This window comes from Triturus cristatus, chromosome 12 (assembly GCF_964204655.1).
Source record: "Triturus cristatus chromosome 12, aTriCri1.1, whole genome shotgun sequence".
NCBI classification, from domain to species: Eukaryota; Metazoa; Chordata; class Amphibia; order Caudata; family Salamandridae; genus Triturus; species Triturus cristatus.
The window spans coordinates 728,524,952-728,585,899 of NC_140595.1; the positions used below are offsets into that span (position 1 = coordinate 728,524,952).

The 60,948-nt window shown below is 44.6% G+C and overlaps 5 non-coding genes across 5 annotated transcripts; 3 read left to right on the forward strand and 2 right to left on the reverse strand.

Moving 5' to 3' along the window:
* Positions 1–14,239: 14,239 nt before the first annotated feature.
* On the forward strand, positions 14,240–14,321 carry TRNAS-AGA (transfer RNA serine (anticodon AGA)). The gene has a single exon. It is a non-coding gene; the product is annotated as a tRNA-Ser (tRNA).
* An 11,609-nt stretch (positions 14,322–25,930) lies between these two features.
* On the forward strand, positions 25,931–26,012 carry TRNAS-UGA (transfer RNA serine (anticodon UGA)). Its single transcript has one exon. It is a non-coding gene; the product is annotated as a tRNA-Ser (tRNA).
* Positions 26,013–26,314: 302 nt separating this feature from the next.
* Positions 26,315–26,396, reverse strand: TRNAL-AAG (transfer RNA leucine (anticodon AAG)). Its single transcript has one exon. It is a non-coding gene; the product is annotated as a tRNA-Leu (tRNA).
* Positions 26,397–26,825: 429 nt separating this feature from the next.
* Positions 26,826–26,907, reverse strand: TRNAS-GCU (transfer RNA serine (anticodon GCU)). Its single transcript has one exon. It is a non-coding gene; the product is annotated as a tRNA-Ser (tRNA).
* Positions 26,908–37,192: 10,285 nt separating this feature from the next.
* Positions 37,193–37,265, forward strand: TRNAV-AAC (transfer RNA valine (anticodon AAC)). The gene has a single exon. It is a non-coding gene; the product is annotated as a tRNA-Val (tRNA).
* The last annotated feature ends 23,683 nt before the right edge of the window (positions 37,266–60,948 follow it).

Below are 60,948 nucleotides of genomic sequence, written 5' to 3' on the forward strand. Positions count from 1 at the left end.
TATTCGTCCGGTCTTGACCAGAAAATTGTTCCTTCAGTGGAGACACAGCTCACTCCCACTTAGATCATACACAAAGCAGTGGTCCAATCCCCCCTCATCAGAGCAATGCTCTCTATGCACCCAATCCCGGGAGGATGACCTACATATGATCTTTTTCTGTAAAGCATACCATAGACCCAGAAATTACTGGCTTGTTCCCCTTCTTAAGAACCTGGGTCTTAGGCATTATCTACATGCATACAGAGTGTTAAAAACAGATCTCTCGCCCCCGGTTGTGTTTGCGGTAGCTAAATTTTTAAGTGCAATGTGGCACATTCGAGCAAGTTATATAAAGCAGACTGAGGCTGGGGATAATAGAACTATTGAATGAATTGTATTTTGTAACTCGTTGTTATTTATACTTCTGCTCAAAATGTTATGTGTTATTTTTTATCTGAATGTTAATTCTTTTTTAAATGTTTTTATTGTTGTATATCTTTTATGATCTAAATGGTCGAAATAAAGATTATAAAAGTAAAGCATATGGCCATGTCTGAACTGGGGTGGTGGAGTGAGCTAAAGAATGATGATGGATTAAACCCAGATCAGTTTACTGGGGGTGAGTGTCTGATTTGCTCAAGCGCTCCGTCCATCATCCCCTTTGGTATCGCCACTGTTAACAGCGCATAATAAGTTTAATTTCAAAATGGCCATGGCGGCGTTGTGCATTTTCCAATGTTGTTTATGTTTTGAAGGTGGCCCACATCTCTCTTAGGGTGACCAACCGTCCGTAAATTTCACGGACTGTCCGTAAATTAGGGCTTATGTCCATTGTCCGTGATGAATATCTTTACGGACGGCATTTATCCATAATTTTAGCTTCGCAGATAAATAACAAAAGTTAATTTTCACAATTTAGATTCCCCAGCTGATGTGCAAGGAAGTCTCCTGTGCTGCACTCTGGAGTGAGGGGCAGACGGCTAAAAGAAATTAGCCCAGGGTGTCTGCTTCCCCAAAGAAATGCAAATGTGTGTAAATGGTTACTGGCAAATGTAAAGGCGGCTTGGGAGGCGTTATTTGCTGGAATCCTTGGAGCTTCCTGATGACAGGATATTTACAGAGTTCATGAACTAGAAGAACTATTGAAAGATCAAGAAATTAGGGCAAAGCAAGCCGCGGAAGGGGATTTCAAGACACACAGTGAAGCATACTGCAAACTTGAGAAAGAAAAGGGCACCAAGATCGAACACCTCAATACTAGGTGATGTTTAATTTATTTTCAACAGCTGTATGGCAAGCATTGGATAGCCACTTAGAAGTTTGGCAAAGAGCATATAGTCCTCTAGTGTATATTTTCTACTTTATGGTACAGTATTCAGACGTGTGCAATAGTACCGAAATGTTTGAGTGAGCACAGTTTTGTGTCACTTCAGTGTACGTTATTTCTCGGATATTCTGATGATTTCCTTTGTTTGATTTGGAACTTAAACAATTTGTTTAGAAACGTAAACTTTTTTTTCTGCAGTTTTTTTTACCAGCTTTTTTGTATCTCCTCTGATTCCTACATTTGGCATTGCCAACCTTCGCAGTATACTCCCAGGCAAAGACCGGGCCAAAAGTGGGCCTGTTTGCGCCCAGAAGAGGCTGGGCTGGGCCATCGCCCTTGGTTTTGCGGTTAGGGGAATTGTAATTTCGGACTACAAGCCTGTAATGAGCGTGACCTGCGACTTTAATCAGAGGTAATTGTCTATTGAAAGCACCCTAGTTTATCTTGTTTTTAGCCCGCTAGCATTGTTGGATGGCTAAGCGAAAGCTAGGTCCTAACATGGAGGGAGCCACTGCCCCAAAAAAAGATCGGTACCACTAGATTGGTATATTAAAAAGGATTGAAGATTCCCAGACTAAAATGTATCAAGCTGTAACTGACGAACCTGGGAAGGCCGGCCCTCTTCTCTAATCCAACCGCCATGACTAAATCAGATATAGTCTGGGCTAAAACATTTTTTTTAAGCATTGTGGCACTGCCAAAGGGTGGAACCCGAAATCTCAAAAACTACTATTAGGGAGTATGTTATGTTACAAACCTCACCAGCCTTCGAACCGCATCTTGGGTGGGTGGATAAACTGATGCAGATTGCTCTTAATTTGGTTTAGATTAGGCTTTGTGAGATGGCATCTCGGTTTCCACCGTGGGCAGTTTGATCCATCTAGAGTTTTAATATGTCCATCAGATGTAATCTCCCCTCAGAGTCTGCTTTTTGGGGCTCAATTGTACTCTGTTTTACTAAAATAAAATGTAATTCCATTTATAAGGGATTGGGGAATTAAGAGATGTGGAGCATCCCAGGTCTATTTGCAACATTTAAACTCCTCTTCCATCTTTGTTAATTTTTGTTCTGTTTTTTGGAAAGTGCAGTTAATAAAGGACAACTTATGTTATTCTGATTATTAGCAATTGTGGGACCTGTTGAGGATGCTCTTTTCTTTCTGAAATGCTTATATGTGGGCATCATTAATTTTTATGCTCCTGCACTGTTTATTTATCATCTTTTTATGTGGCTTGGTTAGCTATCCCTTTTCTACATAGGTATATTTTATCTGCCCTTATTCTGTCTGGCAGTAAACAGAAAGAGGGCCCTGACTAGGCTTCGTTTGGTCTTACTCATGCAGCTGGATTTTGAGGTATTTTACAATTTACTCTCCATCGAGCTTGTTTTGTCTGGCCTGACTGTTTTTATATGCTGTATTTTGCTCAAATAAACAAAATGTATATATCATTGATGTGATTTTCGACACAATTTTATGGTTACTTTTGTAGCCGAAATAACGTTTTTTGACTGACTAACTGGCTACACATGTGACTATTTGTTAGCGTTAACAAAATATGTTTGTTTTTGAGAAGGAGTGTAGTGGCTGAATGGTGTGTAGCCGGTCGGTGTGGAGTCTGAGGTGCTGTTTGAGGTGTTAAGGGTTAGAAACTCAGACACTATACAACAGAAAATTAAGCACACTAAAAAATAGAACCTTTATTGGGAGACAGGTGAACAAACATATTGTAGAAGCAAACATGAACATCCTAGCCTTTTCTGATGCAAAATAAGATCCCAAAAGTTTTTATAACTCTTTAGCACTTGGTGCAATTCTTTTCTATGAGTTTGGCCAGGCCATTGTTAGTAGAGTTGACTTCTTTTGGGTGCACTTTAGGTTCTCTACACTAATCAGGCCGTACCTACTGCAAGAGTTTTTCGTTGCAGTTGATACAATTTTCTAGTATGTGTGCAGGAAGCACTGCAAATAACCAGGTCCTTGAATTGATCCTTCTCATGTTCTTCTAACCCATGTAGGCAAATCTGTGCTTAACATACTGTCGAAACAAGCAGGCCTAAAGCAAGTGACTAGTTCCAAAATTACACACCAAGCAAAACTGGAACAGAATTCTACTCTATATTATTTTATTGTTTGGTACCACAGGATACATTTCGTTTTTAGTTTAGTTAACCGGTCACTGATATTTAATTAACCACTGTCTGAGTCCACCTGGGCTGCCAAACTGGGCCCTCCAATGTCTTTGAGTTTCTTTTTTTTGCAAAGGTATTTTATTTATTTTAATCAACGATATGATCAAGGAAAGACCACAAAACAATAGAATCAAATGTAAATATAATTTTTGGACACGGACAGAAGCGTTAATATGTATGTAAAATATACGGATAAAGATTGAAAAGGGGATCCGGTTCAGGTTTGTGAAACAAAAGAGGTCTGTGACCCAACTAATATCGCCTTTATTTTCGAGTGGTTATCAGACATCTCGCACTACTCTTATAAGTCATCGTGTACTTTTATCATCTGTCCGCACCATTCTCACCGGGATCTCCTCAGCTAGTAGTCACTCAGACGTCCTGGTACCACGACCGCAAGGAGGGGCTCTGTGGTCATCCAGTGGATTATTATAATCCTGCAATTGACTAGTAATAATAACAATAAGAGCATGTAGAAAATATTCCCTTTCTTAAACTTTGGATGTGATCCTAATATGCAATAGTGTATGTATTTATCCACTGCTCTACCGGTACTGAGGTCAGTGCCTCCACCACCCCTCACCAGTGTTCGCTGACCACCAGGCAAGCCCAAATCTAATGGAGATGGTCGCCCCATTCTGTCAACAATGGGGACATTCATCCATCCATGTTGAATATATTTTGCTGAGTGTTTGTTGTGTAATGTAGGGCCAATGTGGTATCTTAAATTGGACTAGACTGAAGTGGGCGTCACTGGATACTGTTTTATGATACGTGAATACTTTGGCCCGGGGAACAACCTTTACAACGCAACTTTTACAACGCACTACCTTTACAACGCATTTTTTACAAAGCATAATCCATTACAACGCATGACATTACAACGCATGACACTACAACGCATTTTTAAAAATTACCTTTACAACGCATTCCATTACAACGCATACTACCATTACAACGCATACCATTACAACGCATAATATTACACTACACTATCCAACACTTACCCTACTGTTGCACCCCCTGGAGTTAGAATAGTAATTTTTACCCCTATACTATCCAACACTTACCCTACTGATGCACCCCCTGGAGTTAGAATAGTAATTTTTACCCCTATACTATCCAACACTTACCCTACTGATGCACCCCCTGGAGTTAGAATAGTAATTTTTACCCCTATACTATCCAACACTTACCCTACTGATGCACCCCCTGGAGTTAGAATAGTAATTTTTACCCCTATACTATCCAACACTTACCCTACTGATGCACCCCCTGGAGTTAGAATAGTAATTTTTACCCCTATACTATCCAACACTTACCCTACTGTTGCACCCCCTGGAGTTAGAATAGTAATTTTTACCCCTATACTATCCAACACTTACCCTACTGATGCACCCCCTGGAGTTAGAATAGTAATTTTTACCCCTATACTATCCAACACTTACCCTACTGATGCACCCCCTGGAGTTAGAATAGTAATTTTTACCCCTATACTATCCAACACTTACCCTACTGATGCACCCCCTGGAGTTAGAATAGTAATTTTTACCCCTATACTATCCAACACTTACCCTACTGATGCACCCCCTGGAGTTAGAATAGTAATTTTTACCCCTATACTATCCAACACTTACCCTACTGTTGCACCCCCTGGAGTTAGAATAGTAATTTTTACCCCTATACTATCTAATACTTACCTTAAATGTAATTTAATATAATGCGTTGTAATGGTATGCGTTGTAAAGGTAGTATGCGTTGTAATGGCAATGCGTTGTAAAGGTATTTTTTAAAAATGCGTTGTAGTGTCATGCGTTGTAATGTCATGCGTTGTAATTGATTATGCGTTGTAAAAAATGCGTTGTAAGTGCATGCGTTGTAAAAGTGTGCGTTGTAACGTCATACATCCCTTTGGCCCAGTCTGAATCCGTTTAGTGGGGTAGCCAGGTCACATTCCCACCTGCCTTGGATGGCTAATGGTCCCGTCACTCTAATTTTTAACAGAGCCCTATTATAATACACGCCTGCCTACCACCCCCTAAGTTTGGTGTTTGTTTAAAGTGCAGCAGATTCCAGGGGTCGTCCCAGGAAACTCACCCAACATAGCTCAAACATGGTTGGCCGAAAACCATTTGAAACTAAACCCCCTCAAAAGAGAATTCCTCTTAACCTCACCCCAACAAAGCGTCCAGCATCCTGGACTGGATGAAGCACCGAACAGCACTCAAAGGGCAACCTCTCATTGTCGAATCAGCGAAATCGCTGGGTGTGACACTGGACAGAAATCTAAAGATGCAGAAAGATATCAGCACCTCCACAAAAGGAGCAGATTTCCACATGAACACCCTGAGAAGACTGAAACCCTTACTGTCGGCAAATGACTTCAAACAAGCAGTTTGAGCCCTAGTAATCACAAGAGTGAAATATGGGAATGTAGCCCCATGCGGCCTCCCCAGATCGACGACAGCCCCGCTAAGAGCCTCTATCAACTCAGCTGCGAGACTCATCACAGGTTTAAAAAGAAACTCTCATATCTCTCCAGACCGTAAAGCCCTCAACTGGCTACCGTTCGAGGCTAGAATTCATCTGAAAATCGCATGTATGACGCACAAGGCCTTACATCACAACACTCTGAGCTATCTAGCTCAGAAACTGGTGCTCTCTTCTGGTAATAGAGCCTCCAGGAGCTCCAGGAATCTTCTACTGAAACCACAACGATTTGCCAAGAAGAAAACTTACAACCGGACCTTCTCTGGAATGGCTGCCAGGATCTGGAATGCTTTGCCCACAGAAACAAGAATGAACCCTTCTATTGCCTCCTTCAAAAAAGAAGTGAAAGCGATTCTCTTGGCTAAATTCACTTGAATGACTTACTTATTACTGTAATATAATGACTAGTCTGTATTAGTGAATACCTTGTATCGGAATCAACTATATATTTATTTTTCTATGCTTGTACCTGTTTCCAATATCGTCCATGTAAAGCGCTCTGATACCCGCAAGGGTCTTGTTCGCGCAATATAAAACCTTCAAATAAATAAGATGACTCAGTGAGTCAAATCCCCGTTGCTGACTTCCATATATCCTACAGCACACAGGTCTGAATACTGTCAAGGCTTGTTCAGCTATTCATCCTTTCAAGTCCGATAAACTGATTACAACTCAGTTGGGCTAAAATAAACCATGTAAATAGGAAGTTATTCTTGTTATATGTTCTCCTGTCTTTATCCACACCGTTGATAGAGAAACACTTGGTTTGATGCTAATGCCTCTTTCCGCCCATGAAAAGAAGACCATACCAACTTCATGGCATTTGCATATATTGGGACATAAGGTGCTTGGTTTCAAAAAGATTATTCTATCTGCATCTTGCCTTGCCTCCTGTAATAAGATTCCAGTACTTAAAACGTAGACCAATGGGTCTTTCTTGAAGTAGTTGCAAAAATGCTTAGAATGTAAGTCACCGAAAACCGGAATAAGTGGGCATGATGATCGAATCCAGCAAAGAATCCCTAACCCATTTTGCCTTTTGTGTCCATTTAATATTTGTTTTGTGTCGGATCTTACGCCATGTATCAGAGGTATGTGCTAATGTCATGTCGAGGCACTTCTGACCTGAAGGTAGTATGTGCTGCCAGATTTATATGGAACTCCTGGCCCAGAAGGGGATCCCAATTAAATAACTTTGGATTATCGTATACAAAATGCTCAATGAAGATATTGTGGGGGATGATGAAAATTCAACAGCGAGATTGTTGCCCGATAGCATTTATTGCTGAATGCATGTTGATATAATTTGAAAATGGCTGGTTGCCACATTGTGTGGGTAATGAAATTTGGTTAATGTGGGTCTGCTGGCGGCAGAATTATCACAGCGTCAACACTCCACCCCCACAGGTTTCAGTCTCTCATGTTATATAATCATTGACAACCTGACGTACTTTAAAGAGAGTTCATGTATATTCCATACAATGAAATGCAATCTCATATATAATGCATATGCCCTCTGTGGTGAGGTGCGATATGTCCTTTTTGTTGAATGGTCATAAGAGGCGCACAAATCCTAGCCCCTTGCAGTGCATTGCCGCTGACTTAGGGTGGCACTCATCCTGAAAGGCTGCTATGGTCTCGCAGCACTCTCTGGCCATTTCCTCTTAAGTCCTCTTTTGTATCCCTCCCCTGGCATAGTCAGTGCTCGTCCAGACAGAAGTTCACACTAGTTCACACAGCTTTTCTCTCCCTCAGTTGGAATTCATGGACTGATAATGCCATTCTGGAGTTCATCCTCATCTGAATTATTTACTATTGCGCAACCTCCTCTGATGTGTCTGTAAAACTTACTTTTTGTCCCAAATTTTTTGTCCTGAATTTTGACCTTCTGTCCTGAATTTTGACCCTTTGTCCTGAATTTTTACACTCACTGTGCTGAATTTGCACCCATGCCAGTTGGTCACCCTAATCTCTCTACTATCAGAAGACCTTGTAAGGGGTACGATGGGTGGCAGGCGAGAGATTCAGTGTCGCCGAAGCAGCTGACATGTTCAGTGTTCCCGTTCAGAGGATCGGTCCGCTGAAGCAGTGTCTCGTGCCTTCCGGAAGCAGGCATCTCACACACTTTCATACTCCAGTTGAAGCCTGCTCCTAGGACAGCCACTTTAATTGCTACATGCCTCGGTTTGCACTAAAATAAAATATTAGAATATTTGCATAGTGTATCAGTAGGGATTTTTTTTTAAATCTTGTTTTCCACCAGAAAATGTAAATATTTTTGCATATTTTATACAGCAAGCAAATTGGTTTGCGTAGTTTTTGGTAGACGTGCTACTTTTTGTTTCGGTCTTTGCAATATTGTTTATTCAGGTACACATTTAATGTAATGTTGCCTATGTTCGCCTGCCCAGTGCTTAATGTAAGCCAGTGGTTTCCGATGCTGAGCACCGGCACTTAATCATCAACACTGGCGCTTTTCATGGGCCCAGTTAAGGACACATTCATTTATGATAGGCTCAGGCAGATTAATTTGCACCTCTACCTGGAAGACGTATAAGTCAACTTACTCCCTCAAAAGCATTGACGTCATTGCACGCTGTAAATTAAACTTTGTATATCACATAACCCTCTGTTGTCTGATTTGAGACTGTATCATATTCAACACACAGTACCAAAAACATGCCCATCACTTTGCTGTCAATCATAACCTCACTTCTTGGTACTGGGGTCAGGTGTTATGTAGCTAGCGCTGGTCTGTCTCATACTAGCCCCACACTTTCTGATTCCAGGCACACTGCCCTTTTCCTGCAAAAATGTTCTAAAAGGAAAAATACAATAACACGCAGAACGTTTTTCCCTGCTGGAACCTGACACCTGTCGACTTAGCTGAACACTATGAGAGGCCTTCTCCTTTCAGCCTACTGCTTTTCACAGTGTGGCTTGTACCAGGTCTCCCATACACGGGCGTTGTACCTGTATTTATCCGCGCCTCACAGTTAATCTTTAACAGACTCCGAATTACCTAACACATATTAGAACATTGGAATGTTGGCAGCTCCATTGAAAACAATGGAGTGCTCCGGGCTTATAATGGCTGGTATAAGCCCGGAGCTCCAACATTCCAATGTGTCTTTATTCACAGCTCTGGCTGTGAACAAAGACTTCAGGGAGCCGGAGGGGATTTGAATCCCCTCACGCTCCCTGAAGGCTTTGTTTTGTTAGAACATTCTACCCTCTAGTGGCAGAATGTTCTAATAGCCTTATAGCCCTTCGTAGCAGGGCTATACCGGCTTTTAAAGTCCCTCTGCTTTGTTAAAGTCCCTCGCCTTCGGCTCGGGCCTTTAACGCTGCAGCGGGCCTTTAACAGCCGGTATAGCCCGCTACGGCGGGCTATAAGGCCATATTAGAACATTGGAATGTTGGGAGCTCCATTGAAAACAATGGAGTGCTCCGGGCTTATAATGGGTGGTATAAGCCCGGAGCACCAACATTCCAAAGTGTCTTTGTTCACAGCTCTGGCTGTGAACAAAGACTTCAGGGAGCCGGAGGGGATTTGAATCCCCTCGCGTTCCCTGAAGGCTTTGTTTTGTTAGAACATTCTGCCCTCTAGTGGCAGAATGTTCTAATAGCCTTATAGCCCTTCGTAGCAGGGCTATACCGGCTTTTAAAGTCCCGCTGCTTTGTTAAAGTCCCTCGCCGTCGGCTCGGGCCTTTAACGCTGCAGCGGGCCTTTAACAGCCGATATAGCCCGCTACGGCGGGCTATAAGGCTATAAGCATGCCAGACTCCAGACAACGCTAGCCTCCACCGGCGCTAATAAACAGCCCAACATTTAGCGGGATATACAAGGGCACTCTCTCGTAAAACACAGCTGCAAACATAACAATTGCCTTCAAATCAAAAGGCTACTGTGCTGTGAAGTGGTTAGAAAACCGTTGGGAGGCGCTACTTAGACCAATCTATTCGGAGGAAAAGTCAACGCTGTACATATAACAATATACATACATAATATTTTATGTTGAGATGGTCATTTAAGCAGACTTTAGGTATCACTGAAACCAAAATGACACTAAATATACTAAATATTCTGTGTAATAATGAAGACATTCCTATTTAAGTTTACAAAACAGTATTGCCATTGAGTAGAATATATTTATGCGATACCATCTCTTAGCAGTTTAGGTGGTTGTGAGAAGTTGGCCTGGTATATGCTGTCCACTAGTTATAGTGGGCACTTGCACCAGTCCAAACGACCCTTATTGATGATTAGGTTAAAGACAACCTTTATTGGAAGCTATCCTAGTGGTAGCTATGGAGAGCAGCCTTCAGGCTAAGTCTCGAAGGAATGTAAAGCAGCTTGGTTTACCAGATTATAACCTCCTGAATTACCAAATGAAAGTAGAACTACACAAAATATATGTATTTATTACTAAACAATCTCTACTAACCTCTTTATGAGATTAGAGAACCAGGTACACAATATTAAAGCACTAGAACGACAGTAAATAGCGCAATGCACAGTGGGCTCCAGGGGGAGACCAAACCATATACTAAAAAAGTGGTATAACAACCACGACTTGACTAGACACAGTGCCTATAGCATGTAGAATCGCTTAGACCCCAAGGAACCACCCAAGGTAGTGACACAGGGTACTCACGGAGGATGCGTGTAGTTCGAGAACACAGGCGCCAGCCCTGTAAATCCTATGGAAAAGTCGCGGTTGGAATTTTAAAGATTAAGGACAGTTAGGAGAGGACTTCAAGCAAACCCTTTGAAACATAGAAGGTTTTAAGGCTAGAACCCTTGAGAGTACCAAGGTACCCGAGTTACCTATCCCAGGACAGCCGGGTGCATAGGGTTCAAGTGGTGTCGGAAATGCTCATTGATTTCAATGGCATGTTGCGAAGAAGTGCTGCTGCCGGGAAGATGAGAAGTGTCCAGTGTGATCCAAGCCTGGATCGGGGCTGAGAAGAACCTGAAAGCAGAGGGGACAGAGTCTGGGTCACTTCACAGTGACCAGGGGCACGATAGACGAATGCCCACCAATGTCGGGTGTTTCATGTGAGATGAGGTGAGATGAGGTGAAGCTTGATCGACGGCGACCAAAGTCCGCAGGCGAGCTGTCCCACGAAGGATGTCGAGTGCTGGGGGGTCAGTGTCCGGATTGGAGGCCAACAAGCCCAAGCAATGGAGAGTCAGTGAAAGTCTGGAGCAACCAGGAAAGCCCACTGAAAGTTAAAGTTGCCTTCACAGGGACCCACAGGTCGACGGACCGGGGATCGCGAAGGGACCTCGAGAGGAATCACAAAATACCAGCCCACGGAACACTCGTGGAGTGTAGGCCGGTAATCTTCGGTGGAAACACTGCTCGGGGACAGGATACAAGTAGCCCAAAGCACATCCTCGGGGATCGCCAAAAAGCATATGCTGCTGCAAATGTGCACGGTGTCCAAGGGTACGGGTTGCACGGTCCCCACAAGGGCTGTGGGTCTCAGGTTTGCTGAGAGCACTAGTTGACCTCGGGGAAGCTTGGGAACCCACCTCCTATGTTGCAAAATCTTCAGAGTCCTACAGGAGCTGCGTAGATGCAAACCGGTCAGATGCGTTTAAGGTGCCTGCCTTACAGGAGAGTAACTCCTTTACTCCAAGGGAGATTCTTCAGTCATCCAGCGTAGTGTAGATAGTCGAAGTACTTGGTTTCTGTAGCAGAGTTTCGTCCAGGTAAATCCAAAGTCCTGATCCAGGGGTTCCTACTTTATTCCCAAGGAAGGGGTGGGACAAACTGTGGGGACCCACCTATGGGAGGGTTGGGACAGAGAGGTGGCTACACCCATGTCCTTTGTCCAGTTTTGCGCCAGAGCAGGGGCTGATAGCCCCTGCAACCGGTTTGAGCTGGACTATGCACAGGTACACCAAATGTGCTCCCAGTGCAGACATCAAAGCACTCTCAGAGTGCACCCACCCAGCCCCAATACACTAACGCCTGTCTGGGAGGTGGTCACCCCTCCCTGTGGCAGGAAACCTATTTTCCAGCCTTCCCCTGGTGGAGTTTCATCCAGCAGCAGGAGGGCAGACTCGTGTCTGTGGCTGGCAGCATCCATTTTGTGATGCCAATGTCTGTGAAGTTGTACCAGGTGTATGGGTGCTGTCATATTTCTCCCTCTAGTAGGGTGGAATCATACCTCCCACACCAGTTACTGGTGTGAAGGTATAATTCCAAGGTGTTTGACACCAAACATGACATGTTTCCATGCAGCCGTTTTAAAGTTAGCATTTACAGCGAGGTTATAATGCACTTAAGTATATTTAGTTGGCTGCATCACAAACAACCCCGGAATATAGGTTCCGAAAGCTGCAGATGGGCTCTGCTCATGCATGGGCACCCTCTCACATAAAACCCAGCACCCTGCCTTCAGGATTGATAATGCCGGCCATAGGGGTGACTGATAGGTGTATATGTGCAGTGATAAGGATAGATATAGTGAACCTATATCTCAGTAAGGGTTGCATGCACCACCTTACACAGGCTGCTGTAGCAGACCTGTTGTGTCATTTTGAATGGCCTCTCAGGGGTGGCATAATACATGCTGCAGCCCCTGAGAGGCCTCTGGGGTACCTATGCCCTGGGTACATAATATACCATATACTAGGGACTGATAAGGGTACCCCAAAATCCAATCTGGAGTGTACCTAAAGTACATGAACAACCAATTTCGGGAGAAAGCAGATAGACTGGGGTCCTGATTAGCAGGATCTCAGTCAAACTAAGTCGAAAACCAGCAAAACACCAGGCAAAAAGTGGGGGTAACCATGCAGTCAGCTTCCACCTTCCTGCAGTGGTAACACAGCTTAGTGGTTAATGCACATGCTGCAGACATCTATGGAGCCTCCCAAGGGTGTATGAAAGCTAGCCGTGTGAAAAACTGCCTTTCATCCTTACAAGTCAGTAGGTAGTTTTAAAGTCTGGTAATGGTAACGTTTGTTATTTATAGTGTTGTTATTGCATAGGACTGTCAATAAGTGCTTGGAAAAGGCTACCTTTTTATTTCGAATACGCACCAACAGAATATGTTGTACTATGAAGGGGCAACCACTTATCGCAATCCACCGTAACAAGTTCAAAATAAAAACAATATTCCTGTAGTCATCAGGATCGAAGGCATGAGATAGGCAGGTTTGGTCAAAGAATGCAGGATTGATCCAACATCGTACGGGCCAATGGTAAGCTGGAATTATAATAGCACAGCAGGTTGAGCACACACGGCAGTTGGTCACAGCAGACTCGGAATTCCATCATTCCAAATAGAAAAAGAAATCTGAGAACAATGTGGCTAGGTATCAGAAACACGTAATGTATAGTCAGAGAGAGGTGATTGTGTTTGTTTTGTGTGCTTTGTAAAGGCCTGCTATTATAGTCTCATACCAGTGTGAACCAGGTGTGCGTCTCAGTCGCAATAGCCATGGAAATCCAGCTTATCTGTTCTTAGCTGATCACGCACCTACCTTTGCCGAAGATGCTTTAATCCACTGGGAAATTTTAGCCTACAGTCTGATTTTGATACAGGACAGTGTTTGCAGTACAAGTTCTTTGGTAATGCAAGTATGACGGTACGTGGCAGTGCCATTGTGGTAAAAATCCGCAATGGGATTTCTCTAAACGTATTCACAGACAATGACAATGTTTTACCAGAAAGTCTTGGAACTTCTAAATATGATCATAATTCAGCTAGTTGTAAGCGGTGCACGTCTCAGACCTCAACAAGCATTTGCAATGCAATAGGTCTCGCATTTGTGAGAGTTTGAGCTATTGGCATTGTAAATGACAAAGCCTTTTATTTATGTGTTTTGAAAACCTGCCAGTGGTACGTAAACACCCACAACACCCACTTTGTACTTAATAATTGTTGCTTAGGAGAAGCAAGGGTGGCAGTAACTGTGCCTCTTTTACTACCAGCCTTGCTTCTCATAAGCAAGGACTAGAAATACAAAGTGAGTATTTACGCAAAGCTTGCAAGTTTTCAAAACACATAAATAAAACGCATTGTCATTTACAATAACTCAAAATCTCGCAAATGCGAGACCTATTTCAGTGGAAATGCAGACCTGTTGCAGTGCAGTTAGCAACATTAACTTCCTCTGTGTCCACACCAGAGTCCCCACCCCTCCCTTTGCTGTGACGTCTTCAAACTGAGCAGCCACTAAGGCAGGAGAGCAGCAACATTATAGTTCCGTGTGAATGTCACGTCATCAAGTAGTCGTGGCCGAGTGGTTAAGGCGATGGACTAGAAATCCATTGGGGTCTCCCCGCGCAGGTTCGAATCCTGCCGACTACGGACAATTTTATTCTTGCCTTAAAATACATTTTGGATGTTAGCTTTCTAGATCGACATTTTTTACAGACCTACACGAAAGAGACGGTTTTATGTGGAGAATTCCGAGAACGCGTGTCTACAATTAAGTGCAGCCTGTATGTTGTTTCACTCCGTTAGGTGCAGACCCCTAATTTACCAGATTTGGGATGCTCAGTCACGTCACAGGTTCCCCCTTGGACAGAGAGCATGGAAGCTCAGCACCTGCTGAAGCCCTGATGCGAGCGGGTGAGTCCCGGGGCCCGAGTGACGTAAGAACGTTCGGGATAAGGGAAAGCTCAGGGGAGTGGAGTGAGTCTCGGCGAGGGAGCGGGGTGTGAAGAAGAACCACCGAGCACGGACGCAAAATATGCACTCGAAGTCGGGGTGAAGTCGTGGGAACCGTGCTGAAGGACCCTGTCCCGGTTAACAAGGACAGTCAATGTATGTCAGTCAGTCTAGTAGTACATTTCCTCGTTTTGTACAAACTCTGGTCCCAAAGAAGATCATAAAACGGGGGGAAATTGTTGCTGCCATCTTTCTTAGTCAGTTTTACGGTGTTTAGGGGCTCAAAGCCATGCAGCAGAGATCCGTGGGCATTCAGCAGAGGCGGGCAAGCCAGCAAAATGTCAGGGGTTTCCCTATCAGCATTAGTAGACACTATTAAACAAACACAAGGCAATCTTACAAAACAAACCAAGGGGTGTTTACAAAACAAACCAGCAGGGGGTTGGTAGCCCAACCCGGACTCCAAGATGGTAAACAAATAGATGTTGAGCACATAATGTAATAATGTTGGCGTTTAAGTTAAATGTTGCGTTGTCTCTAAAACCAAGCGGCATTTTGTGCAACGTTTACACGAGTTACACTGAGAACGGTTTCCTGAAATCCGTAAATAAATAGTTTGTCACATAAGAAACAGGTCAGAACTAGATTGATCAAAAGTGACTTTTCAATCATTAATGAAGAAATAGTATCACAAAATGTGCTGCATTGCGCTGCATGGTTTGCCTTTGTTGGGGCATAATAAAATCGGCTCCGCATAATTTGGTCCTCTCGTGCCGCACAATTCCAACTGCACTGTTTATGATTTGTTGTCGACCGTGGAACCCTCCTCCCTTATTGATAGTGTTTCAGCAGGGCTACGCTCCTGTCCCCTGATTCAGTGACATGCAGGGGTAGCAGGTGACATGATGACCATTGAAGACTTCTTGGGTTGACCCCTTAGCTCACCCTTGACATTTATCAGCCCCCTTATTAGCTGCACAGGGGAAGGGCAAATTATGTAAAAGACAGAAAGTCCACAAGTCTGTCACAGACGTATTTACTTTCTGTTCCTGCGCCGGCCTTTGTGACCACCCCCTTCATGGGACCCCTAGTTGATATTCATGGTCATCTGCGTTTTGTCACCTACTAGGAACTCTGCTGCTGTCTCACCCCATGCAATTATCTAGGTGGTCCATACTTGAATGAGTGAATGAATGGATGAGGAGATTTATACAGCGCGTGGCTACTCCAAGAAGTGTCCCCATGCTTATGGGAAGATCCCCAAGTTACACGCCCCCCCCCCCCCCATCCTGAAAAAAACAGGTCCTACTGAACTGCAGAGAAAAGCCATGTTTCAAGTTTTCTGCGGAATACAGTCTCAAACTTACCTTGTGATGTAGTGGTCAGGGCGATGTAGCGGATGTGATATTTTTGTTGCATGCAATATAGAGATGGTGTACCCCCTTAAAACTCAAAGAAGCAGAGGTGGTGGTACAACAAGGGCTACCAAGAGAATCCAGTTTATAAGCCAAGGGCAGCTCAGGATGGTACAAAGGCCACAACGGCACATGCTGCTTGCCACTGTTCACTGCATGCAGGGCCTTGACCACAGCTGGATGCAAGGGCCACCTGGCTGCATCACTTATTAGCCAAAGGCAGCTCAGGATGGTACAAAGGCCACAACGGCACATGCTGCTTGCCACTGTTCACTGCCTGCAGGGCCTTGACCACAGCTGGATGCAAGGGCCACCTGGCTGCATCACTTATAAGCCAAAGGCAGCTCAGGATGGTACAAAGGCCACAACGGCACATGCTGCTTGCCACTGTTCACTGCATGCAGGGCCTTGACCACAGCTGGATGCAAGGGCCACCTGGCTGCATCACTTATTAGCCAAAGGCAGCTCAGGATGGTACAAAGGCCACAACGGCACATGCTGCTTGCCACTGTTCACTGCCTGCAGGGCCTTGACCACAGCTGGATGCAAGGGCCACCTGGCTGCATCACTTATTAGCCAAAGGCAGCTCAGGATGGTACAAAGGCCACAACGGCACATGCTGCTTGCCACTGTTCACTGCATGCAGGGCCTTGACCACAGCTGGATGCAAGGGCCACCTGGCTGCATCACTTATAAGCCAAAGGCAGCTCAGGATGGTACAAAGGCCACAACAGCACATGCTGCTTGCCACTGTTCACTGCCTGCAGGGCCTTGACCACAGCTGGATGCAAGGGCCACCTGGCTGCATCACTTATAAGCCAAAGGCAGCTCAGGATGGTACAAAGGCCACAACGGCACATGCTGCTTGCCACTGTTCACTGCCTGCAGGGCCTTGACCACAGCTGGATGCAAGGGCCACCTGGCTGCATCACTTATAAGCCAAAGGCAGCTCAGGATGGTACAAAGGCCACAACGGCACATGCTGCTGGCCACTGTTCACTGCCTGCAGGGCCTTGACCACAGCTGGATGCAAGGGCCACCTGGCTGCATCACTTATAAGCCAAAGGCAGCTCAGGATGGTACAAAGGCCACAACGGCACATGCTGCTTGCCACTGTTCACTGCCTGCAGGGCCTTGACCACAGCTGGATGCAAGGGCCACCTGGCTGCATCACTTATAAGCCAAAGGCAGCTCAGGATGGTACAAAGGCCACAACAGCACATGCTGCTTGCCACTTTTCACTGCCTGCAGGGCCTTGACCACAGCTGGATGCAAGGGCCACCTGGCTGCATCACTTATAAGCCAAATGCAGCTCAGGATGGTACAAAGGCCACAACAGCACATGCTGCTTGCCACTGTTCACTGCCTGCAGGGCCTTGACCACAGCTGGATGCAAGGGCCACCTGGCTGCATCACTTATAAGCCAAAGGCAGCTCAGGATGGTACAAAGGCCACAACGGCACATGCTGCTTGCCACTGTTCACTGCCTGCAGGGCCTTGACCACAGCTGGATGCAAGGGCCACCTGGCTGCATCACTTATAAGCCAAGGGCAGCTCAGGATGGTACAAAGGCCACAACGGCACATGCTGCTTGCCACTGTTCACTGCATGCAGGGCCTTGACCACAGCTGGATGCAAGGGCCACCTGGCTGCATCACTTATAAGCCAAAGGCAGCTCAGGATGGTACAAAGGCCACAACGGCACATGCTGCTTGCCACTGTTCACTGCCTGCAGGGCCTTGACCACAGCTGGATGCAAGGGCCACCTGGCTGCATCACTTATAAGCCAAAGGCAGCTCAGGATGGTACAAAGGCCACAACAGCACATGCTGCTTGCATTTGACAAAGGGATGGTGCACTCAAGGAAAAAGTCTTTTCAAATATCCCAAAGATTGTTTCTTTATTCTTATTCAAAATCCAAGGACAGTCAAGCTCAGCCAACGCGTTTCGTTCTTATAGAACTTCGTCAGGGCTGTAAATCAATACAAATAAAGACATACATGTATACAAAAACACTTCTTATACCACATAAAACACAACAACCTACATTGCCAACAGTACATATATATCATGACAGTACCATATATTACATACAAATGATTAAAATAATAGCACAACACCGAACACCAACAAAATAAGTCTCACAAATAAATACATTATATACAATTTGTACTAAAAAGGGGGGGGGGGACATATTAGACATATGTACGTTCAGGACAAAGGTAAAATTATCACACAAAAAAAACAACATACATATCCTACCTCAACATGCATGTTATTCAATGTTCTAAAAGACGAAAAATACCATTTGAAGTGTATATAAATGAAAGCCTAAACTATAAGTGAGTTTATAGATATACAATAGGGAGATGTAGGGGTCCGTATGCCTAAAAGGTACCGGTGGTTTGTATGACCAATACCCTATTCAATGAGAGAGCTATTATAATATTTACATAAATTCTTACCATGGATACTTTAAGAAACGGACTTCACGAAACTCAAAGGGATCGACTTCCAATAGATATAAAATTTCATGTAAAAAATAGGAGTATGACCTAATGAAAATAAATTTAAGGAAACAGTTATTACAGCCCCTTACGGGCATGGAAGACCTAGATCAAATGGGAATATTTACATTACAACGCTTTCCAGTTGAAAATGAAAGCTATCTTACCTTTCCAAGTCGCTGAAAGGTATACGTATGGGTACGATCGTGTGTAAGTCACCAGGTAATATAAATGACAGTCAGATTCTTATTCAATCACTACGTGTCAAAGGCATTGTTCTGTCAACATTGTTGTTGTATATTTATGCCCAATGTGTGGGCTGTTTACTTCTAAAGGAAAACAACACGAGAATAGAGAATTACACGAAAGCCCATCTATGATTTCATGTTGAATCACAGGTCCCATTCCGAAACCCATCTCCTAGTGTTAACTAAGAATAAAAGAAAGAAGCGACGGCCTATATCTCCCATTCTAACTTATGTATATAGATTTAGTAACATGTGTATCCTACAGCTATTGTGCACCATAACAAAACGACGACATCCGAAATCAAGGACATGATTTACAATGATAGTGGACAGGAAATTGTAAGCCACAAGTCTCTATAGTTATTCTAAATATTTGCGTGCTCCCTATGTGATTATACTTGCGGTATGCAAGTAGTATCATAAACCCCGCCATCAAACTAAACACACACAAAACCAACAAAGTATTCCCAGAATTCGTAAGGTAGCGATTCCTGAATACCCCACAGTATTTGTATTATCGGTATTATATCCGCGCAAAGTCCACACAATTTCCGCCATAAAAAGGAAACACACACGTAATCAAGGTAATGACCTCATGCATAGTAAGGTAGCAATGTGTGATTGCCTGGAAACGTTTTAACTCGCAATGTTATATTAATGCAAAGCCCGCTGAAACATAGTCACCAACGGCACCTTGAGCAAGAAACCAAAATACTTCAAACATATCCGACTACTTCACTACTCCTAATCCAATGCAAACATGCTGCTTGCCACTGTTCACTGCCTGCAGGGCCTTGACCACAGCTGGATGCAAGGGCCACCTGGCTGCATCACTTATAAGCCAAAGGCAGCTCAGGATGGTACAAAGGCCACAACGGCACATGCTGCTTGCCACTGTTCACTGCCTGCAGGGCCATGACCACAGCTGGATGCAAGGGCCACCTGGCTGCATCACTTATAAGCCAAAGGCAGCTCAGGATGGTACAAAGGCCACAACGGCACATGCTGCTTGCCACTGTTCACTGCCTGCAGGGCCTTGACCACAGCTGGATGCAAGGGCCACCTGGCTGCATCACTTATAAGCCAAGGGCAGCTCAGGATGGTACAAAGGCCACAACGGCACATGCTGCTTGCCACTGTTCACTGCATGCAGGGCCTTGACCACAGCTGGATGCAAGGGCCACCTGGCTGCATCACTTATAAGCCAAAGGCAGCTCAGGATGGTACAAAGGCCACAACGGCACATGCTGCTTGCCACTGTTCACTGCATGCAGGGCCTTGACCACAGCTGGATGCAAGGGCCACCTGGCTGCATCACTTATAAGCCAAAGGCAGCTCAGGATGGTACAAAGGCCACAACAGCACATGCTGCTTGCCACTGTTCACTGCCTGCAGGGCCTTGACCACAGCTGGATGCAAGGGCCACCTGGCTGCATCACTTATAAGCCAAAGGCAGCTCAGGATGGTACAAAGGCCACAACGGCACATGCTGCTTGCCACTGTTCACTGCATGCAGGGCCTTGACCACAGCTGGATGCAAGGGCCACCTGGCTGCATCACTTATAAGCCAAAGGCAGCTCAGGATGGTACAAAGGCCACAACAGCACATGCTGCTTGCCACTGTTCACTGCCTGCAGGGCCTTGACCACAGCTGGATGCAAGGGCCACCTGGCTGCATCACTTATAAGCCAAAGGCAGCTCAGGATGGTACAAAGGCCACAACGGCACATGCTGCTTGCCACTGTTCACTGCCTGCAGGGCCTTGACCACAGCTGGATGCAAGGGCCACCTGGCTGCATCACTTATAAGCCAAGGGCAGCTCAGGATGATACAAAGGCCACAACGGCACATGCTGCTTGCCACTGTTCACTGCATGCAGGGCCTTGACCACAGCTGGATGCAAGGGCCACCTGGCTGCATCACTTATAAGCCAAAGGCAGCTCAGGATGGTACAAAGGCCACAACGGCACATGCTGCTTGCCACTGTTCACTGCCTGCAGGGCCTTGACCACAGCTGGATGCAAGGGCCACCTGGCTGCATCACTTATAAGCCAAAGGCAGCTCAGGATGGTACAAAGGCCACAACGGCACATGCTGCTTGCCACTGTTCACTGCCTGCAGGGCCTTGACCACAGCTGGATGCAAGGGCCACCTGGCTGCATCACTTATAAGCCAAAGGCAGCTCAGGATGGTACAAAGGCCACAACGGCACATGCTGCTTGCCACTGTTCACTGCCTGCAGGGCCTTGACCACAGCTGGATGCAAGGGCCACCTGGCTGCATCACTTATAAGCCAAAGGCAGCTCAGGATGGTACAAAGGCCACAACGGCACATGCTGCTTGCCACTGTTCACTGCCTGCAGGGCCTTGACCACAGCTGGATGCAAGGGCCACCTGGCTGCATCACTTATAAGCCAAGGGCAGCTCAGGATGGTACAAAGGCCACAACGGCACATGCTGCTTGCCACTGTTCACTGCATGCAGGGCCTTGACCACAGCTGGATGCAAGGGCCACCTGGCTGCATCACTTATAAGCCAAAGGCAGCTCAGGATGGTACAAAGGCCACAACGGCACATGCTGCTTGCCACTGTTCACTGCCTGCAGGGCCTTGACCACAGCTGGATGCAAGGGCCACCTGGCTGCATCACTTATAAGCCAAAGGCAGCTCAGGATGGTACAAAGGCCACAACAGCACATGCTGCTTGCCACTGTTCACTGCATGCAGGGCCTTGACCACAGCTGGATGCAAGGGCCACCTGGCTGCATCACTTATAAGCCAAAGGCAGCTCAGGATGGTACAAAGGCCACAACGGCACATGCTGCTTGCCACTGTTCACTGCCTGCAGGGCCTTGACCACAGCTGGATGCAAGGGCCACCTGGCTGCATCACTTATAAGCCAAGGGCAGCTCAGGATGGTACAAAGGCCACAACGGCACATGCTGCTTGCCACTGTTCACTGCATGCAGGGCCTTGACCACGGCTGGATGCAAGGGCCACCTGGCTGCATCACAACTTAATTCCTAAAGGAGGCTAGTATCATGGCTGAAAACTAGCCAGTGTAGGACAACAGGTGTTACAGCATGTGGGGCTGCTATTGTAGGTTGGCACTTGCTGCTGATGGGATGCAAGGGTATCCCTGGCACCTAGGTAGGCTATCTGCCCACCCTTCCATGCCTACACCAGACATGGCAGACTTGCTTTATCCAGCAGGATCTGATTGGCCAAAAAGTCACGCTAAAGACCCACGGATCCCATGAACGCCTCAGACACCAGAGGTGGTGACCTGCTCAGAGCTGTCTAGGGGAAGAAATAAAAAAAGTCCATCTCTTGCTATGCGGACTCGTACGGCTGTTCTTCCACTGAAGTGCTTATGAAGAAGAAAAACTCCATATGTTACTGACAGGTGGAATAACCAATGGCTCATGTTTGAGGGCTGATTAATATGCAACCTATTGCAACCAATGACTAATAGGAGCTGATCTGTTGCACCTCTCTCTTGTGTATAGTGCATGATTGTATTGCCAAGCATTGGCAAAGCCAATAGATCTCACCTGATGCAAGAGCTATTGGCTATGACAATTCTTTTCAGCCATGTTGTACACTGCTTGCATGTAACAGCGCCGTTACCATATGGGGTCTTGGTAGTTGTCCTTCAGTTTTTCATACAAAGTTCATGTTATTTTTCAGCTAATGCTGTCTTTCTAAATTGTATCTGTAGATGCCAGTGTTTCGGGATTCCTCCCTCATCAGTAGAGAATATTTGCAGGTTGCTGGACATGCTGCCAATTTCCTTAGGTATAATCCCACTCATAGCTTGCAGGCGTTCCAAAGCAGTGTGTTTCGACCCACTTTCTCATAGGTTAGATTGGGCCTTTCTCTGCCACGGTAATAAGTACTTAAGAATAGATTTTTGTTAGGCGCTACATAAAACTAGACATACGCATTGTTTCCTGTGGTTGCGTTAGTCCTTTCTTTCCATGGATAGCACAAATGCCTTTTTAGAGTCAGTGTCAGACAGTATCTGTCGTCTGCTGGCTTCTTCACTCCTGGTGCTTGGGGCCCACTTGTGGAGGGTTTAGTCAGAAGTTTAGGTGTGTAATCATCTGAATGTTGTCACCGAATAAAGCTCATGAGAAAAATGGTGGGGTGATTTACAGTAAGGTTGTTCACATCGACACAAGGTGTTCCAGTTTAGTCCTTCAACCAACCTTCGACACACTGCCACCCATAACTAATAACATGTGTATCCAGCATGCAAGTGACTTCGTTTTTAAAATGTTATGCTGAGTTGTGGTTTTGTGTTGTGTGATATTACAGCATTTGTATCACAGACGTCTGCTATTTTATGGCCTTTTACTCTTTTACTTTCTCTGATCAGTCAGAGCCTTAGACATACACAGATTTTACATACACACATAATGTTACCAAGATATTTATTATAACGCCACAAGGAGGAACTGTATCACAAAAGGAACAGAAGAGTGCACCTGCAGCTGTGTGGATTCACATTACTGTTCCTCCATCAAAAGCGACGAAAATCAAAGAAAATTCTCATGACGAATTAAAACGCCACTCTTCATGACTGACAGTCATAGTGGCCAATGGCTGACCAATATGGGCTCATCAGTATGTCACACATTATAACTATAGGCTGAGGGTTCCTTTTACCCCCCTACATCATTATTTGCTTGAATGACACAAACCATTAAGTCACAACTAATAAAAGGGACTGAAATGTCAATTGCAGGAAATAGCGTCCACTATAATTACAAGAACGGGAAATGTAAATAAAGTATGCTATTAATAGATACACGTCTGCCGAGATCACGAGGTGACAATAAGAAAAAAACTAGTCTATTTGACAAAAATACAACTATGTGTAATGCACGAGTACCTAATCGTGTAATAGAAATGAACGTCGCAGCTGCTTACCAGCCTTTAAAACATTATCTTGCTAGGCTGTGTACGTGGTCGTTGACACACATTTTATGAAATGTTATGTTATGCTATAAAAAGGTTATAGCGCTCCCATAAAAAGTTTGTAGCGCTCCCTCTCCCGTTTTCAATGGTGTATTGATGCTCCTTGAAGTAATTAACCCGGCACATGGTTAGCCAACAGATGATTACTTTCCCATGGGCCATATGGTCTTGTGGGAGGGGGTGGGGGGGGGGTGGGGGGGGGCGAGATTGCACAGCCCTCGTGATAGGACAATTCTCTTGTAAAAAACAAAAACTTCTTGGAATATTTTCGTAACATTTTTTTTCTCATAAATTTCGTCAAAAGCAGCCATATTTTGGAAAGTTTATAAGCTTTGTAAAGTTTGTCAAAGTTTCCCAGGCGAAATGTTAATATTGATGACGCCAGGTGGTCTCCCTTGTCAATGTAATTTGCATAATACCTCAAAAGTAGGCCTGTCATGTGATATATTCCTTCTGGCTTCCCCACGAGCTAGGCACTATGGAGAGGTTTGGGCTCTAAAGTGTGGTTGAATGTGCCTAAATATTAGTTTAAGTACATATCGATACAGCTCTAAATGGTGTAAGGCGAGAAAAACAGAAGGGTGTGGAAAAAGAGACCCAGTAGGCCATACTTTAGTCTGAAAGTAACTTCAAATTTACCGAAACTGCCTTGTGTGTGGTCACGGTGGTCTGAGGCGTGAGATCAGTCCTGGAGACTTGGGCAGCTGAGTTCCTTGTACATGGGGATGTTGTAGTATTTTATATTGATTCCATATTATATTTTACCCATCATTGGACTACATACAAGTGTGCCCTGCCAACCAGCCAACTTGTGCGTTGTGTGGTTCAGGCTTTAAGTTGTGGGTTTAGCTGCCATGTACCCCCAGTTGCCACAATAGCTTTGTGTGCCCATCCTGACTGCCTTAAGAAGATGATGCCACCTGAAGCCCCCACGCTCTTTCTCAGCTAATATGGTTCTGTATTATATCCTGTGTTCCAAAAAGAAGTGCGCCTCAGTGCGATACTTTACTTTGCCACTGCTTTCTTTTCCTTCCATTCTTCAGTGCTTAATTTGTAAACGAATAAAAGAAGGGCCAGGGCTCTCGTCAGGAGGCTACTGCAGCTTGCACCACCCATTGCCCCTGTCAGTGCAGCCAAGGACAGAACCATCACACTCCTACACGTGTGACAATTCAGACTATTCTAGGGCGCTCAAAGCTCTAAGAATGGCTTGAGGGCAGGTAATAGTCATTTAATGTATATTGACCGCTGTTGTGGTCATCTCAGACAGCGCCACCTTGCGGCAGACTGTCACAACCGCCAGTGTTGACAATTCAGTGCTGGTGCCCAGCACCGGAATCCACTGTCTTAAATTAAGCACTGTCATTCTTTAACCTTTTTAATTGTATTAGTCAGTCTTGTGTATAAAAAACTATGATTTAACGTTCCAGTAATTCAAAGTCAATAGCACCCTTTCTTTGTTGCAATAGGAATCATATTTTTCAGCGATGTGTATTAATATTAAAAAGGGTGTCTACGTTCTACTGCCTGCTAGGAAGCACCCGTGCAGAACAACTGAAATGATTTGAGTAGTGTATTGTGTTTTTTCCTTTAACATTTTCAAAGCAAGCCTATGGCTGACATACTTAGACAGCGGTATAATGTATACTTATTTTTTCTGCTGTGCCGTATGTTTGCAATATAAAAAACATAATAACCATAACACCAGCTTGCCAAGCCTGAACATATTGCTTTTGCCAATGCTTACTTATGTTTTTTAATTACGTGATGTTGCCAAGAACTAATAAATACACAGTTCAGAACTTATAAGTATCCCCTACTGCACCATGTATGGCTATTGGAGCTCTTTGAAGACCGTAGAGGACAGAATGTGTTGTTCATAGAGGACCGAGGGTGATGTCGAGTACTTTTTCTAAAGCTATAGAACTCTGATTAACCCCTCTCATGGTTCACTGGCACTTGAAATTCTGCCCAGTGGCCTGTAACATGCTGCTAGCTAGTTATGGTACCAGGAGTGCTAAAATCCAAGCTCAACTGTACGATTTTATCATAAGACATTAGCAATGCAATTTCCTTTTTAAAACATCTAAACATTGAAAAATGTGACCCACTGACAGAGATGTATCAATAAAAAGGTGGGAGATGTGTATGTAAGTAGTCGTGGCCGAGCGGTTAAGGCGATGGACTTGAAATCCATTGGGGTCTCCCCGCGCAGGTTCGAATCCTGCCGACTACGGGATAATTTTTTTCCCCAGCGATTATAAAAATTGTGGGAAAATATTTACTAGTAAGACCGAAGGGCATACGTTTAGTTCATTTCGACATATGGCCTCGATGTATATATTTATAATGCCTACTTTTTCTTGTGGATACAGTCCGAAACAGCTGACAACGCACATTTCATTTCAGAGTACTGTCAACGGTTGTTTACGGTTGGGAAAACGAGGAAGGGATACATAACAAATTATCTTGAGTAAGCACTGTCCTAATTTCTGAAAATAATAATATTTTCCGTTTACAAAAAAAAAAAAGAATCATTGGCAGCGGTGGGATTCGAACCCACGCCTCCGGAGAGACTGGAGCCTTAATCCAGCGCCTTAGACCGCTCGGCCACGCTACCTCACTGTAAAATGAGCGCAATGCGCTCTACTCGATCACTGTTGACTGTGCTCAGGAGTCAGTCGTTTCAAACGATGGTGTGTAGCTAGTTACAGTAATGGAAACGTTTGTTAGGTTATTAAGAGTAGTAAGGAAGCAACGACTTTACGCAAGGAATCAGATCAGTTTCTTGCGCACAGTCGTTACTGAACATTGTCTGTTTTATTAATTTCACAGAGATATTTTTAGATGAAGGCAAATAGGCGATAAATAAGCCATGATGGTTTGATATTCTTCATCCTGATTTTGCAAGTAAGTGGGACAATTCCATAGTGGGCAGGTGAGCAGAGGCACACATTCAGACAGTTTACAAATAAGTACATGAAATTGAAGAGTTAAAAAAGATTCAAATGGATAAAAAATATTGACACATGAAGTAAAGAAAAGCAATCGACGAGGATGGGATTCGAACCCACGCGTGCAGAGCACAATGGATTAGCAGTCCATCGCCTTAACCACTCGGCCACCTCGTCAGATGACACCATTTTGTGACACCATTTGATCTGTGTTGTGTGCCTGTATGTAGGACCACGGAGCGCATTTATGCTGCAGTGTTCAAATAAATGTGCTTTCCACCAAAACACAAGGAAGAGCAGATCTGTAAAAACAAACAGCCATCTCAGGGCCCCTTCCAACCTTTCAATGTTATGAGCAGCGTACATTGGAGAGGAAAAAGAGAGAGCAACAGCACTCATGAGGTGATGACTGATTACAGGTGCTGAGTGACATTGTCCTTGAGAATAAGGAGTATAAATCATAATTTCAAACCGGCAAAACCAATAGGTCTCACTTATGAGAGGTATTGGCTTTGTCAATGTTTTTTAGCCATGTTGCACAGCAGCCCAAATACTGTGCAGCATGCCTGCAAGTTAAAACAAAAATAAAAAGCACAATAACACAGTGAGTGTTGGCCCTGTCATAGAGTTTTTTTTATTGCTGGTGGGAAAGAGGGAGGTCAGGGTGGAAGGGAACATGGACAATAGAGAATTAGGTATTAAAAGTGCTATGACGCGGCAAGGCTGGCCACATCATAGAGCTACTACTGGCCCTGGACAACCGAAGGAGGGTCGGTGGATAGACTGATTACAAGCACCATGGACAATAGAAGATTCGGAGCAAGCAACACAGGCAACAAATTTGGAGAAAGCAACATGAAAAATGGAAAGGGGGTGGGAGTGTGGTTGAGAGCAAGCAACATGGACAACCGAAGTATGGAAGATGCGGGAAAGCAATATGGACAACAGAAGGAGGGAGAGTGGGAGGGGTAAGCAATATAGACAACGGAAGGAGGAAGGGTGGGTGGGGGCAAGTAAAATGGCAAAGGTAGGAGGGACAGCAGGTGAGGGCAAACAACACAAACAAATGAAGGAGGGAGAGTGATTAGGAGCTAGCTAAATGGACAACAGAAGGAAGTAGGGTGATTAGGAGCCAACAACATGGACTACAGAAGGAGAAAGGGATTGCCGGGGTGAGCAACACTGAAAGGAGGTGGGAAGGCGGGAGGAACACAGAAGAGGAGAAGCACATGAGGGAGACCAATTAAATCAGAGTGCTTAAACACAAAGAAAAGAGTAACACCTAAAAAATGAGCAGTGGAAGGACACAACTAGTGCGTCCTTGTTCCAGTAGAGGGGTAAACACAAAGAGGAAGTAAGACTACAGCAGCTGACCAATAAAAAGCAAGCAAATGATAGTGACAATGAAGACAACCAATGGTAAGCACTTGACAGCCTATAAGCCCACTCTTAGAAAAAAATATGTCTTGCAAGAGACAGTGCATGTGCTGTCTTAGCCAAGACCTAAAAATGTGTATACCGAAGTCAAATATTACACCCTTGCCCGTCCTCTGCCTCTGATTTGAAAATGTTAGCTCATCCCAAACTCACTCTCTGTTTAAAACCCCCTAACAACATCTCCAGGGATATTGGACAACTTAGCACTTTGTATATCTATGAGCAGGGTGGATTTTTGTGATTCTACAGTTAGAGTGTTTTTCGTATAAGGATAGATATGCTGCATTTGCCACATAATCCATCATCTGCTGTATAATTTGTAAATTTTAACAAAAATGTGTTTTTGGATGACACAAAACAAAGGTTACTTATAATGCAGTGACGTGTTGCAGCGCAATGGAAGGCTCTTCTTGATGGTTGACTGGTCACCTTTCGGTAGCTAAGATCTGTATTTGAGTTTTAAAGTGGCACTGATGGGGTGAAACGTTCGCTAAGACAGGGGTCCCCCACGGACCCCTGCCCCTCACACATCTTCCATAGAGCCGCTGCCGCCACAGCACCCGAGCTACAACGCACCATCAACGCCACCTTCAAGTCAGGCTCATTCCCCGACGACTGGAAACACACATAAGTCAAGTCACTCCTCAAAAACCCTAAGCAGACCCGATGGACCTAAAAAACTACAGACCCATCCCTCTCCTCCCCTTCACAGCTAAAGTCACCGTAAAGATCATCAACATCCAGCTCACGAACGTCATCAAAACCAATTCTATCCTCGACTCTTCCCATTCCGGATTCCACAGCAACCACCGCACCAAGACCGCCCTCCTCGCCGCCACAGATGACATCCACACTCTCCTCTACCAGGGCCAAACAGCGGCCCTCATCTTACTAGATCTCTCTGCAGCCTTCGACACCATCTCCCACCGCACCCTCACAGCCAGACTCCACAACGCCGGCATACAGGGTACCGCCCTCGACTAGATATGCTCTTCCCCCACAGGCCGAACCCAAAGAATCAGACTCCCGCCTTTCCTCTCCAAACCCTCAGTGATCAACTGTGGATTACCCCAAGGATCTTCGCTCAGCCCCAAAACTCTTCAACATCTACATGGCGTCACAAAGGAACCCAACACTACAAGACTCAGCTTCCAGGAAGGAATGAAAGAAGTCGCATCCTGGATGAGCAGCAGCTGTCTGAAGCTCAACTCAGAGAAGACAGAAGTCCTCGTCTTCGGACCCACCCCCTCAGCATTGGACAACACCTGGTGGCCCACCACCCTTGATAACCCTCTCACACCTACGGACCACGCCCAGAACATCAGCAGCATACTCGGCTCCTCCCTCAACATGACCCACCAGATCAACGCCATCTCCTCCATGAGCTGATCCTAGTTTGCAAGCCGTCGTATTTAAAGGTGTTTCCAACTTATGCTGCTTTTGTGAGGTCCCCCAATAGTATGACATTGTTTACATGCCCAGCCTAGATGTATGAACCCCAAAGTCGGCTGAGGGACTATGCCACTGATGATGTATTTGTAAAATCACAACTACCTCAAAACCTAGAATTTACAATAAATTCAACTCGAACAGAACATGTGCAGTAATTTCTCACAAGGTCCTCACTTTGTATATGAAAATGTCACGTTTGTTTACATTTGTTTTAGTTAACCCCTTCGATGCTGCGCAGATTCCGCCGCTGTGCTGACGGAATCTTGCGCGGGTGTGCTCATGACGGAATGGTTCCGTCATGAGCACAGCTCAACCGTGGGTCATGACGGAACCATTCCGTCATGAGCACCGAAGGGGTTAATAGTGTTTCTTTCCTGGATGGTCAGATGACTGACTCTGTCAATGAATGGCCTGTTGTTGGAATTAGTCAGTGACCTCTTTACTAAGGCAGAGCGTGGTGGTTGAGGATCTATTTTCCTGAAAAGTACGTTGACGTTCAGGATACAAAGCAAAAACAGATCACCATGCCACAGGAGGCGAGCATTCATGTCCTTTGAACTCTTTTCTTGATCCTGTTCAGGAACAGAGGCCCAGCTCACACCTCTGCCTCCCTGAAGCTCCTGACTACACCAGAAAACTAATCACTAATGCGAATCTTATGGATTCTTGGGCACTGCATTTCCTGACAGAAAAATATTTACTTTCTCCTCAAACTCACATAATCTTGCTCTTGACAAGATCAATTTATTATAAGTAGAAACCTCTAAACTACTGGTGTTCCATAAACACTCTCTCTAAAACACTCTTGGGCCACGCACACATCTGCATCCCTCTTGACACAGCCTCGCAGAGAAGGGTGGAAGATGGAGGCTGAACTCTGAACTAATTACAGACAGTAAATCTATAAGTCCCATCAAGACCTGTGGCCAGTGGCCGCTCCTCCGCTATGGGGGAGAAGAGTCGCCCCACTGCTTTTTAGCAGCGAAATAAATGGAAAATTAAATTATAATATCTCACGTTATTATCTTTTTATTTTGTCCTACTTCCGGCAGATTTGCGTGGCTGCTCTTCTGGCAGGGGAGGGGAGAGGTGGAAGCACCCTCCTAAGTGCGCAATGACTGGCCAAATATTCATGCGCACTTTGCATGTTCCCCATGCAGTCTGCATTACAGCCCGCAGGGAGAACATGCTCAGGCTCCCAGTCAGTATCTGAGCGCTGAACCACAGCACTCAGCCCAATCACAACGCTGCTAAGGCAGCGTTGTGATTGGCTCACTGGGATCCTGGGTATGCTTCCTGTTCAGGCCGAGGGAGGGACTACCGAGGAGAGAGGCGGCGAGGGAGCTGTGAGAAGGTAAGATTTTTCTTTTTATGTTATTTTTTAATACCTACTTCCCCCGCATCCTCCCCCTACCTCTGACGGTGCAGGCCAGCGCTGCCTTTGGCCAATCGGTCTTTAACAATAATGTGCAATAAAGTCACAAATAGCAAAACTGGAACCCTCCCTGTTGAGAAGGGAGTGCTCATGAGTTAAGTTGGCTGTCAGATGGCATTAACACGTAAAATCTTAAAAGATCTACTGCTCAAAACTAGAGAACATGAATCCTAGGGGCAAATGAGACTAAGACAACGTCACAAAATGTAGGGCGAGTGTTTCATAGCTGCTCTGTGTTTTTTAGGGTTCAGGTGAAATGATATGGTGGAAGGAACAGAGCTGTGAAGCTTTTACCAAGATATATGAAAGGAAGGAAAGAATGAAACATGATCACCGGTGTAAGATATGAAGATGGTAACATTACTTCCTTAGACAAAATCATCAATCTTGTATTCTAATCCTATCACAAAACTTTTTTTTGCAGGGGAGCTGAAAACAAAGAAGGCCTGTAAGAAATGTAGGTATTAGTTAAGGAGGAGGGGTATACCCACCTCAGGCAATAACCACAATCTTTGTCATGGGTGAATCACTAAAGTGACTAGATTAACCTGAGCTCAACTCCGTAGTAACTATGGAACATAGAAAACAGGCTTAACTTAAAAGCAATGTATACATTATTTATATAGTACTAAAACAGTAATAAAGTCAAAATGCCAAACAATAAAATTCCCAAAACGAATGAGAGAAATAGAATAAAATGTAAAAATGCCACCAATATGGCAAACATCCAATAAAGGTAACTGGAGATATGATTTTTTAAAGTTTTAAGTAGGAATAGCACCAAGAAGCACAAAGTGCCAATAATAGTCAATGGTCACAATAGATTGGGCATATGTGCAGTTTGACGATGCCCGTGATGGAGCATGGGTTGGGTACACTAACCAGGTTCGCCCTGGTCAAAACATTTTACCTTCTGACTTCGTTCTTTAAGTCCCATTACCTCACTGGAGGGACTTAGAGACTCACTGGGTGTCAGGCATTAGTAAACAGCAGTGCCCAGTCAAGGTCCAGTTGTCATTGGCTAGCTGGGCAATTGCAGTAAAGGCCTCTTGTTGTATCCAGTATCTTGAACAGATCAGCCTTATGACTATTGGAGTCCACTCGTTTGTCCTGGGTACAAGAGGGAGCACAGGTTCCAATTTTCTAGGCTTTTCTAAGATCATAGACAGCAGGTTGAGTCATCTTGATCTGCCACAGGTATGGCGGCGTTCAGAGGTGGGTTCCAGGAGATGCCACAATTATGCCTGGCACATGCTAGTGGGTGTATATGACCCCTGGGCATGCCCTAACCAATGGGGTAAAGGCACCTGGGGCTATCCCTACTGACTTTGGGCATGTTCAAGATGGTGGCAGCCTTTAGCCATACTAAACGTGGGCTCTGAGAGTTGAGGGTATGTGTGGGGAGTGTACCATGGTAATCCTAGAATCCTCCCACATCTAAACACAAACTCCAGTTTGAAGAAGTCTTTGTACCCCTCAAAACCTAAGAGACAGATGTTCTGGTAGCACAAGGATGGGTTCATCAGCAACCAGATAGTGGATGTACAAGAATTGTATTGGTGCTGGGCTCTCGCCCTTTGAAGTGTGTCCCAATTTCGATATAGAAAACCATAGAAGACCTGTAAAGCAGGTCTTGACACTCCAGCAAAATGTAACTCTGGGATGTCAACAAGGTGCCCACTTTAATTAGGGCTGGTCTGGCTGGAGAGGGGGGGGGGGGGTGCAGGCCAGAGTGTTAGATACATCTGGTTGTGACTCTTTTTAAGTTAATCAAGTTCCTGGGTCCAACCCACAGCCCATCCTGTCAAGGGCACAACACCACCTCCCTACACCCACGGCCTTTCATCCCTGTCCTGGGAGCAAGTTCAGACCTCGTTCACAACTATACATTTGCTAGTTACTGGCTAGCAGAAGTGGGAGAGCAAAATGCAGATTAGCTTCTAGTGACTTCAGGCAGAAAGGTATCTTTCTAAAAGTTATACAAAAGTTTGATTTTACCATTAAATCAGATCTTGAATAACTATTAAAAAAGAGTTCTTGAATTATTGTTCTAAGTGCTCCAAAACTGAAATTAGCATTATTAGATGAAATAAAGTAACCCAGTGTTTTCCTGTGGAGCAGCCAGCCTTGCCAAAGTGAAAGTAGCTTTTGTTTTTTTTCACTCTAAGGACTTATGGAACAGTAAACCTTTACATGTCCTACTTTTAAATACTATGAGCCCTCCCTAATGGGCAATAAGGTATACTTCGGGGTAACGTATTAATATTTAAAAGGAATGTTTTGACCTGTAAAAAAGGGTTTATTTTGACAAGTGGGAATGGCAGTTTAAAACTGCATATCCAGGGTACAATGGGAGGCCTGGAGACAGTTTTGCGGGGTTACTGCAGTGGGTGGCACAATGGGAGCTGCAGTTCACCAGTGACACTTATCTTCTGGGCCTTGGGTACACTCTGTACCATATACTAGAGGCTTACAGGTAAGTTACATTGGCCAAGCAGGTGTATACCAATTTCAACATGCTAAAAGGGGAAATCATAATCACTTTACTGCTGGTTAGCAGGAGTAAAGTGTGCAGAGTTCTATGGCTAACAAAAATAGGATTCAGCAAAAGGGCAAAAACTCCTCGGTGTCCCTCTTCAAAGGGTACATTTCTAACAAGGCTGATATCAGAAAATATTTTGAGAAGATACTGAGGCCAAAAAGAGATATTGGTGAATAAAAAGATCTTCACTCTGCAATCACGGCACAAAGGATTGCAAAGCTATTATGGGTATGAAAAATGGTAAAACAGCAGGTCCAGACTGCCACCCTACTGAAAGACCTAACTTGCCCATTATGTGGTCTCTTCAACTCTGCAATACACATAGGTTTATCAGAAGGGACTCTATCGCACACCATGATCATTTTCATCCCAATAAAGTAGTGTTATCCCACATTACCAAAAACTACAAGCCAACTGCACTCATTAATGTCCACAGGAAATTATTAGCAAATCTCCACAATACTAGAAAAATAACAGTGCCATTCAGTGCAATCAGATCAAACAAGTTTTGTTGAGAGTTAGTAAATTACTTTAACACTAGATGATTCAGCAACATTATTTCTTTTTTTTATACCAGAATGGCCTTTAGTCTTGCAAGCCCAAACCGGGCAAGGACTATTTGACACATTTGACTGGATAAGAAAGCAAATGGAACATCTAACAAAAGTACTATACACTAGTTAATGTCACCATGACAAAATATTTTGAACTCATCAGGAGCTTTTTCATAGTAAGTATCTTTAAGAGTTTGCATCCAATTAATAATGTTGTCACAAAACGTTAGCTATGGAAATAAAACTATCTGTGTAAGCAGATGACATTCGCCTACCACTTTTAAACCCATTGTCTTCCTTTCTAGCTGCATTCGGTGACAAAAATGCATTGGCTTGCATCTCAAAATATAAACTGAATACAGATTAAGGCAAAGTGAGACCACTCACTAAATGTTGCCTCAAAATAAAGTTTGAAGACCTAGACTTTGTAGATTTGGACCTCTAAACATTTAAAACATTTAGTGGTCTTTTTCTTCAGATACCATGATGAAACAAAGTAAATTATATTAAAAAAACAATAAGCAATTTAGGGATCATCTGGAGAAATGGACCCCACTAACTGTGACTGGGAGGGGGGATCAATATAATTAGAATGATGAACAAACCTTTGATTATATTCCCATAAGTAATATTCCCTCTACCACCACATCAAACCTTTATAATGAAATTAACAAAATATTCTCAAAGCTCCTTCGGTCAAAGAAAAAAGCACAAACTGCCTTGAACAATCTACGAGACCAGAAAGACATATGGGGGAGTGAACGTCCACAACTTTCAACTGTATATCATGAAGCCTTTAGACTTCAACAAGCATTCCTCTGGGCTTACAACAATAATCTGTCCCAAATGCTAACTTGGATCAAACACGAATAGCTCTGATTAGCCCCTCCCATTTATCAACACTTTCTTATGTGAAACCCAATTTGAAACTCTGTATAGCTAGAGTCAATCACTGCCCTAAGAAATCAATCACTTTGAACATAAAAGAAATACCTTAAACATAAGACCATAGCTAAACAAGAATGACATTGATCTACGTAAAAGATTCAATGACAAAATAAAGATGAATATGATTATATAAAACTCTGGAAAAATTATATTGATAAGGGCATCAACAAAATTAAATATATACAGTACGATAATAATGAAATTCCTCTCCTTCTGATGCAGCATCCATTCATTCTCCAACTCAATGGCAGTGAATGGTAGAGCATCCTAAAAAAGTGGATCTTCTAAGTGCTATCAGTTCACAGCTCAGAAGCCAGCAACCCAGACTCTGACAAAAGGATTATATGACTTCCATTGATGCAAAAAACATAGCTACAACCAGTGCGTAATCTCCTTTTTGGGGCCTGGCATTTATTTTTCCTCATCAGACATTGACTGCACGCAAGAGAGGGAAAAACATACTCAAGGGGAAATAAGTAGTGAAAGAAAGATGAAAAAACAGTGAAAAAGGGTGAAAGCAGCGCTGAACAGGGGGCCTGCAAGAGTGAGATTAAAGGGCAGGGAGTCTCTGTCAGCGGATTAAAGAGGCATGAGGTGGATTTAAGATTACGCAGCCTTGGTATTCGGTGCGCCGACATTTAAAGGCACCGGTCACGGGCTTCTGAGAAGAACCCTGGGCACCTGCACTTATTGTTTTACAAATTAAACACTGGTTACAACTACACTGGTATATTCCTCATGATAAAATGACATGCAAACACATGAACCCTAATTTAATCTGATGTGGGATACCTTCAAAGACCTGACCCTCAGGATGGCGTTAATCATATCATACTGAAAATGTTTAAATCCTCAAGGCTTGCAGCACTGACTCAAACACTCTACTTTTTTAACCAACAACATGCACAGACCTGGATTTATACAAATTGATCTGTGCTGAAGATGCAATTGTAGAAAGGTATTCATTCAATGCATGCATTTCCAAAGCTCATCTTTAATAGCTTTCGTTTGAAAACTCAAAGACACGCAGAACTTAGCATTATAAGTGTTAGGTTGGCTTTCACAGCATGCAAAATAGTGTTGACTAGCCAAGCCAGACACTGGCTCGCCTACCTCTAGATCCAGGCGCTAAATGAGGTTGCCCCTTCATACTTTTTAAGTAAAATGCATAATGCAGTAGGGTAATGGACTGATTGCAAACACGCCTGGTGAGCCTCAAGCCAAAGTCGTTCATTTAACTGATTCTGTATGTATTGCATAAGAGCAAAGAACTGCTTCAATGGACTCAAATGAAGTCACATCGTTATGTAAATAGAGGGACTCTGCCATTGAAGTTTCCCAGGTTCGTGCGTGACTACCTGCTCAGAGCCAGGACTTTTTCTTTTGAATTCTGGGTGCTGCGGTTGTGGTTCTTCCATTATAAAACAGGGACCACAACTCCCATAATTCAAAGGGAATAAGCCTTGTCTGCAGTAGTTCATCACGAACGGACCTGGGAAACTTGGCAGCTGTTGCATGCTCTTTCTAGCTTGCCTTTGGGAAACCTGCTCTAAACAAAGAGGTCAACGATTAAATAAACGAAAGGAAGTTGCTGTAAGCGTTGGGGCTTGATTTTGTGAAATAGAAAGCTGCTTCGTTCTTCCATTGTTGGAGAAATGTAAAAGTAAAACGATGCCTCACCACACTATGTACACGCAACGCAAGCAGCCATACTGCGGTGGCTGGCAGTGGCTGGTTGTCTCTGTGCGCGCCTGCGTGCGGGATTAAGTCTTCACCTACAGCGCATGCTCTTTTCAGGTACCTTAAAGTGAATACGAGTTCATCAAGGTCCTGGCGTGCGCAGACATGAAAACTTAAAAAGCTTAAATGTGTTTCTTTTCAGGCATAGATTCGCTCGTGGGCAGAGGGCAGTGCTGTTTAGTACTGTTTTGGAATGCTATTTAGATTATTCTGGAAAAGGTATAACAGCCGGATGAAATTAGAGTACAGTTAAATCAATGTGTAATTAACATGTCAACACAAACGTATTTCTAGATGGTGCACACTGTTTGCGGTGGTAATAAAAACATAGCAGCGACCCCGATATGTATGTCAGTTTCCGTAGTGTAGTGGTTATCACGTTCGCCTAACACGCGAAAGGTCCCCGGTTCGAGACCGGGCGGAAACATGTGGTTTTTTTCCCCTCTTTCAACACAACTGAATCTTATTAAATATGATTCGTATGTTTAATCCTTTTATAAGTTTTCTACTTCGAATAAGAGGTATATAGTTCAGATAACTATAACTCGCGCGCCCGCAATCCTCTGCTCATGACGTCACATATTACATCACTCAAGACATGGTCAGTGGCATCACTCTTGACATCACTGATGACATCATCCTTGTGATAGAGTGGCGGTCGCGCGAGTTATAGTTATCCGAACTAACTATAACGGTGGAATTTCATTGGTTTTTTACGAGTGAAATATCCACCTAACTATAACATGTGTGAAACCTATGGTTTTTTAAGTGAATTTGCAAGGTTTTTTAAATGCTAATTCCTAACTATAACGTGTGTGAAACCTATGGTTTTTTCAGTGAATTTGTAAGTTTTTTTAAATGCTAAGTTATGTATGTATTATTTTTTTTTTTATATATATTTTTTTTTTATGGGTTTTCACCGTGCGAGCACGGTGCGCGCACCCCCGCGATTTAAAAAAAAAAAAATGTTTTTTTCTGCCTTCGGCGTCCTTCAGGGACCCCCTGACAAAGGCTAGGGGGTCAGGAACTCTCTACCCTGCCCCCTTTTCACGTTCGCCACCTTCCTTTTCCACTCTCGCACTGAAAACAAACAAAATGGCAGCCCACATTTCCTGATTTCGACCGATTCGAACGTTGACTGACATGTAACTGCTGGAGCAGGGTTTTCTATTGAAAATGTATTGAAATTTAAACTCCAGTTTATGTTTATATGTCATAATTAAAATTACTGATAATTAATTATTAAGTATTAATTTTGTTGAAGTTTCTGACTAATCAACCTTTACTAATGAAAGAATTACATGTGGGGATGCATTTGTGTTGTTTATTAAAACGTGAACTAAGTTGGTGAGCGAATTAATAAAATAAGTGTTGCTTAAGTGCTATTTGTTTTGTGTTTGCACTTTAAAATAACGTACCTTAATGCTTCTTTATGTCGCAGATGGCTAGATAATTACATACACATAAGGGTATTAGTGAGAATTAACACTGTATAATCATTACGATGTGGTAACGTTGTTTTGTGTTTCTTTTAATTAAGATGGTCCGTTTTGGCCTAATCAAAGATGGCCGATATTTACAGCCTGCATTTGAGTAGATGAAATACGAAGAGAGGCCTCGCTGAATATGGTTGGAAACCACCTGACCTCGGCCTCTGACTGTATTAAAAGTTTCCGTGAGGACAGCAGCTCCGGGCTTGCTGCCAGTTGCCCTTGGAGAAGAATAAAGCCACAATGAACTTTGATAAACTTGCGGTGGCTTCACTATGATTCCGAGGAAGAGCATTCATGGATGTTACTTTTAGTTTGAGCTTCCTTCTTCCGTGTTTTTTATTTTTGTGATTTTTCGAGAGCGGAGGTTTTTCTAAATGTTGCGAGTCAACATCCTTTCCTGCTCGCTCTGCTCAACGGCTCAACGGACGTCCATAGTTTGTTTGTAACTTTTAAAATGTTAGTTTCTCTATAAATATTGTTAGACTAGAGAGGGTCTAAGGCCCCTTCTTCCCGAACCTATGCTCGAGAGGATCGACGCTGATTGAGAGGACGGCGACTCGGGAGACTTTACTGAGAGACCTGTCCTGACCTAAATGACACTTAGCTAGAATAGGTAACTATGAGAATAATGTTTTTGCTATTGATTGACTTTCATTTGAACTAATTTAGATAAAATAACCTTTGTTTGAATTACAGTGTCGGGTGGTTATTTCTTTGTCATTTATTGAATTATCGAATTTGTTCTTAACGTTTAAATCATGACTCAAGTTATAACAATTAGGTCGCATTGACCTCAGTTTAGATGCAGATTGGTTTAGGAGTTCTCTCTTATATCCAGTGTGGATAGGGTAATAGTACGAATATTAGTGTGATGGGCCCTAGCGTATGATGAGTGTGTGTGCGTGTGACTGTGGAATTACTCTGTCCGTGGAAGTAGGGAGAATTTGTATGCTCTGATCTGCAGCATAACAACCAATCAGAATTACGCTCACGCACGTTAGGGTGCGCGCACGGTGCGCGCACGGTGCGCGGCTATAGATATGTATGTGCTTTTAACTGCAATTTTCTCAGGAACTACTGAACAGATTGACTCCATATATGCAAAAGGCACATCCCTGACCTGAGGACTACCTCTCTGCCAAATTTCAATTAATTCTGTTCAGCCGTTCGGGCTGTACCTTCGACTAAAGGTCCTATGGGAAAATGCATGGGGAAAACGCGTTTTGGGACCCCCTTTTTTCTCGGCCCCCGCTTGACGAATCCCCCGAGACTTTCAGGGTAGGAGCTGAGCGGAGCGCCCCATTAGTTTTGAAAATTTCGCGAGGATTCGTCAACCGGCACCAAAGTTATTCAAAATAGAATTTTGAGATTTCCTATGGAAACACGGTCCTAACTATAACTATCTACTGGCGACCGCCAGTAGATATATATATATATATATATATATATATATATATATATATATATATATATATCCTTAGAACTCCAACCTTTCCCGACCTCACTGGAACAGGACCAGGAACAGGAGCACGGACCACAGAGTAAGTGCAGATTTTTTAGTTTATTTCACCAAAAATTACCACCAGCATGACACGTTTCGACCCCGGAGGGCCTTGATCACATGACACGAAACACAGTACATGATTGGTTTAAATACCTTCGTGCATAATTTCCTCAAGTTTTTTTCCCTTTTTTCCATCATTACTTTCTTTTTTTACAATTTAAAGTGACAGGTGCCTGAGCAGAGAATTGTGCAAACATCTCATACTTAAAAATTGTTCCGGCATGTTATTCTTTTGCGTGACATCCAACATTTTAATATGTGGTATACACAAATTACGGGACGTTCAGGTTTAAATACCTGTTTGCCCCAAGCCCTGATAATATTTCACCACAATGTTGTTTATGCATTTAAAATTTGATATATATAAATAAATAAATAAATATCTACATATAAAATTGACCTCATTGAAAGCATTGCTAAAAACTATAAATACTTCCATCAAAGAGTAGCACATTTTCAAAGTATTAATACTTCATACTTGTATATCTTTACAAAAGCAAATTTTGCTTTAAAGTGCTAATGCATAGTACAGTACTTACAATAATTGTCACAATATGTTGAATCATATTTGAAAGTGCTATTGTGGCAGGCTAGAGAAAGTGCAAGTGCCTCGTTTGTTTTGCCTCCAATTTAAATAGTTTGCTGATTGCTGTACTTCTGCTCAGCCCTCAATTGAAGTGGTAATTGGGTCCCGCCTGACCCTAACCAGAACAACTATGGTTTTTTAAATTTCACTACAATTTTACACTCAATGATAGGTTTTTATGATTATTTTTTTCACACTATTAGATCACTTAATAGGTCCAAATTCAAATTAAGGTTTATGGAAACAAAGCACTTTAGGGATAAGCACAGTAACTACAGCATTTTTTATCATTTATGATAACTTGCCTAGGACAGGAAAAACAACTTACTAATATAAGCAAAATTTAGAGAAGAACTACTACCTGCATTTATGCAAATATTAATTCAGAGATTTTACACACAATGATTTTATGTGTCAAGATTAGGTTTGAACATCTGTACAATTTATGTATTTGAAAAAGGAAATTTTAAGTATAGTATCTTTAAAAAAAATATATATATATAAGATAATATGTTTTATCACCAAAGCGATTATTTATGATGCACCTATTTAATGGCTTAAATTATTTATTGATTTAGTTATTTATATTTAATGTCATAGTCAATAGCGACCAAAAATCATTGTGTTCGTATTTACTTATTCATATATTTAATATTTAATATTTTAAAGGGTAAATGCGTATTGAAACATCAGTAATGCAAGTAGTCACCTGATACCTTTGAAGTATGTCTTCGCTGTCCATGAGAGAAACTTTGTAGTATTTTGCACTATGCACTGTCACTTTAAACATGTATAAAATGGTGGTTGAAGCCAAAGAGCGCTGTCATGTGATCAAGGTCCATGAGGGACCAAAACGCATCATGGTCGACTAAAGAAAATAAACAAAAATTGCACAGAAACGTGGTCCGTGCCTGTTTTGCAGAATTCCGGAGATGGGTAATCGAGACGAGCAGCAAATGACGATATATATATATATGTATGTGTATATATACATATATATATATCATAGAGCACACCTTCAGAATAACGCCTTGTTCCTGCGTGTGCGAAGAAAGAGCACGGACCACAAGAAATCCATTTAGACCACTGTGTTTATATAGCTCCCAAACATACAGCGGCAGCCATTACGCGTTTCGTCCCACCCAGGGGACTTGATCACATGACGCACTTGAAACCTTAACAGTTTTCTTTTATAGGTTGCACTTTTTTTCAGTTTTTTTCTCATGTTACTCAATTTCATTTTTTTCGTCAATACCACGTGATTATACCTTAAAGTGACATGTGCTCAATCTCGACCGACAAAGATTTGGAGATACAATAGTAACCAATATATTTTTGTTCTTACTATGTGCATCTAATCATTGTTAAAACAGCATGCTTGTGTAAACAATGAACAATTAGCCCCAGCATTGGTTCAGAATGGCACTTTCCGAGGCACTAGATATATGTGAATAAATATATAAAAATATAAATATATAAAAGTATCCTCACAAAATTGATCATTTTAAAAGCATGTCTGCAGTCAATAGAACATATTCAATATTTAAATACATGAATACATAAATAAATAAATAGTTGAATAAATAAAGGATTATATATATATATATATATATATATATATATATATATATATATATATACGCTCCCAGTTGCCCAATGAGTTGCACTCCGCACAGATGAAAAGCAGCAAGCCTTTAATGAAAGGTACGGTGAGTGTCCTGACTGCCAAAATCATATAGCAGCTGCTCCGTCCGTTAAATCCTGACGCGTTTCGAAGGCAGTTCCTTCTTTCTCAAAGGTGCACAGACGGCAGTTCCGGTTTCAGTCCCGCTTAATTTATGCAAATTCCAGGCCCCTCATGGGCTCCTCCTATGATTGTGGAGCATTATGGGAACTGAAGTCCATGGAAATTTCTGGCTTGAAATAGCGGCAATCATAACTGTGCAAAACAATGTCAAGCTCATAGATGAGCCTCAGCAAACAGGACACCTCCTAAATCCTGCATCTGTGCTCCACATAGCGGCCAAGTTGTATACTCAGCCACGTGGCCCCCTAGGATAGCGGGGTGGTGCATACCCGACGGCGAGGCTGCCGCCAAAAATATACGCTCCCAGTTGCCCTTGCAATGAGTTGCACTCCGCACAGATGAAAAGCAGCAAGTCTTTAATGAAAGGTACGGTGAGTGTCCTGACTGCCAAAATCATATAACTGCTGCTCCGTCCGTTAAATCCTGACGCGTTTCGAAGGCAGTTCCTTCTTTCTCAAAGGTGCACAGACGGCAGTTCCGGTTTCAGTCCCGCTTAATTTATGCAAATTCCAGGCCCCTCATGGGCTCCTCCTATGATTGTGGAGCATTATGGGAACTGAAGTCCATGGAAATTTCTGGCTTGAGATAGCGGCAATCATAACTGTGCAAAACAATGTCAAGCTCATAGATGAGCCTCAGCAAACAGGACACCTCCTAAATCCTGCATCTGTGCTCCACATAGCAGCCAAGTTGTATACTCAGCCACGTGGCCCCCTAGGATAGCGGGGTGGTGCATACCCGACGGCGAGGCTGCCGCCAAAAATACACGCTCCCAGTTGCCCTTGCAATGAGTTGCACTCCGCACAGATGAAAAGCAGCAAGCCTTTAATGAAAGGTACGGTGAGTGTCCTGACTGCCAAAATCATATAACTGCTGCTCCGTCCGTTAAATCCTGACGCGTTTCGAAGGCAGTTCCTTCTTTCTCAAAGGTGCACAGACGGCAGCTCCGGTTTCAGTCCTGCTTAATTTATGCAAATTCCAGGCCCCTCATGGGCTCCTCCTATGATTGTGGAGCATTATGGGAACTGAAGTCCATGGAAATTTCTGGCTTGAGATAGCGGCAATCATAACTGTGCAAAACAATGTCAAGCTCATAGATGAGCCTCAGCAAACAGGACACCTCCTAAATCCTGCATCTGTGCTCCACATAGCGGCCAAGTTGTATACTCAGCCACGTGGCCCCCTAGGATAGCGGGGTGGTGCATACCCGACGGCGAGGCTGCCGCCAAAAATACACGCTCCCAGTTGCCCTTGCAATGAGTTGCACTCCGCACAGATGAAAAGCAGCAAGCCTTTAATGAAAGGTACGGTGAGTGTCCTGACTGCCAAAATCATATAACAGCTGCTCCGTCCGTTAAATCCTGACGCGTTTCGAAGGCAGTTCCTTCTTTCTCAAAGGTGCACAGACGGCAGTTCCGGTTTCAGTCCCGCTTAATTTATGCAAATTCCAGGCCCCTCATGGGCTCCTCCTATGATTGTGGAGCATTATGGGAACTGAAGTCCATGGAAATTTCTGGCTTGAGATAGCGGCAATCATAACTGTGCAAAACAATGTCAAGCTCATAGATGAGCCTCAGCAAACAGGACACCTCCTAAATCCTGCATCTGTGCTCCACATAGCGGCCAAGTTGTATACTCAGCCACGTGGCCCCCTAGGATAGCGGGGTGGTGCATACCCGACGGCGAGGCTGCTGCCAAAAATATACGCTCCCAGTTGCCCTTGCAATGAGTTGCACTCCACACAGATGAAAAGCAGCAAGCCTTTAATGAAAGGTACGGTGAGTGTCCTGACTGCCAAAATCATATAACAGCTGCTCCGTCCGTTAAATCCTGACGCGTTTCGAAGGCAGTTCCTTCTTTCTCAAAGGTGCACAGACGGCAGTTCCGGTTTCAGTCCCGCTTAATTTATGCAAATTCCAGGCCCCTCATGGGCTCCTCCTATGATTGTGGAGCATTATGGGAACTGAAGTCCATGGAAATTTCTGGCTTGAGATAGCGGCAATCATAACTGTGCAAAACAATGTCAAGCTCATAGATGAGCCTCAGCAAACAGGACACCTCCTAAATCCTGCATCTGTGCTCCACATAGCGGCCAAGTTGTATACTCAGCCACGTGGCCCCCTAGGATAGCGGGGTGGTGCATACCCGACGGCGAGGCTGCCGCCAAAAATATACGCTCCCAGTTGCCCTTGCAATGAGTTGCACTCCGCACAGATGAAAAGCAGCAAGCCTTTAATGAAAGGTACGGTGAGTGTCCTGACTGCCAAAATCATATAACTGCTGCTCCGTCCGTTAAATCCTGACGCGTTTCGAAGGCAGTTCCTTCTTTCTCAAAGGTGCACAGACGGCAGTTCCGGTTTCAGTCCCGCTTAATTTATGCAAATTCCAGGCCCCTCATGGGCTCCTCCTATGATTGTGGAGCATTATGGGAACTGAAGTCCATGGAAATTTCTGGCTTGAGATAGCGGCAATCATAACTGTGCAAAACAATGTCAAGCTCATAGATGAGCCTCAGCAAACAGGACACCTCCTAAATCCTGCATCTGTGCTCCACATAGCGGCCAAGTTGTATACTCAGCCACGTGGCCCCCTAGGATAGCGGGGTGGTGCATACCCGACGGCGAGGCTGCCGCCAAAAATACACGCTCCCAGTTGCCCTTGCAATGAGTTGCACTCCGCACAGATGAAAAGCAGCAAGCCTTTAATGAAAGGTACGGTGAGTGTCCTGACTGCCAAAATCATATAACAGCTGCTCCGTCCGTTAAATCCTGACGCGTTTCGAAGGCAGTTCCTTCTTTCTCAAAGGTGCACAGACGGCAGTTCCGGTTTCAGTCCCGCTTAATTTATGCAAATTCCAGGCCCCTCATGGGCTCCTCCTATGATTGTGGAGCATTATGGGAACTGAAGTCCATGGAAATTTCTGGCTTGAGATAGCGGCAATCATAACTGTGCAAAACAATGTCAAGCTCATAGATGAGCCTCAGCAAACAGGACACCTTCTAAATCCTGCGTCTGTGCTCCACATAGCGGCCAAGTTGTATACTCAGCCACGTGGCCCCCTAGGATAGCGGGGTGGTGCATACCCGACGGCGAGGCTGCTGCCAAAAATATACGCTCCCAGTTGCCCTTGCAATGAGTTGCACTCCACACAGATGAAAAGCAGCAAGCCTTTAATGAAAGGTACGGTGAGTGTCCTGACTGCCAAAATCATATAACAGCTGCTCCGTCCGTTAAATCCTGACGCGTTTCGAAGGCAGTTCCTTCTTTCTCAAAGGTGCACAGACGGCAGTTCCGGTTTCAGTCCCGCTTAATTTATGCAAATTCCAGGCCCCTCATGGGCTCCTCCTATGATTGTGGAGCATTATGGGAACTGAAGTCCATGGAAATTTCTGGCTTGAGATAGCGGCAATCATAACTGTGCAAAACAATGTCAAGCTCATAGATGAGCCTCAGCAAACAGGACACCTCCTAAACTTTTCAAGAGTATTGCAAAACTACAGATAATTATGTAAATCCTCGCCTAGGTTGAGACCATGTGGGGACTTGGTATGGAGTTCAACAATGTATCTTGATTCTAATTATCTAAGCTTTTTTTATCTCCTCTCTTATTGGTTAGTACTGTATCGATCACAAAGTATTGGAGACAATCTAGATTGATATTGTGTTCCAATTTAAAGTGTCGAGCCACTGGGTACGCAGGGTCTGAGTTGTCAATAGCACGTAGATGTTGTTACATACGTACATAAACCTGTAGTTTTGTGCTACCTATGTAACGTAACCCACATTGACATTGTAAGACATATACAGCATATTCGGATCTACAAGTGTAGTCTCCTTTAAGTTCTATACAGGTGTCAGAAAAAGCCGTGAAGTAAGAGGTGGTATTTATTCCGATTTTGCAACCACGGCAAGAACTACACTTGTAGAAGCCTTTTTTCAGCGATAACCAGCTCGTTTTAGTATCGATTCAATTTCAGGGCTTGTTTTGTTGGATGAAGCATTTTCAGAAACGATATTATCCAAAGGGACCTCTAGTGTGGCTTTTCTACTGTTTCCATTCGACAGTGACTGCTGTCCTTGCTGTTGGCCTTCCTGATAGCTATTTCCAATTTTTTAGGATTATATCCTCTTTCAATGAACCTTTGCTTAGCTTCATTTTGATGGTACTCCAAGTCTTTACTCGAGCTACAAGTCCTATCTATTCTTAAAAATTCCCCATATGGTATGCTGGTGATGGTGTGTTGTGGGTGAAAACTGGTCGCATGTAACAACGTGCTTCCTGCTGTGAGTTTCCTATAAAGATAGGTTTCTATTTTGCCCTGGTTGATGTATACCGTGATGTCCCAAAAATTAGTTATCAATATGTGCTGTACAATTTAAATTCATGTCATTACTGTTGATATTCTCCACAAAAGATTCAGCCTGAGCCTATGTTCCATGCCAAATTACAAAAACGTCATCTATGTAACGCCACCAGTTGACTATATGATTTGTCCACACCTTATTATGTTTCACCTGTAGGACATACTCCTCCCACCAGCCTACATGAAGGCAGGCGTAACTGGGGGAGAAGCATGCCCCCATTGCCACACCCTGCAGTTGTTGGAAAATACTGCTATCAAATGTAAAAACATTATTGAAAAGGCACCATCGGATCATTTTGAGCTGCATAATGTTGTGATTATACATTGAAATTGGTCTTTTTTTCAAATAAAGTCTACTGCATTCAAACCGTCGTCATGCCTGATGCTGTTGTATAAGGCAGTAATGTCTAAGGTAAGGAACAAATATTCATCAGTCCATGTTTGTGCACTTAATTTGAGAAGGAAATCATTGGTGTCACATACGTAGACAGGTTGGTTACGTGTTCTTGTAAATAATAATCAACATATCTGGAGGTGCACTCAAAAGTACTTCCCTTGGCGGAAATAATTGGTCTCCCCGGTATAGGCCTAAACCCTTTGTGGACCTCAGGAATAAAGTAGATTGTGGGCATGATAGGGAACTCATTGTTTAAGAAGTTAAATTCATCTTTTGATATCATGCCCTCTCTTTTCCAGAAAGTTAATTTGTCTTTATAGTTTTTGCTGATCTTTTTGACCTCCAGGGCACTGATCTTTTTGTAACATTCTTGATTGTTGAGGTGCCGGTAAGCCTCTGCTTTGTATTCCTCTTTGCCCCACAACACAACATTTCCGCCTCTGTCTGATTTATTGATGACCACTGTGGAGTTATCCTTAAGTTTGGCTACAAGTTGGAAGTATTGTGTAGTTCGATAATTGGGGGTTTTATTGTGCTTTTTTGAATTACGGTAGTGTTTTCAATTCTTTTGTCACTCTGTCGTGAAAGATATCTACTGCATCTCGGAGCATGGTGGGTACGAATGTTGATGGGGCCTTGAAGGGACTGTGCCCGGGTGACGAGATATATAAATATATATATATGTAGATAGATAGATAGATAGATAGATAGATAGATAGATAGATAGATAGATAGATAGATAGATAGATAGATAGATAGATAGATAGATAGATAGATAGATAGATAGATAGATAGATAGATAGATAGATAGATAGATAGATAGATAGATAGATAGTCCGGAGTGTGACCTGAAGCAATAAACAGGTGTTGATGTTCTTTCGTCTCAGAGTGCCGTCTCTTTCACAAATATGGAAAGGTTTCGTGGCATTTTAAAATAAAAAGCGCTAGCACCTACACATGCACCATCAGTGTTCTGGAAGCAAGCCGACATGATCGCAATCGGTTGTGTGTGTGTGTGTGTATATATTTAAAAGATTGTCTTTTTGTCTTTTAAAGCGAACCATTTAACAGCTCCTATGATTGTATATGACTGAATAAGGAGGCTCTCGGTTTGTTATTAGTTTATGGTCATCTTTACACTACTCACTGATTTTGCATTTAATGGTTTTGTAACTGTTTATTACATTACATATATAAATGTTGATTGTAAATACCAAACATTGAGTAGTGTATAGTTACTTCTCCTTTGGATATCAACTCTAACCCTTTTATTGCCATTGTGCTGCTAATTACCAATATTACCATATTAATCCACAGAAACCACTGTGTATTTAAAAAAGAGCACATATACTTTTGAGTTTTACTAGTCCTGGTAGGGAAATACTCTTAAGTTCATTTTTCAATACTGAAAGTCCTATCTCTCCCATAGTATAACATTGGTATTGTCCTATTAGATTTATAAGTGTAGTTTCCAATTGGAAAGAGATAGAACCCCTTATGTGGTGTCTCTGGAATCACAGTTTTAAAACACAACTTATGGGGAAGTTGGATTTTAAATTGTAATTTTGAAAATGCCACTTTTAGAAAGTCAGCATTTTCTTACTGTAATCATTTGGTGCCTTTTGCCTATCTCTAAATACACGTCTGCGGTGGTGACAGTTAGGTTTGTGCATTCCCTCTAGAAAGCCTCACAGAAAGGAAGGGTAGGTGTGACTGAGTGGCCCTCTGCATCCTGATGGGACATCCTGTGTAGGATGGGAGGGAGGAGCTGACACATCTGAAAGGGCTGTGTCCTGTCCCCACACAAAGGGTTGCATACCCACCTGTAGTGAGTCTGGAGACAGGGCAGGAAAGAAAGGAACTTGTTCACTTCAAAGGCATCTCTTTGTAGTCTCCCCCACTTCACAGGCCCAACTGGGGATAAGTACTGGACCTCTGACATCTTCAGCTCAGAACACTTCTGGAACTGAGGACATTCTACCAGGAATAAGGACTGCTCTACTGCTGGATGGACTGACATGTTGCTGACCTGCTCTGTTGTGTTGGCCTGCTGCCCTCTTGCCTGGGAATGAGAAGGACTGGATCTGCATCTGTACATCCCAGAACCTAAATATCTCCAAGGGCTTGTTGGCTTGCCTCCTGTTTTCTGAAGTCTCAGGGATATCCAAAACGTCTCTCTTCGACCTGCAACCAGCACCTGGACTCTGTCTGCTGTGAGTCCTGCTCTGCCAAGTGGTACCAATCCAGCCCTGGGTCCTTGGAAGTGAGCTTAAAGTGCTGCATCTGCCAGAACCCATGCATCAACAGTGTTGCCCGATCAGAAATGACGCATCACTGCCATTGCAGGAACCAGATCGACGCATCGCACTTGGAACTGCTGTATCGCCTCCAGAACCACCACATCACCAACACTGTGTCGAGACGATCGACGCATCGCCTCTACAGTGTGGAGATACCCGGCGCATCACAGTCATGCTCCTGGTATCCTCGTGGGACAGCTAGCCAGCAGCCAGGAAGAAGAACAGCCAGGCTCCCCTGACCAATCACAATGCTGCAATGCAGCATTGTGATTGGTAAGCACCCATGCTCCCCTGTCCAATCACATTGGTCTTGAGCATCCTGGTTTGACGCTCAACCAGGGAATAGGGGCCTAGGCATGTTCTCCATGCAGGCTGTAATGCAGACAGCATAGAGAAGGGGAAAGTGCGCATGACTAGTTTGGGCAACCTGAGAGGGCCGACCAAACAGTCATTGCACACCAAGGAGTGGGAAAACCTCTCCTTGCCCTTCGCTCTGTCATACCTTGTCAAAGAGTTTACAGTCGCCCAGAGCGAGAGCACAAATGTCCTCACGTGGGGCAGACATTCAGCGTTCGGTGCTCAAGGCCACACTTGCCTTCCAGTTGTCTTTGCACATTGGAAGTACATGGGCGAGTGGGTTATCTCAGGTTGGCATCCACTTGGCGGTCAGTTCTGAATTTTGGCTGCTGAGTACTGCTCGTTTTCATGAACTTTGCTTCTTTGCACATGTGGCACTGTAATTGAATTTGCACTGTTTGGGGTGTGTTGAAACAATTTATTTTTAAAAACTCAAGTTCACTGCTTTTAAACATTTTATTGTACTTCCATGCGCCGCAGCACTCCCTGTTCCCACTTCCTTATTTTGGCTTGCGATCCCATTGTGAGACGCCATTTTGGTTGTTTAGCACTCCAGTGTTTTGAATCGCTTTAACTCCTAGGATAAAAGACCACAATGTGCCAAATGCGCAGCGGTCAGTTCTGAATTTCATCTGCTGAGTACTGCTCGTTATTTGTACGCGCTTTGCTTCTTTGTACATGTGGGACTGTAACTGAATTTGCACTGTTTGCGGGTTATTGTAAAAATATATTTATAAAAAACGCAGCCATCGTGTGCAGCGGGCATACCTAAGGCAAGCCCATCTGCGCCCGTTCGCGTCCCGTTCGTGGCCAGGGCCAGCCACGCTGCTGGTAAGCCTGCTCTCAAAGCCCCCTTAAAAGCCTATGCTAGAGCTGAGCTGTTGAAACTAAACACTGTCTCCTGCAAGCATGCTATCGAACTTGTGCTAGAGAATGAGGAAGGGGGGAACCTTTGCCCTGTGTGCGGCTTCTCCTTAGACAACTATACTAAACCCAGGCAGTCTTTTTGGAAGGAGGATGATCTTATCCCTGGCAATGTTTTGACTGCCACGGCTCTTCTACTCTGGGCCCCTCCTTCTCTGCCGACCTCATTAATTTTCTCTCCCTACCCAGGCATGCCTTAGATATTTGCGACCTAATCACTGAAGATCACTGGGATTTGATGTTTCTAACAGAAACCTGGCTCACGGATTGGTCAGCTGCTGAGATAGCCCTGGCTATCCCGCACTGCTTCTCAATTAAGCACATTGATCGGGTGCAGAAAAACGGCATGGGTTATCAATCATACATCACTCCTCATATTCCTGCTCCAGCTCTAAATTGATGAACATCAATAACATTGAAGCTCTGCCCTTTCCGATTATTCTAGTCCCCTCCTTCGCCCTATTAGGAGCGCTTATCAATTACCCACCGGCACTTTGCCGACTCCTTACAACGATGTTTAGATACACGTGGCCAACTGTCTCCTTCGCATGCTACTTTTGTGATGCTTGGGAACTTCAATTTGTATGTCGATGACTAAAATAATAGTTCTGCACAGCACTTCCTGACCTCTCTAGAAGGTTTCAATTTGTAACAACTTGTTCTGGAACCCACTATAGGAAGCTGGCTCTGTATATACTATACCAAAGTAAGTTATAGGGTGCACAGAGTCCAGTGGATCCCCAGAGGCTTACAGAGGCTTAATTAGATAATACTAAAAGCTCTATTTTTGGTAGTGTGGTCGAGCAGTTAGGCTTATCAGAGGGCTGTGTTAAGCATTTGTTGTACACACTCAGGCAAGAAATGGTTACACACACTCAAAGACTGAATCCAAGACCAATGGTTTTGTATAAAAAGTTATTTTATTTTTACAACCAAGAGGAACTCAGTTGCAGGTAACTAACGGTTTCAAGGATAGCTGCAATACTTTTCAAGATGCTGTAGGAATTGTTTTGCAAGGCAGTAAAAATGCTTTACAGTAATAGAAATACTTTTGTATTGTCAATCATAACAGTAGAACCTATGAGTTGTAAAAAAAAAAAAAGAGTTTAAATGCAAATTTATGGAAGGAAAACAGTTATATGCATTCACAGGTAAGTACATAACTTACTCTTCCAGTCTTCAGGGGTTTAGAACAACACTGGGCAAAGTTCAGTTTAAGGCAGGTACTTAACCACCAGCGGCACTGGGGCGGGCGGGTGTAGAGGTCGCTGAGCCCAGTATTAGTCAGTGGAGACTGGGGGCACCGAACAAGGTGCTTATTGGAGTTAGGTACCTGCGGTTTCAGGGCACAGGCCCCAGGGGTTAAGGCAACCAGAGGAGGGCCACAAGGCTGCTCCAAAGCATCACCCCTAGCGGCACAGAGGGGGGGCCGGGTGCAAATAAGCGTCGGGCTCCCAATGCAAACGAATGGAGGATCTCAGTCTCACAAAGAGGCTGCAGGCTCGGGCCAGGAGGATGGATGAAAGAGACCACTGGCTGGACAGGTAAATCGGGATGCAGTGTAAGGTCTGGGCATTGTCGGCTGGGCGGGGGGCTGAGGATGCAGGGGTACCTTTTGGTGTTGGATTTTCTTTACTGGAGCCGGTCAGGGTCCGGGGGACCCTTCGTGTTGAGGCTAGAGACAACTTTGTGGGGTCCAGGATAGGTCAGCCACTGATGGAGTTGAGGTCAGGATCACTGAGGAGACGTCACTGGACAGGTAAACCATTCAGACTCAGGCTGTGGGCGTCTGGTGCAGAGTGGGCAGAGGTCGTGGATCCATCTGCATATGGAGCCCTTGGAATTGGAGTTTTTTTGTTGGCAGGGCTGCAGTCCTTGGGAGATCTGATCTTTGTTGAAGAGTGGCAGTGCCGGATTGGGAACTGAAATCAGCCCTGGCTAACTGCTCGGCCGCCCCGAGGAGGGGAGGTGCAGCTGAGCTGTTTGCTAGGGCCAGTTTCTGACAATATTGTTACAGAGGGGACGATAATGCTGGCTCCCGGTAACAAAAACAACCCCCAGCTGCCCAAAATCGGTTCCCACCTTGGCGGCTCACCGGGGAAATGCCAGGTGCCAGCTACGGCCAGTCTGGCCCTGCTTCCTGGGGTTTTTTGGAAGTAACTGTCCATGGTACAGGCGTCGTCATCTTCACAGGCTCTTTATGCTGGAGACAGCCTGGTAGGTAACACTGAGCTCCTTCAGGGCATTGCCGGAAGGCAGTGGTGGAATGGATGGAGGGAGGCTACCTGAAACTAAACTCTGAAAAAACAGAGATCCTCTACTTTGGCACTGAGACCGCCTGAGAGGCTAGCTTATGGTGGCCACCCAATCTGGGTGCCCCCGCCCCCCGTTCCGATGCTAGGAACTTAGAGGTAAAACTTGATTTGAATCTCAGTTTTGAACCCTAAATCAAATCCTTATCCCCTACTTGCATTGCCACCCTGAGGTCTCTCATAAGGATGCTCCACCTTATTCTGGAGGAATCCTGGAAAACAACTCTTCATGCCTTGTTTACGGCCAAACTGGATTATGCCAACAGTCTATATCTGGGTTTGCTGGCTTTTCTAGGCCAACGTCTTCAAATAATTCAGAAATCCACTGCACGCCTTACCTTGAAGATTCACCTGCGCTCACCAGTGTCCCATCATGGTATATAATGTTATGTTATGTTAATGAATCTTGTAGAGCGCTTGCATACCCATGGGGCGTCTTGGCTCTAGCTTAGAGATGTACAAGGAGGGAGTAGATGAAAGAAGATCAAGAAGCAAAACGCCAATTTTTAAGAGATTTCCTGAAAGCAATCAGATTGGGCATGGCTTTAATGCATAAGGGAAGTGCTTTCCAGGCTTTAATTGCCCCAAAGACAAATCCTCTGCCTCTCCACGTCAGACACCTGAATCTGGGGACTACAAGTAGATTGGCAAAGGAAGAGTGTAGAGACCTGGATGGTACATACCGGGTAAATGCATTCCTCAGGAAGGCCGGGCCTTGATCATGAAGTGCTTTGTAGACAAGACAAAGCGCTTTACAGATTATTCGGGATCTGACCAGAAGCCAATGAAGAGATTTGATCACTTGGGAAACTGAGTGATGTCGCAGAATCTTTAGAAGCAGATGTGCTGCAGAGTTCTGCAAAGTCTGTAATTTATTAAGAACCTGCTGGTGTGCATTCAGGTACAGTCCATTGCAGTAGTCAACTTTCAATAGAACTATGGAGGTGAATACTGTTATTTGTAGCTGAGAGGGAATGATGTATAGAATCTTGTTTGTAGTTTTGAGAATAAAGAAAGCAGAAGATGTGACTACGTTAACTTGGTTGTGATGCAACAAAGTGTCGTTGAGCAACACACCTAGATTTTTGATCACCTTAACTGGGTTATTTAGTGAGCCCAACTTGGTGGGTCACCAATTAGAGGACCGGAAAGAGGTTTGAGCTCTGAACAGTAGCACCTACGTTGTACTGAAGTTGAGTTTGAAGCAATTTAATGCCATCCAGGATTTCATGCAGTTGGAAAATCTGGCAGCCGTGCTGTTATCTTGGGCAGCTAAAGAGCAGACAATTTGCGTGTCGTCAGTGTAGGATGTTAGTGCAAAATTATAGGAGCTCAGCCAGGTAGGTAGCATACAGATTAAAAAGAGTGGGGCTGAACGAGGGGCACTAGGGGATCCCACAAGCAAAAGAGAGGTAGGAAATAGTAAATTCAGAGAGACAGACAGAGTTTTTGCGGTCAGAGAGCAATGACTTGATCACTTCCCAAGCAGCTTCTGTTACCCCGAGCCTGCCCAGCCGTTCCATCAGCAGCCCATGATGAACGGTATCAAAGGCTGCTGATTGGTCAAGCAGGATCAGGGCAGCTCTATGCCCCTGATTAAGCACCATTCTGATCTCCTCGGTCGCCTTGATGAGTGCGGTCACCATACTGTGCTCAGCATGGAAGACGAATTGGGCGGAATCAAGGCAGCTGTTAGACTGAATGTGCACCCTCAACTGGATGTTGAGAACTTTCTCAATTATTTTAGCTAGCAAGGGTAGGCAGGAAATTAGACAGTAGCTGTTCAGATCATGATAATCATGCAAAGGTTTTCTTAGGAGTGGATGGATCGAAACTTTCTTCCAGGCTGTAGGAAGCTGGCTATGTTTATACTATACCAAAGTAAGGTATAGTGTGCACAAAGTCCAGTGGATCCCCAGAGGCTTATAGAGGCTCAGGTAGGTAATACTAAACGCTCTATTTGTGGTAGTGTGGTCGTGCAGTTAGGCTTATCAGAGGGCTGTGTTAAGCATTTATTGTACACACTCAGGCAAGGAATGATTGTACACACTCAAAGACTGAATGCAGACCAATTGTTTTGTATAAAAAGTTATTACTTTGTTGTTTTATTCATAGAACCAAGAGGAACTCAGTTGCAGGAAAGTAACAGTTAAAAGAAGCAATACTTTTGAATTGCAGTTTAGAATAGTTTTGCAAGGCAGTAAACAATTCTTCACAGTAATAGAAATACTTTAGTGATATTGGTTTAAAACAGTTAAGCTTCGCAAAAGACTTTTGTATGCAATAGGATGAGAATGCAACGCAATTCTATTAAAAGAAAACAATATTATAATTTAGCAGGTAAGTACTTGACTTACAATTCCAGTCTTCAGCGTTTGGAAGGGAAAGTTCAAGGTAGGGACTGCACCACCAGGGGCACTGGGGCGGCCGGGTGTAAAGGTCACTGAGCCCAATGTTAGTCAATGGAGGATGGGGGTACCTCGAAGAGGCACTGTTTTCAGGTAGGTACCCACGATTTCAGGGCACTGGACCCAGGGCTTAAGATCAGCACGGGGGGGGGGGGACACAAGGTAGCACCAAAGCTACACCACCAGTGGCACAGGGGCGGCTGGGTGCAGAATGCAAAACCAGCGTCGGGCGTCCAATGCGTTTTAATGGGGAAGCTCAGTTGCACAAAGAGTCTGAAGGCTCGGGCCAGGAGACTGGATAAAGGTGACCACCAGCTGGGCAGGTAAGTTGGAGAGTAGGAAAGTCTGGGGCGGAGGATGCATGGGTGCCTTTTGGTGTCGGGTTTACTTTACCGGAGCCGGTCGAGGTCAAGGAGACCTTTGTGTTGAGGCTGTAGGCGACTTCGTGGTGTCCAGGAGAGTTCAGCCACCAATGGAGAAAAGGTCATGATCGGTGGGGAGACTTCACAGGACAGGTGAGCCACTCAAACTCGGGCCGTGGGCGTTGGGTGCAAAGTGGGCAGGGGTTGCGGATCCGCCTGGATCTGGAATCCTTGAAGATGGAGGTTTTCTGGACAGGGCTGCTGTCCTCTGGAGATCTGGCCTAGGCTGGAAAATGGCAGTTTTCCTGGGGTTCTTCGAAGTCGCTGACCACAGGACAGGCGTCGTCTTCTTCGCAGGGTCTTTGAGCAGGAGAAAGCCAGTAGTGCTTGGGCTAAATCTGTTGTTGTCGTCCAGGCTCGTCTGCACAGTGTCTTCTTCGTCCTTTTCTTTTTGGGGCATAGGAATCTGAAGATCAAGGTTCAGGGGGTGCCCCTAAATACTGAATTTAGGGGTGGTTCAGGTACTGGCAGCAAATGGGCTACTTGCCTTTAGGGTGACTACACCCTTTAAATGTCCCCTCCCTTTGCGGAGGGGGCATCCCCATAACCTGGTTGGGTCAAATCCTTACGTTCAAGGTGGAGGATTTTCTAAGGAGGGGGTCGCCTCGGTCCAGGGCACCTTAGGGGCGGTCCTGGCAGAGAGGGGACACACCTCTCCTGACTACTAATTTTCCCCTCCGACCTTGCTGCCAAAGTGCCACGTATACACAAAGAAGAGGTGGTAGATCCTTTACCTACCTTGCCTCTAAACTGTGGAACTCATTGCCACTCAGCTTGTGGTGCTCTCCCTTGGAATCCATTTTCAGACATAGCCTCAAACCCTTGCTTTTTGACACCTGTCTAGCTGGCATCTAGATGGGCAGTTTCTTCCTCCGCTCCTTCAGAGTTCTCTGCTAATGCCGGGACGCCTCCTTGGGAGCAGCTGTGCACTTTACAAATGCCATGAATTGAAAGTATCCTCCTTCATCTTCATGACAAGAGCCGCCCCAGGTGGGGTCGCCCCTCTTACCAGAGACACCTCCCTATTGTTAGCTCAGCTATTTCCTACTTTGTACGACCATGCCAGGACCCAAATAGCACCCAGAGAGATCCCTGGCTGGCATAAGTTGTGCTGCCGCAGGACTGCCGACCTGCAGCCCTGTATCAGCAGTGACCTGATCTCTTCAGGCTGGTTGATGTTGACGCACATGGTCTCTAATTTCCAGAGGTTGCATAGAACACATCCACGTCTCATCCTCCATTTCTCGTACCTGGCGCAGCTTAAACCACTCATAGTCGGGGTTTAGTTGAGGTTCGAAATGCTGGTCCAAAGCCACATCAGGAGCATCAAAGTCTGTGTCACCATCTGTGTTGGGTAGGTTTTTAAACAGGTCATACAGTTCCGCCCCACCAAAGTCAAGCAACAGTGACCTCTTCACTGCACCATCCCTTTCTCGAGTGGTGCAGACATAATGCTGCAGCCTTCCAACCCAGGAGCGCCATAGTGGTGCCTCCATTGTTGGGTCCACCAGAGCACTGAATAGCGGCAGTTCCGTGACCGATGAGTGGGCATAAGGAGCGGGCAGCCAAGGGGCAGGGACTTGCTGCTGATCAGAAATTGTGTGAGCTTCGCCCATTGGGCAGGGGTTCTCCATGCACTTCTGGGGCTTGGACTACTGCACAGAGTCACAATACCAAGGTTGACCCTGGTGACGTCTCTGGATGGACCTTTCACCCTGCACATGGGAAACCCAAGTTGCTGCTCCCCTGCCCACTGGCCAAGCACCCTCCGGGCATTCATTAAAATGCTGTCCCAGTCAGGCATGACCAAGGGGGTGCTCCAGTTGTGGCCACCACATACAAAAGATGGGGGGGCGTAGAAGGGGGAGCGCGCTGGAGAGGGAGCGCGGTAGGAGTTTCATAATAAAAAGTAAATAACTTACCTTAAGTTGCCGGCCGTGTCCCCCATCGTACCTGGTGTTTCCTCCTCCTTGTCCCAGCACGCACAGGGGCTTCATCAGACTCCCTATCTAATCAGTGCGGGGATTGGCCTGAGTGGGCTGGAAAGACGCTCTGCTCAGGTCAGGGAGTCTGTGGGGTTTCTCCAGCTGGGCTGTTCAATGCAGCCAGGTTAGAGAAATGTAAGTGAGCATGTGTGTTTTGGTCGGCCTGAGACAGCCGGCCAAACACATATGCAACACTGAGAGAGTACACATAGCCCTCCTCCGCCCCATGCCCCACCCCTCCCTGTGCAAGCTGGCTCAGAGCCGGCAAAAGAAAAGAAAACAATTACATCTTTTTATTTTTAATTTGCTGGGTCTGAGCCAGGCAGTGAGGCGATGCTCATCCGCCATTGCAGAGGAGCCGCCGCTAAGGAGGTGTCTGAGTTTAGCCTCGCCCACATCTTTATTATTTCTCTGACACCATGCCCGGCGTCAGGATAAAGGCATGTGTGAACATGATGACGCCATCAATAAGTAACATACCAAACTAAACTACCCTCTGTCATAGAAGCAAACACCATCAACAGTCACCATATAGGGCTGCTGCAATATAGTCAGTCACCCATCAATAGACCCAAGAAGCTAAAGACATGCATCCCAGAATGTGATAGGCAGCTCAAGGAGCAACAACCCAAGACATTGGAGCTTCAATCTGTCCCCTACCACCTTTCATTGAACTATCTGATCCATAGACCACTGCGGCACTGCCCATAGATGGCGCGTCTAAGAGAAGAGACTGAACAATTGCTTCACTGCAGCCAGACAAAACTGATGGCACAGTAGAACTATGCCTTGATTAACCAAAATGCCAGGGGTCGCAGAAGTGACACCACATGCCCTTTGACCTTATGACAACCCAGGAAGTGACCCCCATATGCCCCTTGGCAGGAAGTCATGTCACATGATGCTAACATCGCACTCACACTCTCTTACCCCCCCCCCGTAAATATATTTTTATTCATTCTCTCATTCACTTATTTTCCCTTTTAATCTCACTCATACTTACTGACACTCAGGCCCAGGTTTATTAACGCTTGACACTAATTTTAAGTAACTTTAGTGAAGCAAACCCGGCACAGAGTGTTAGGGTGGGATTACACATCCTGCTTTGAACTTGATAGTACCCCCAAATAACTCAAAATTGCACTATGCATTACGTTGCATGGCTGGTGCATGGGTGTTCCATGGCATGGCACACACCCTTGCACGATGTCGGAACAGTGTGTGCATTGGACCATGGCTGCAAGAAGTGCCCCCACACAAAGGGAGACAAAAAATGCACCATAACATGTTAGATGTGGTGCATTTCTTTTATCTCTACCTTTGATACAAGGCAGCCAAGAAACTTTAGTGCAGTGTTGCCTTGCTTCAAAAAATAGTAAATCTGGACCTCAATCTCACACTATCTCACTCACTACCTGTCACTGACTTTCACTCACATGTTCACTCCCACATGGTTACACACAGACACATGCTCACACAAACACGCACTCTCAAACACAAACATTCTCCCATCCTCAAGTATGCAAACAATATACATTTAAGGCCATTATTACTTACCACAGTTGCCATCAAAAGTCCTATTCTAGCTAAATGTACTCCAGTTTTAGTACACTAATAGTGAATAGTATATTATTCACTAGAAAAATAATGAAAAACTGGCAGAAAATAAGGTATGCGAAGCCAGTGCTGTGGTCTTGGCACTGATTTTTTCAAGTCTGAGGCTGGGGGTCGCAAAGGCAGTGCCAGAGGTCACAATGGGCAAGCCAGGGGTCACATATGCTACCGCTGGTGATCCCTAAATAATGACTATGAAGATAGTAGCTCAGCAGTGGTACAGACGAACTACCAAGCAGTGGTTGAGGGGAGCAGGACATGTTCTCCAGTGGCTGCAAATATGAGAAGCTAGGTCCAACCACAGAGATTGCATTATTGAGAGGTCCAGTGCATCTTTACTGCTGTTTCCCAGTTTTTGCAAGCTCTGAGACTTACAAAAACTGACCTCAGGTCAGACCAGTGTGCAGTAGAGGCTGGCAGGGAACGAAAGTGGAGGGTGGGGGGAGGGGTGGTCGCACGGGGGCATTACACAATAAAAAAAAGTACATTCTCGCCGAGTCCACAGCCGCCTCTCCTCCATCTTGTAGTTCTTCGACTCTCCGGAACCAGGAAGCTCCCAGGCTCCCTTCCCTGACCAATCATTGGTCCGAGCGCCATAGCTCGGAGCTCGGACGGGGTCTGGGAGGGATTGCATGTTTCTCACTAGGCTATGTAATGCAGCCTGGTGAGGAACATGTAAAATGCGCACGACTGCTTGGGGCGGCCCGAGATGGCCGTCCAAGCAGTCATGAGCACTTTGGAGTGTGCAGAAACCACGCCTCCTCCCGGACGTCATGGCAGCCCAGCCTTGCCCAACCTGGCCGGAAAGAAAAAGAAAATGATAATAGAAATAACTTCTATTATTATCATTTGATTTTTTTACACTACTGCGCGAGCAGTGGGACGATGCTCCTCCGCCTTAGCGGAGGAGCCACCAATGCCAGTGTGGACAGTATTCAGATATTCTGAACCCAAAATGCAAAGAGTGTGTGATGGAGATCCCATTCTGACCAGACTGAACACTGACCATGCAAGTGCCATATTTGGCCAAGGGAAAGGCAGGAGCAAGGCACTGAGGAAGAAAGACTGCATTCCCAGTGTTTTAGCTCTGCGGGGTGTACCCTAGATCACACAACCTGAAAAAAGAACAGTAAAGGGCGTAGACTGAACTGAGCAGCCAGCTCAACCCACACCATAGGTAGAAGGCAAAGCAGGATCCCAGGGCAAAATCTGGGTGGACGTGGGTGGACGACATACCTGCACTAATTTAGAGAGGACCACCCCCCTTAACCCAAGGCTATGGTAAACTGGATGTGTCTCTTAGTCTTACTCTTTCTTGCTCACACTTTAATTGTACGAAAACAACAACAAATAACAATTGCCTGCTCCGCTAAAAGAATTGATAGAATTCAATCACCCAAAGAATACACACTCACAAATGAAACTTCGATCAGCGGGGAATCACTTAAATCAGTACAGTTTTCCTTCTGCCCAAAAAGGTGCACCAAACTAATTACAACTCTATCTTACACACAAATTTCCCTATCTCAATTGGGCCATCGACAACCTCTCACGACAAACCCCACAGAACCGTAGCA